The following is a 72,089-nucleotide window of genomic DNA, read 5'->3' on the forward strand; positions in this document are numbered from 1 at the left end:
ATTCTAATCTGTTTAAATTAACAAAAAAAAAACTGTCTGTGACGTACGGACGGACCTTAATTATAGAAAAGTTTCGCTTTTAAAAAGCAGTACGTATCGTGTTACAGACAATAGTCCCCTCGTGGCCAACAAAACTATCCTTGTCTATAATAAGATACGATATAATAATAACTATTAAAAATACAGCACAATATATTACAGCACAAAGAAATACAAGTGTAATGAAAAGGGACTTTTTTTTGCTATTTTTACTCTATTCCTTTAAATTGTTTTTGGGAGATGGCTTTTTTAAAAATCTTCGATGTGTATTGTAAACTTATTTTATATAAATGTTTGTATGTATGTATATTATTATTAAATATGTATATATGTATTTTTACATTTGTTGCACTCACAAGGCATAATTGTTGAAAATGATTATTTACAATAATTATACAGGATTTTTTTGGAATTGCAATTTATATTTTTACAATCTATAATACAAAGTAGCTTGATGTCTGTCTGTCCGTCCGTCCGTCCGTGTACGTCCGTCTGAAGCTTAATATCTCGGTAACCACTGAACCGATCGGATTCTACTCTTCAGGGTATATACCTATTGGTCCTGTGGTGGTTTTAAGCTAACATTTTGCTGTATACATGTTGGAAGTACTCTTTGATATCCTAGGCATTCAATATAATATATAAATCCGGGAACAATGGTCAACAACATTTAACACAGAAGGAGAATGAGAGAGAGGGAGAGAAAGAGAGATGGGTTGGGGGGTGGTAAAGAGATAGTTAGTAAGAGACAGAGAGAGAATAATAAAAAGATATCAGTTGATATTCTAAAGACCCCAATCGCAATTTTACTTTTATAAATGGTCCGAACAAAAAATTATAAACCATTTTTTATGATCATTTGGGTTAGGTTATTTAGAATATGGATTAGACAAACCTAAGAGTGTGAACTTTTTAACAAGAGGAAAGGGGTTTTCAAGTTTGGCTTCGAAACCGATTAATATCCGCTGGGGATAAAAAAATTGGTTTTAATTATTATTTTTCATTTTAATATTCGTGGAAAGCTGTCTATAACACGATGCAATAAATAACTATTCTGTGGTTCATTATTGCCTTAAAGTCTTTTCAATAATTTGGCCACTTCAGAGGCTAGTGGTTTTTGCTCAATCTTTTTAAGTGGGTGGAATTCTAACATTTCCTAGATTAATAAAATCATAGTATCTTTCCTTTTTATGCCTGAAAATAATGCATAAACCAACAGGATTGTTTATTAGAAACAGGGCTAATCTATAACTTGGGTATTTTTATATGTCCGACAATATACAGTACTTAATAGTAATTCAAAGACCTTTACATATATGCTAATATACGTGACATAGACGTCCAAGGGGGGGGGGGGGGTAATGGGATGATTACCCCCCCCCCCTCAAATTTATTTTCATTTTACCCCCCAATTTAAAATTTATCCCTACCCTGGAGTGCCGTAGGCACCCCCAACCATTTACCCCTGCCAACAGATTTCAGGGGGGTTAATTACCCCCCCCCCCAAGCAAATTTTAACCCCGGGGTAAAAAAAATTGCGGCGCGCTTTGCGCTCCATTTTACCCCCCCCCCCAAAAAAAAAAAAATTACCCCCCCTTAAAAAATTTTTACTCCCCCCCCAAAAAAAAAGCTTGGACGCCCCTGATACGTGAATACACAAGCTAACAGAACAGATGCTTTAAAATGTACAATGTTGTAATCAAAATATTGTGCAATTACTAATGGAATTTACTTATTCCGTCAATTTGTTTTTACTTTTCATTGCTATCTATTTATCTATTTCATCAAAAATATTGATTTAATGTGATTGCTGTTCTACCTATGTAAATAATTGACCTTGATATATGTTTGTATATAAGATTAATGTATTGTCTGCTTCTCTGCAATACATCTTAACATAATTTTATATACTACCATCCTTTCATACATTTATCTACTTATAATTTCTTTATAATTTGCTTCTTTTAATGTTTGTAGGTAATTTTCATTTCAAATGTAGCATTCATATTTTTGTACATTAGAAAATATGAAAACATCCATAAAATTGCATGTAAATTTGTTAATTAATTTTACTTTGTTATCATATGAATCATTAGTCCAAAAATCAGAATAAAAGGATAAAACATAAAAATGTATTGTCCAAAAAATCGACATTTGATTTGGCGGTGGGAATTTCTGATAACAATTGTAGATTTGTGACGCCTTCGAAATCAAATCTGATTATTTCAGGAATCATCATTAAAATTAAATTTAAAAAAAAATGAAAATTGACTTGAGAGTCTTTTATTAAATTCCTATTCAATGCATCTTTTTAAAACAATGGCAGCTTCGCTCCTAGCATCTAGGGGCTCTCTATTCGAAGGGGGTGGGTTAATAAATCATAAAAATACCATAAAACCACAACCACGAAACCAATATAAAGACTTAGGGTATAGAGAAAATAAGTAAAAAGAAATGTGATGATTGTTTGGATATTTGCGAACCTTTTGTTTACCTCAGTTCACAGGATCAATCCACTTTCTCTTTCTCTTCCTCTCTTTCCCTCTTTCTTTCTAACTCTCACTTCTTTTTTCTTTCTGTTGAAAAGAAGAGTTGGATTAAAAAGATGGGAAAGATATCATTTGATGGTTAAACTCAAAAACTGGACATTAAACAATAATTTTTAAAAATTTCTATCATAAATTTTAATTCGGCCTTTATTCAGATTTTTTTTGTGGTTCAATATTTATCATAAATTTGTTTCTTTATGTTAAAGTCTTAAAATCATACAAAATGGGATCATCTATTGTATGCATGGTTTATTACATATCTTCGAACTTATTCGATAAATAAATTGTAGTAAAATCCTATTTACCCCTGACCAAATGTGCCCTTTCTGTTTTATTCATTCTGCTACATGGCAAAAAAACAAGCATTATACGTTCTTTTACAAACCTAAATTTTAAAGTGTATATGGCAATAAATTTCTGAATACAATTGTTTTGTGAATTTTATATGCACCATTTCAAATCAATTGATACCTTACAAAACCAAACATATAAATAAAACTTTATCAATAAAGACTTTTAAAATTAACTATTTTATTAAGACAAAATAATGGCACAAAAAATATTCAAACAATTTATAAAATTACTAGGTATTAGACAAATTATTTAATTAGGTAGGTTTAACACTAAGTATAACTGTAATTGTATCTGTTTTCCTGAAAATATTTAGACTTAGACTTTGTTTTGAAATATATCAGTAATAGAGCAATAGAGTATTTAGCTATAGAGTAGCACTTATAGACTAGATTAATTGATTGTGTTTAATAATATATACCTAAGTTTGACAAAGAAAGAGGATAAATGTAAAAAAGTTAAGAGTAAAAATTAAAAGCTTCCAATAAAATAAATATTTACATTACTTCATCTTGGCAGAAGACCTGGATTAGGTAAATAAAATAGATATGATATATAGAAGATACTAAGACAATTTTATCCTTATTCTCTTATAAACAACAAATTATAAACACAATTTAGATATTAGATTTTATAGAAAAACACTATTCATTCACTTTTATGGATAAATGTACACATAAGCTGACTAAACTTTTAATTTCACAGTAGTGGTAACTTGGCAATAAGAGTAAAACTTGGATTTTAATTATCTAATCCTGATACACAATATAACCTTTAAATTACTACAATGATTTTAAAAACTCACCCTATAATGTGTCCTTCCAGGTGTAATGAAAGATTGGTAGTAAGTACTGGCCCAATGGTGGGGACCCTTCCAAACATTCTATCCTTATTCTGAAGTACAGATTTCCTATAATAAGATATATAATATGACCCCCTTCCCAACCTAATATATTCAAATTAATGCCTTATAAAATAAAGGGAGACTTATTATGAAAAGGTTTTAAAACAGAAAATAATTGAACAACAAAAAAGGATTCAAATTTAAACTTAAACACTATAAAAACAATAAAACATACTAAACTATTTAACTTTTAACAATTTTAACTTAATAACTGAAGATTTTAACTATTAACAAATTTAACTTATAAAATGAATTTACTACTAAATTGTAGAACAGATGCTTTCAATACGACGAGTTTTATAATACAAATGATAAAATATACTTACCATGAAATGTAGCAAATTACAGGTTCTAAAAGTAAACAAAGAAAATGCCTAAAAATTCCTTAATATGTATCTTTTAAAAGTACAAATATTAATTAAAAAGACGAAAACGTTACGTTAGAATCTACGGCGATTTTAATCTATTTGAGTACAAAATGAAAGTTTTAAGTAATTTTATGTTAAGATTGCCCTTTACAGGCGCCGATGAAACAAAAATAAAAGATAAAATAAAAGTATTTTTTTAGAAATTTTAAATAGTAAAAGTACGGCGATTTTTGTTTGTTTTGTTCAAACAAAATGTAGAAAAGATTAGAAAATTTGAAGAACAAGAAATTTCGGTAAGAATCTAAGAATTTATAGAACAACAATATATTAATGCCTTCACTCTCCGTCTAATAATTTACTCAAACAAAAGCACAATTTTAATTTTTATAGTATTATCCTAGTTAAAATGATTAATTTGGACAGAAGTACCGCAAGAAGTTTAAGCATTTTGTGAGACTGTGATCCATAATTGGATGGGTCAGAGAAGTGCATCACTATCTCACATCCATCCCAGAGGATCAACAATTCAAAACAGAAAAAAAAATATTTAGAAAACCTGTAATAAAAAATATATGTAAATAAACTAAAGTTTGTTTTGTAAGGAATTAGAACCTACGTGGTAGTAGGAAATTATATTTGTAATCTAGTTACATTTTTGTGGAGTCATGTATAATTAACAGTTTAATTACTAAAAGTTTATCTATTTAATATATTAAAATTCAATTTTTAAATGTTGCTTGGTATTTGGTAAGTTGATCAGAATCTTTAATTATTTTGCCAGCAGGAGTCAAGATTTTATAGAATCATTTTATTTGCTAAAAAGCCAATTAATTTTGTCACTTTTCCTTTTTATTTCGCTACATTTATGGAACACCTATGAAATAATTTGAAAGGGGTAAAATGTAAGAAAGTAGGTTTAGAGTTTTTTTTTAGTTATGGCATTATCTTTAAATAACAAATCAACAAGAGAATAAATCTGTAAAAATTTTATTAGTACGGCGTTGGTAGTTCACAATTAGCTTCCGATTAAAGTTTGTTGAATGTTATTAAAGAAATGTGTGTCAGGCAGGGTGGGAGGGAACCTTGAACTTTTAATTAAACTGGTACCCAAAATTGATTGGTTGTACAAACAAGTAGTTTCCAAAATTTCTCCTCAATATTCATGATGTTCAGAAAATGTAAATTTGTACATCATATTTAATTTATCACCAGTTGTCTTCTCCCTTAATATCCCTGAGAAAAGTTATTTTAAATAAAAGATATCACTTATATTCTTGAAGATGTACCTAACTCATAGCCTCTTGTACTGTTGAAAACATCTTTATACAATGTTCATTAAACTAGGAATTCATTTGTTAATTTGTATATTATGTTGGGGAAGGTATTACAACTATTTCATAAATACCTTGAATCGTCGGATGGACCAAAACATAACCCCCCCCCCCCCACAATACTTTTTTTTAAAAAGCGTTTCCAACCATTTTGGTTCTATAAACTAATCATATATAGGTAAAAAGATGCGGCTTGTGGTCCACTTAAAGTTCAAGGAAATTGTCCAGCAATTTCATTTATCTTCTATGTACAGTTCATAACATTGTACTGTACATAATTCAAATATTATATCAATTCATACAATTACTCATAATTATGAAGTTAAGTTAACTTCTTTATTAAATGATAGTCAGTAAAACCTATGCCTTAAGAATATAGGCATATGCACCATTGCACATACTATACATCTATCTAATGTTTCTAATAAGTTAGTAATTATTTAACTATCTTATTGATTCTAAATTAAAACTTGTAAAATCTAACTAAAATGTCTAAATTGCAAAAGTTCATGAATCGCTTTTGATTTGTTTAAACAAATGATGGGGTCATTTGAGTTCACATTCATGGTAAGTTAGTTATCATTAGTATTAAATGTATCAATTAATTGAATTCCATCAAAGGAATTATATCTTAAGTAGAAAATCAAGATAGCTAAGTCATTCTCTTTAGATAAAATATTTTTACAAAATCACGGATTATCATTTTTATTAGATAGCTAAAATAATCATTAATGCTTATTAAGCGTACAATTAAATAAAACTTTTTTTTTCAAGATAAGCATTGTTTGTATTGCTTAAGTATTAGCAATATATCTCTAAAGTTTGTTTTATTTTATTGTTTTTTCCTAATAAGGTAAGACATTTCTTTTTAAGATATAATAAGTTTGAAACTGCGATTTAGAATCTAGAAGAAATGGGTCGATTTAGAGTCATGAAGGAAGCTTTAAGGCAAATTTTATTTTTATTATTTTTTAAAATAAATTTTGTAGCATTGCATACAATTTAAATATCTGTTATCCTGTTATATTGCTTTGTTAATTTTGCTTATAATTTGCATCCTATTTGGCAACCTCACAACACTGTCTGGGTTATACAACACTAAATAATCAAAATAACTAGAATATTATGAAAGACATTCACACTTTGAGTAGGTATTATAAAATGAAATCAATTAAAAAAAAATATCAACTCTTTGAAAAAAGATAATTTTACGTCAGCTGAAAGTAAACCATAATTAAAAAACTAGATTAAGTAATAGTTGGGAGCAAAGACGTCCAAGTCCGAGGTGTTGTTGCAGAAAAAGCATATAGAATCTTCACATAAAAATACAAGCAGTTAATCTTAAAAATCAAAATTTCCTAAAAAAAATAAATGTTATTTACAGCAAATAATTACCTGCCAATCTTTATTAGCAGTGAAATCAGCCTTTAAACGAAGAACTAAAAAAGGGGGTTATTGAGTAGCTTTCATTAATAGTAAGCTAATCTTAATAACAAGCAGTTTGACTTCAACAAAATATTAAATAACGTAAAATATTTGAATTTGGGTGATCATAAAGTATATAATTAAAAACAGTAAATAAACCTTTACACCATAAAAATTTCATTCTCCAATTAATCTATTATGGAATATTTTTATATAATCAGTCCTGAAATAATTAAAATTTATACAAGGAAGATTTTCTTTATTGTTTATACAAGTTCTTTATGTAATTTTTACCTTTTTGGATCTTAAGATTTACACTAAGGCAACTCTGTCAAAACTTAACTATAAAATTTATATAAAAATGGTAAAAGCTTATTGATATTTTATAATCTATAATACAAAGTAGAACGATGTCTGTCCGTCTGAAGCTTAAGATCTCAGTAACCACTGAACCGATTGGGCTCTACTCTTCAGGGAATATACCTACTGGTCCTGTGATGGTTTTAAGCTATTTTCTTGGAGGGTGGGACACCCCCAACCCCCTCAAAAATGAAAATACCCCCCCCCCCAAAAAAAAAGTGATTACGACTGACACGAAATCGATAAACCACAGTTCAAAATTAGCACTTATGGTAAGGGCAACGAATAGAATAAATTCATAAGATAAACTCAAAATATAAAGTTTTTGAGTATCACCGCTTTTTAGAATGATGTGCATAAGACACTGAAATCAAAAGAAAACTGAGATGAAATTCAATTCTTTAGAATTTAGAAAAGTTGTGCGAGTGTCCTAATTTCATATTTTCCACATTTTCTTTTATTACATCATTATATGAGTATGAAATAAGATAATTATTTTCCTTTCTTCTTCATTTTAAAACAATAGTTAATAGACTTATGCGCTCTATATAAATTCACTGTTCCCCTCTACCGTTTCTAGCAGAAAACCGGACAAAACTATTTTTTAATTGCACGATAGGATAAGTTCTAAATTTTCAAAGCATTTGAGGTGGAAGTTAAATTGTTTTTAAAAATATTACAGTAACTTGTTTAGAATTTTAAAATGTATATTTGATACTCTAGATATGTGGGATAAATTAAATAATAGCCTAATAATCTCTATAATCCATGCTAAAAAATTATAAAAATCAATCAGTAATTAAGACTTTTAGTAAAATATGATTTTGAACACTCGATTTTAACTCTATCAAAAGAAATTTTAAGTATAGGATGGTTTGTGCACCGCTCAGTAGAAAATTAGGTCCTATTGTTGCTCAATTGTCTAAAACCACAAAGCAATTTCAGCCCAGAGTAGGTGAATATTGTTTTGATATACAAATCTATGAATTGACTTTAGACCACTCTTAAAGTGTAAGAGGTAGTCAAAGTTTGAGGAATCTTGGCCAATTAGTATTATAGTCTTGTCAAAAACAAGTATGAGTAAATACACAACTAGTATATATATCTAACAAATATATAAGGTGGAGACAACAAACGAAATAAATCTAAATTAATATTTGGAGGGCAGATAAAAAGGTCGACTTTACTACGATGTGTTGCTCCCCAAAATCACGGAACCTCCAAGAATATTTTTTTTCGAATTAATTTAGCTGTTGGTTACAGCTGCATCTAACATTAAATATTAAGACAATCTGTTTTTCATAGTACTTGATCTCATAGATACCTGATTCAAAGAAGGGATGAATTATTTTAGTAGTGCTACAATTAGAATCTACTAATAGAAAAGGAATCTAAAAATGGGAGGAGAAAGTTTAAAGACCAAACAGTCACTTTCAGAATAGCTTTGCAACTAAAAATAAGTTGTGCTACTGAATTGTAGAAAGGGCAATAAAAAAAGTAAAGCTATCAAAATTCCTAATGTAGAGAAGCTTCGCTCCTGTTGAAAGGTTCAATAACTTGAAATTGGCGGCTGAACCAGGGAAGGTGAGTGCACATTCCATATCTATCAGAAAATAGAAGGTGAAATTCCTAGATCAGACCAATGGACCACAGAAAGACCACCCTATATTCTTCCTTTCAACTTCATTCATAACTATCTTTAATAACTAACCTAAAATAAGAATGAAATTTCGTCTATAAATTAAAAATTGATTGTGGTCAATTTTATCTGGAAGGATATTGTGAAATAGTTTATTCACCTGATGAAAAAGTCGATATTAGGATAAAAATTTCTCAATTATTTAGATAGATAGGAACACAAACATGGAGGTATATTCAGCAATTTAAATAGATATAAGTTTGTATAGAATTAGTCTTTAGTATCAAATAGAAGCGGAACGAACCTCGTAAAAGTGTCTGACTATGACGTCAGAAAGAATTAACAATTAACCAATGAGAGACCGCTATATATTTTACCATTGGTCAATTACAGTGAATACTGGCTTCTCATTGGTTAATTGTTAATTTTTCTGTCGTCATAGTTCGACACTTTTACGAGGTTCAAGCGTAACAAAATAAAAGAGGGATTGGTAAGGAAATAAATAATTGAAAATGCAGGAATAAGGTATAGCCAACAGGCGAAATAAATCTAAGATAATATTTGGGGAGGGGGGCCGGGCAGATGAAAAGGTCAATTCTACCAAGTGTTGCCTAACAACAGAAAATAGGTTTCATGATTTTTTTCCGAAATAATATCGTTGTTGGTATGAGCTGTTAAAAATGAGGGGGGTGTAATTTACCGTATACTTCAAATTAACGTCATGATAAAAAGAACAGTATTCTAGTTTGCTTCAATACGCATTTGAGCGTAAAGCCTTCAGAGATCTTGCTGAACTTAAATAATACCATTTAGCCGTTCTATTTTTAAGAATAATTATCTAAATTCATATGTAAATTTATATCTATGAGATAAAATTCATTCACTGCCCAAAGAAACAGTAGAAAAACTAGGATGCCAACGTCCACAAGGGACGAAGCTAAAAAATTATGGATGTAAAAACGGACAAAGTCAATTATAGAGCAGATGTTTAGTAGCAAGAGATAATAAATATATAAGTAAGAAATCACAAAAAAAATTAAGGATTTATCCTACATATATTTTGTATTGGTCTTTTGCAGCATGATCGACTGATCCACGAACCAAGATAATTATATCCTGGATTCTTATCGACGAAAAGAATTTTCATAAAAAGATATATCCGTCGATCTAGAACAGGAGCCAAGAAATTCACCTTTTCTCAATTTCTTACAGACAGGCGGCCAATTCGAATTATAGAGTAGCTTTAATACGAATAAAAGTATCAAAAAATATTCCATGTATTAAATTTATTAACAGTATACATAAAAAGCAACATAGCAAAACAAATTTATACAAAAAAGGCTTTTTCATTCACAGCAGCTTTTTAAATATCATATCTAGGTAATCTCATTTCACAATTGGCAATTTTGTAGCTGATTTTAAAGGTAACAAAATCAATAAGTTGTGCTAAATCTTTGGGAAAATTTTATTAAGTAACTTTAATTAAATACAAATGTGATTTTTCTAAAAATGCTTTATAAAGAGATCTTGCTTAATCTATTATTTTTAATCTATGAAACAAAACAGCATTAAACTATATCAACTAAATGATGTAAAGGGACTACAATACATTTCAAACATTATATACAAAGTTTTCTAAAACAAGTTGGGAAGCACCATAGCGTTTAAGATGACAAAATTAAATCAATGTTTTCGGTCCGTCTATTTGATTGACAGGTTTATTTCTCCATTATTACTTCAAAATAACAAAAATTGCGCAAATAGGTAATATTTTTCAAAACTTAAATAGGCATTTAAAAAACAAAGCTTTACACTCTTTAGGTATAGTCTTACTCAGATTACAAAAAGTTGATTGTCCAATATAATTTTAAAAGTTTTTTTGGGGAAAACTGTTTTTTTAATGACTATTTTAAGAGGGCGATTATTGTCTCTTTTTATGACAAAAGCAAAATATGCTAAATAAAGGCAAATTATAAAAGGTACTTTATCAAAGAAAGTCAATCTAGTATTTCGGAGTTGGCAGCCCTGGTCTACTGAGCTTTGATTGTCGTGGCATTGATGGTATAGTTGGTTTGGCAAGACCACTTGCACCATGTTGAACAGCTGGCTTGGGTGCCGCCATGTTGGAATATTGCAAATTGTTCGCTGGGTCTTGAGAATATTGTAGAGAGTTGGAAGCTCCAGGTGCCTGATTAAAGATTAAAATTATATACTCAACTTTGTATTTATATAAATACATAAATATATTTAAAATTAAGCTACACATTGTCAAACAAATACTTCAAAGGGAAAATATTTATCTCAATACAGTACTTCAAATTTTAAAATAAAATTGTTTTCCTTGTTTTAACGTAAAATTTTAGAAATATTTTAAAGATTATTATTAAAAAGATTTGAACTAACTAGGTAGGTAGGTATGCACCTAACTAACTCAATTAAAATTTTTACCTTCAATTTAGAAGAACTGGATGAGGGCATTTTTAAATGTCTGTCATTATCTGCAGAAGACACTTTACTAGTACCAACTGTTCCAGGTATAGCTGATGTGAGCTTACTCTTGCTACTGCTGCCAGCTGTTCCTTGTGGCATCATTGACAGCTTACTGCTGCCTCCTGATCTTGTCGGCGTTGATAGCTTGCTTGAATCTGTATTAGGCGTTAAAAGTTTACTAGAACTTCCACCAGATAAAAGTTTGTTTCCTCTTACTTTACTTGGAGGTGACAGATGAACAGGAGTAGGTGGCGAGGACTTCAAGTTTTCTTTGTGCGGAACTTTCGGTGATGAGGTTCCTGTCTTCATACTCATATTGGGAACCAACTTTGAGCTAAATCGCATCGCAAATGATTTCATTATTTGAGTTGGTTGTCCACTGCTTTTATCTTCTTCTTCATTCTTCTGCTTGGTTGATGATTTATTTTTGCTTAAGTTTGGAGAAGATGTTGCTGTGTTGGCCTGGACTAACTTACTGCTAGATAGTTGGCTATTTTTACTTTTATGGCCTTCTGAACCTTGACTGTTTACATTATTTGTATTGGTAACAGATGCAACAGTTAGATTACTTTTGACTGCAGAAGATTTAGTAATAACTGGAGAATTCATAACATTCATGGCAGCACTAGACATAGATCTTATGGCATTATATGCATATTGCTTGCTAGCACTTGAATTGGTATTTTTCGAGTCACTGGCATCATTTGTTTTTGCAACAGCAGCCATTTGTCCAATCTTACTTTTGCTGTTACTATTGCTGAGTTGATAACTGGTTGTGCTTTGTGTACTATGACTTAACATTGGCTTTCCAACCAAATGTGATTGTGATTCTATGGAAGATAAATTCGAAGCAGAAGCAACTACTAAGGTTGTGGATGATAATGTTGAAGATGAAAGGCTGCTCTGATGTCTGCTTGTAAAATCTAAAGATCCTCCTATTGTTCTAACTGATGGTGATAAAGTAGATGGAACTGCTTTAGGATCCCTCAAGTCTAGACTGTATCTGTTCATTTTAGATTTAGCCAGTCTAGATCTTCCTGCACTAGTAATTGAAGATTGTAAAGTATCTGATGTTGTAGTTAGTGGTGATGTTATAGTTGATGAGGCAACATTGGATTGTGAAGCAGATCTCATTGGTAGAATAGGTGATGATGAATATGAAAGTTTGGATAATGATTTATGTTTGTCAAATGATGTAATTGTGATTTCATTAATATTAATAGCATTCTTTTGTGTTGGTTCTGAGGTTACTATGAGTTTTGGTTTGCTGGAAGATTCTTTATTGAAATTGTTAATTGACGGCCCTGGTTTGCGAAGCTCAGAGTTTGAATCTTGACTGCGCAGTAGTTCAGAACTAGATCCTTGTTTTCGCAACTCTTGAGAGGAACCCTGTTTCCGCAGCTCCTGGGAAGCACCCTTTCGCAACTCTGCTCCTAAAGCACCAGTCACTTTGCGCAGTTCTTGGCTCGAACCCTTGCGAAGATTGGAGCTGGATCCAACAGGTGAACGACCAGGAGACATCCTTAATGTTCTTAAATCTGACGTACTTGTCCGTGGAGTTGAAGGAGCTGACAAAAATCTTAAACTTGATTGTGACGTTGGAGTTGATAATTTTGTTGACTCAACTACACCTCCACCATAAGAACGACGTTGATGGTTGGCTAACAATCTACTGGAATTAGCCCCGCTACTTGTAGACAACTTTGATCTTGGTAAGGTTGAAGTAGAGGTTGATATTGAAGACTTCTTTGGTGTCCTTAATGATGAACTGGTTGGTGTTGGAGAAATTGTTCTTGCATGTGATACAGGGTCGTGATCCTAAATTTTAACAGCATGAAAAAATAAATATATGATGAAATGGAAAATATTCTCAAACTTTTATACCTTAATACCGACAAACATGCTTTTTATGTCTTTAGTTTAATTACCTACTGTTTATAACGACTGGAAACTATTTCTAATGCCCCTTCCCCTCCAAAATTTGAAGAAAAAAAAAATACGCCAATTTTCAAAAAGACACAAATACATCCTACTGCTTTTGACGATATACAGCTTGACCCCATAATTTTTTTTGTCAGTTTTTTTTAAGATTTTCAATTGTTTGGATGTTTCCAATTAACGTTAAATATTCATACCTGTAAAGAGATATAAGTTCCAGTTTTCTTGATCCCCAATCTTGAGTGAGTTTGTGGTTTCTTACCATCATCAACTTCTGTATCAGCAGACTTAATAATAATCTGGCTCGGGCCCTCAGCAACTTGGTCAATAATTTCAAGAGTTGTAGCGCTAGTTGTTGGCGTGTAATATTTTTGGTTCAGTTTAGATTCAATTGATATTTTATTAGTTGTTTCTTTTAGGGTCCTTTCTGTTGATTGTTTAGGGGATGATAATGAACTGATAACATTGTTATTTTGTTCAACAAACAGATCATTATTAATTTCATCAACCTTTTTAATGATATCTTTTAGATCTTCATCTGTGTTTAGTTTCTCATCTGAAATTTTAAGATGATGTATTTTAAGATCAGCTGGAGATTTTAGTGAGCCAGCAATACTACGTCGTGGGGAAGGTAAAGTTTTACTAACTGCTACTGAGGTATGTGGGGCAGGAACAGTCTTATAGTAGGAAGGAAGGCTTTTCTGTGGTAGCTGCATCTTTGTTAATAAATTCTTATTTTTCTGTACTGTTGCTAGACTTAGATCATCAATACTTTTAGTTGGATTAGTTATGGTCATATGATCACCTTTAGAAGAAATATCTAAAGCTGAGGCAGGACGGATTAGTTTGAGATTCTTGGTCAGATCATGCAGTGGTTCAAACGCGCACTCGTCAATATCTGGAGGTGGGGGAGGTAACAGGTCATCAATGTCTTGTAGATCACTTATACAGCTGATTGTATCAGCATTGTCAAGATCTGCTATTTTCAGATCATTATTAGAGTTGGATGATGGTATGTTCGGATATGGTGGTAGTGAGTCGTCGGAATCACTCGAGTCAAAATCAGGACTTGGCAGTTTTGTGTTAAAAAATCCAGATGGTGGGGGAGGTAAGCTTGACAATTCTGTTGGTGAAGTAATATTTTCTTCCCTTTTGGCGCCTTCTTTGTTTGAATCAGCTGATTTGTCACCAAAATGGCGGGAAAATGAGGCACTATTGTCGTCTTTGTTGCTGTACCTGCTGCGTCCAAAAGTGGTAGGAAGAGAACGTGGCTGCCCTGGTGATAATTGTGGGCTGCTGCTTCTATTGTCAAAAGCTGATTCAAAATCAAGACTTTTACGTTTAGGCGAAATCCTTGATTTAAATTGTAGTTGTTTATCATCTAAATCATTATTTAAACTAAGACGTTTTTGTCCGTTATTAAGTGGGGTGTTAGCTATGCCAACCCCTGCCCCACGAGGTATACTACGCTTCACACTTTCCAATTTCTGCTCCATGGCTGCTTTGCGGGCTCCCTGGAGGCTTTCAGGTACAAAACCAGTTTCTCGGCGCAGGCTGTCACGTTTAGCCGCCCATTTTTCCGCCATTCGCTCTATTGTCCCATCGTTCCAACGTCTTGGTGGCGGGGAAGGGTCTGTTAGTGAGCTTCTTAAGGAGAATTTTGGCGAACTTCTAGGAGAACTACTTGGTGAAGGAGTCATCATACTCCTTGATAGAATATTTTCATCAAGATTTTTAGTCAATTTTGTTTTGATCAAACCAGATCTTAATTTGCCACTAGACAAATTATCCGAAGTTAGGGAAGAAGAAAAAGGGCTGGGGCTCAAACTTGATGCTCGTTCAAATTCCTTTTCATAATGCATCATTTCTTCATTGCTGATTAAACAGTTTGTTATTTCTTCCTCTTCATCTGAAGTACTTGTTTTGGAACCTTTGCGCCGCAAAACAACAGGCGAAGCAGCTCGAGGTGAACTGTTACCAGAAGCTGTCAAAAGTGAAGCAGCTTTGGTGCTAGAATTAGCAACCACTAGATTAGGATTGTTTATGACACTTAGGTTAGGAAGGCTGGAAGCTAAGCTCTTAACAGTGTTATTGTTGGATAGTATAACTCCAGCATCAACTAAAAATTCATGTTCATTTGTGTCAATATTATTAGCAGCAGGATTTGTTGAAAATGATTTGTTTTGATTGCCACTAACAGTATTTAATGTTGTCATATTTTCTTTCTTCCATGAGGGTTTTAATTCACTTCTACTGCTAGACATTGCATTTTTAAGTAAAGTAGAACTTTCCGACGTTGAATTATCAGAGCTTTGTGGTGAAGGGGCAGACATAAGACGTTCAACAACCAAAGGTCTTCGTTTTAGTGTAGGCGGCAGACTTTCTGAACGTTTTCTTTCACCTGCTACTAGAGAGCGTAGACGAGATGGGGCGGCTGGCTGGAAAGATATTGGACTGGCTGGCGGACTGCCGTTGCCTGCAGAGGGTGGCGGTTCTGATTCCATGTTTAGGATTAGCTGCTCCTCTCTTTCTTTCCTAGAATAACAGGGAAGATAAGAATGAGAAATAGCGAAATTAAAAACAACCCTTCATAAAATTCTATTGTTCATACATTTTTCTTCTATTTTCAGAAGTCGGGCAGTGTCTGTATGTCAGATGGCTTAAAAACTTTCAGTACTTTAAAATCCAGATTGGTTATTAAAATTCTAGAGTATCCAAATATTTGTGCTCCAATTATTTTGATCACAAAAGGGGGTAATTTAGTATATTATCATTAGGGGTTTACATCAATCTATAGCCCATCATCTTATCACTTAAGATCCCTGAAAATATAGAGAGAAGGTGCGCTAGTGAAATGTTTGTAAAGCTTGTTATCAAGAACTGTAATTTGAGCATGTTTGACTTTAGACTAACATTTGATTTTACTATTATGGTTATTTTTATTGTAGAAATTGCTTTTGTCTGATTTCATTTATTGCATGGAATAATTAGAGTAGGAGAAAAATATTTCTATACACAAATTTTAAATTTAGAATTTTATTTAAAATTTTTAAGATTTTGTATGTTTAGTTATACAATAAAGTTATCTAAAAGTTTTCTCTTGAATTTTCTATTACTTTGCCAGACTAAACTGAAATCAACAAACATAGTGTAATCATACAAAGGAAGGTTTAAAGATCTAGAAACATAATTCATTAAAAAAAAATTAAAACATTTGTCCTTATGTAAAGGAATAAGATAAAATTGGGAGGCAAGAAATAGTTTTTATGTAAGTTGTCAGTTAATACTTATTTAAATAGTTTTAGAATGCAACGTCTCCTAATTCAAGGATTAAAAAAGTGATTTTTCGAGAAAACTTAAACCTTCTATCTGAAAAAATGTAAGCGAGCCATGAAGCCGGTTGATTTATTAATATTGAGAACTTTTAAAATTGTACTGTAGGTCTTTTGTTATTCTGGTATATGTATGGTAGAGTATTTATTCCCTATTTGAAGATATTTGTATACGTTACACCCACTCGACTACCAACTAAATGAAAATTGCATTGTGCGATCTGAATTTACAATTTATTTCACGATCCTTCACTCACAATCTCTTGGATTAAAGAATTTTTAAATTAGAAAAAAAATGCTTAAATAAAATGCTCTACAAATCATTCATTGTCATTGAAGAAAATAACAAAACTAAATTCAAAAAGCTTAAATGAAAAAGAAATTAAATTTTTTGTCTTTTATAAAAAGTATTAACACTTAAAATCTTTATGGGCACCATTTATGTGTCTATTTTTTTTTTAAGTTACCGATATTACTTGTGCAAACACCCTTTAAGAAAAAAAGACCTATCTGTATATCTAAATTATTCTTCATATAGTTAGCATAATTTAAGAAATAAATTAATCATTTTCTAATTTCTTTAACTTGGTAAAACACACAAACGCACACACATCAGTATTCAATATTGGAATATCCAATAATTTATATTGGGCATGGGTCAAGTCCTTATCTTTCCAATAATTTTCAGTAATCTTCAGTCAAGTTAGAGTTTAAAGTATTATTACAAAAATTTAGAAAAAGGTATTTTGTTATTTTTTCTTAATAAACTTGACGATAGAGTTAAAGTTCTTTATGGACTAAAAAAATCATAACACAAAAATATTTTTAATCGAATTTAAAATTTCACATTTAAAAAAAGTGTATGAGACATTGACAAATTCTAGTTATATAAGGTCTAGACAAAGATGTATGAGGAAAAAATCCAAATAAATAAAATCGGATTATATGCAATTTTGTATTGTATTATCTTGTATTTAAAAACAAGGGTTATTACGACCAACAATAGCGAAGCTGTTTAAGCAAAAAAAAAACAAGGCAAACATTAAGAAATAACGAAAGGAAAGGAAATGAAAGAAATATAAAGAGGAAACAAGGGTTAGCTGTCCGCTAAGCAGAGTTGTGGCTCAGTAATCAAGGTCTTTGAGTGTAAGTTTTCTTTTCTCCCTTCTTTTTACAGGTTTATATGTTTCAGTGAAGGAGGGAGTGGGGACAAAACCGCGACAGTGACAAAACCGCGACATTGCAAAAAAATCTATAATAAAAAAAACCTTAATGCTAGAAGGTCATGGCCGCAGAGCTCGGCCCCCTGGCCTGCCTAGCCGCGGGCGCTCGGCCCCCTTGCCTATAACCTAACCTAACCTAACCTATATGTTTGAATGTTTAATGTACATTAACTTAGATTTTTTCAAATTTTTAATATTTTCTTTTACAATAGTTAGGTTAGGTTAGGTTATAGGCAAGGAGGCCGAGCGCCCGCGGCTAGGCAGGCCAGGGGACCGAGCGCTGCGGCCATGTATTTCTACAAAAAAATCCTACATAGTTATATTTCTGTTATTTTTTGACTGTCGCGGTTTTGTCACTGTCGCGGTTTTGTTATGTCGCGGTTTTGTCCCTGTCGCGGTTTTGTTTGCTGCGGTTTTGTCCCCACTCCGTGAAGGAGTATTATAATGTAAAATAATGAAAAGGGGAATGAAGGAAAGGAAATTTTTCACACCATTAGTTTAGTAGCTATGCTACTTCAAAATTAATAGTTAGGTAAAACTACTCAAAGGATAAGTAGATTATAAAATCGTGTAATGATATTAAAATATAAAAAAATGTATTAAAATATTTAATAGGTGTACCTATTCTAGTGTTTCACTATAACAATAATATCAAATGTTATTCTTTAGTCAAACTGCATATAAAATAAAATAAAAACATGTAAAACATAAAGCTTATGCAATTTTAAGTAAACTTTAGCCGCCTATTTACATAAAAAAATCAGCTGATTTAAATTTTTGGTGAAGATTCCCTGGTCCAATGTGTAATTTATTTTGTCCGTATGTACATGTCTGTCGGTTATGCCTCAAAAGTTGTATATACAGTTATCGTGTTTTTGATATAATATATTTCTATTTCTTATTTTCTCTATCACTTTGTTCATTAGGGAATCAATATTTTTTTGGTAAGCTTCATTGCTTATGGATGTTGTCATACTTGTTTTAATTAAGATTCTAGTAATGCGTAAAGTGCCATTGTATTTATTTTTAAAAAAGAAAAATAAGCCATTCAGAATAAAAAGAAACGCTTAAAGACCATTTTAAGACAATTATGAAGAAAACTACAGCAAACTTTTTAGATTACAAAAATGAGGACTTTTTTAGTGTTTCACTATCGTAACCCATAAATCTAATAAGTACATTTAGAAACATAAAAGTCATATATTGTTATTAGAAAAAAATTTCGGGAAGACCATTTAATTAAAACTAATCCCAAAAACAGCCGTCTCATTTGCCTGAGCAACTTCCTATTTGGTGGTCATAAAATTTAAAATACGAAGCATGGCGGTATTTCATGGTACAAGTACAATATACTATGTTGTATTACAGTATCGATACAACCCCCCCCCCCCCACCCTAAAAAATATTATAAGTACCTTTCATCTTCTTTGCAATGAAAACTGGAAAGACTGGTTATATCCGCCTCCTCAATAGTTCCAATACTCGTCTAAATGTACAAAATATCTTCAAACATTAATCATAACTTTATATTAAATGCTTTAAAAGTACCTAAGTACTCTTCGCGAGAAAAGATATTATTCATGAAATCCAACTTAAAAATATTGTTATATGGTTAAAATGATATTTTCGGCAACGCCATTGGAATTTTTGATTGAAAATGTCTCAACATGAATTATTTTACTCAACCCTTAACAGTCGGAGGGGTGTTCTATCTCATCTTCAGTGTGTGAAAGATAGAGGGCCATAACTCGGTGACTTCATAAGTATGTGTATGACATATAACTGACATAATGATAAAGGTGCGGCAAAGGGCCCGACTGTTAAGGGAAAAGTATATAAGGAAGAATATTTTCTAATTCATTTTTTATTCTTGATTTCTTTAAAAGGTTCTTACATTAATAATACCTAACACAATATTACTATTTTTTATTTGTGTGGGTTTCTAAGTAAAATCTAAGAATCTTAAATTAAAAATTCTTTAAATTATTGGTTCTACATTTAAGTGATACCGAGGATTTTTTTTCATAAAAAAATTAGGTAACAAGAACAAAATAAGAGACCTATGACAGACATAATTTCTAGTTTACTCTTTAAATTATAAAATAAATAATATTCCTTAGATGATTTCAAACATTGGAAAAAATATATGGAGACAATATTGTCCGTGTATAATTTTGCTAGACAAATAATCATAAAGATTATTACATTAATTGATCAATAGTAGGTATATATCATATCATCAGCCAATAAAATAATAAATGTTTAGTTTATTATATTTACATAAAAAAATATTTTCTTATCATTAATGGACAAACAGAGGTTTTTGTTGTAGATTTACAGGCGTAAAGATTCTCTACAAGCTTTTTTGTTGGTCAATATGTCTCTGAACTTTCAATATTTCTCAAAAAAATATAAAAAAGGAAGGGATGATTATTGTAGAGATCTCGTATTTTAGAAATGTAGGACATTAACCTTTGAATGTTTTTATGCAAGATATAATTTGGATTTACAAAATTCTAAATCCTTTTTTTTCTATTAACAACTTGTAAAAAGAAAAAGAGAAGTAAATGTCCAAACTACCCAACCTTCTAGCCTCAAAGGATTTAATATAACTTGAAATTTGTGTTTGTTACTCGGCCCTGGGCGAAGTAGACAACTCTAATTTGATGCTCCATTTTTCAATATCTTTGTTTCATATCATCTCTTATCAAATATAAGTAGTTTATTATATTTGACAACAAGGGTTTCTTGGAACTTGAAAGATATCTTTCATTTAAGAGCATTAAACTTTTCAGCTGCTTTGCATTGTGAAATAGTTAAGAAAATTTTTTTACTTTTTTTTCTCGAACATAAGAAAGTGGGGAGGAGGATGTGCCACTTTTTGAAACCAAAAATAAAACGTGCATGATCTCAGCCAATAAAATAGTTACAGCTCTAAAATTCTGCACAGCAGTTGCTTTTGTGGTGAACAATATGGAACTGTGAAGAAACGGCGGCGGAACCACCGCTCCCGCCGAAAACCGCCGTTTCCAGCCAAATTTGTTTTTGCCTTTTTTCGCCATAATAGACAATTTTCAATCATCTGAGATAAACTTTTTTTCATAAAAATTTCGCTTATATTTTCACTCGACACTTTTGCAATTTTTTTTAATATTGATTTGTTTGAAATATTACAAGTGTCACGTGAAAAAATAAGGGAAATTTTTATGAGAAAAAAAATTTATCTCAGATGATTGAGAACTGTCTAATTTGGCGTAAAAAAAATCGGCAGGAAACGGCGGTTTTCGGCGGGAGTGGCGGTTCCGCCGCCGTTTCTTCACAGTTCCATATTGTTCTCCTTAAAAACAACTGCTGTGCCGAAATTTAGAGTTATAACTCTTTTATGGGCTGAGATCATGCACGTTTTACTTTTGGTTTCAAAAAGTGGCACATCCGCCTCCCCTTTTTTTAGTCAAATATTTTGCTTCCTGAACTCATATTTTAAAACTACTTAAAACTTATCTACCTAAGGATTTCATATTTCATGGTGAATTTCAATATATAACTAGGGATGGCAATTCGTCAAAAATTTGGACCGGATTCAGATTCTTACAAGAATCCGTCCAAAAAATGGGGGATCTATAATTCACTTCCGATAATCGAACCAGATTTTAAAAGATATTATTTATAATATGATGATAATCTTTGCATCAAAAAGGGGTAGTTAAAAGAAAAAACTCAAGACGCTAATTTTAGCCTACCAATTAAGAACTTGAATCCGCTATTAAAAAACGGATTCCGGATTCGGATTCCAAAATTGGCCAAAAATTGGGCGGATCCTGGATTCGGATTGCCAACCCTATATTATTATATATAACAGAAAAAAAGTTAAGATCATAGTTTTAAATCTAACTCTTTTAATGAAACAATCCCTTCTTTCATGGGAATTTGAAATTGTACAGAAAACTTTTTCTTTCTAACACTTTGCAATATTAACTTGAAAACTTTTAAAAGTATTTTATTTGGTATTGTTCTACTTTTACATTTAACAGTAAACTTCCTTTTATAAAATAGAGAAATGCAATATTTACCTACCTATATGGACTTAATGTTTATTGTCAAAATGATATTATTATTTTCTTTCTGTTGAGGCAATGGATGAAATTAATTTCTATCTATTGACCCATCAACGAATAAAAGTAGGGTGTATGTTTCACAAACAATATTACAACTTTAACTTTAAAAGAAATTAAAGTAGTAATAGTTACTTAACAGAAAAATGTTATTTCTTTAATTTTAGTGTCTAATTTCATGCTGTAATTGTTATTAATAAATCATTACCTGCAAAGCTGCCAGGACATCTCTGTCCGTCTCTGTAAGCAACAGCTCCTTGATGGTGCTCTCTATCATGGTGAGGAGGTGGCTGTCCTCTGGCAGCTGCAGGGTAGAGCGGACCTGCGGTAACAGGGTAACCAGTCGTAACCGCACATTTGGTACGGAGTCCTAAAAATATATGTTTGTTATTTGGTGATCTAGAAGCACACAAAAATAGGCAATAAATTGGCGTACATTCCCAATTATTATACACATTATTGTGTTGTTCAAAATGTTTGGTGAAAACTCAATCACGATTTAATAGAGTCCCCAAAGTTTAGGCCAACAAAGGGACGTGTTTATCAAACTTTTAGGACCAGTTTAATTTACAGTCCCATGTTGACTAATTGGTAGGAATTGATAAGTTAAAAAAGATGGGTATCTCATTACAAAATTCCTAAAATGACGTTTAGACTGTTGTATTGTTGAATGGTTGATTGGAATCGCATTTTTAATTGTTTTTTTTTCATGATTTATGAAATGATTGATTATTAATTGGGATAGGGTCAGCCTGTTGGACACAAATTAAATAAAAGACTAGCGATATAAATTAAAATGCCTAAATTTTATGTGAGCAACATCACTACTACCTGGAGAACAAACAAACAAACAAAGGTTGGTTGAGCTGTTGTGGAAAAATATTAAAATTATTGTTCTTTGATGTACAACATTTTATTCAGCCTACTTGACCTAATAAATTTCTAAAATTCGCCTCCGAACAGGTATACAGCTAGACAGTTTTTTTAAAAGAAAAAATACAATTAAATATACAAAGAGTTTTGTAAATTTAAGAAAAAAAGTCGTTTGATTTCGTCAATTCATTTAATGTTATAAAAAGTAATTTTTTTTTAAAATCTTTGAATTCTTTAATTTTTTCAGAAAATTTATCTATGTTTAGATATGTACTAGGCCTTACTTGTAAAAGATTATGTGTAAATCTGTCCTAAATTCAAGGCCAGAAAATTTGAATCTGTTTAAGTAATATCAATATTTTTAATTGTGATATTAATAAAGCATGACATATTAAAATGAGCTGCGAAAAAATACATTCTGGGTCAATTATAAAAACTTTAAATTGGGAACTATTTATAATAAAATAAATGTTTTTACTGATGCCATATCTCTGCATGTGGTAAATTTGAAGGTCTGTATCAAGGTGCTGGCACTCACCATAGTTATTACTGGAGCTAACAGAAAGGAAAACTTTATTATCCAATACTTGAAACCAATCTTATCTGGTAATAAGGAAACAAATTCAGAAGTATGGGTTGGCAGCCTTGCCTAATCAACTTATTAGATCGAGGTTGCCAAGATAAATCTTTAAAATTATGAATGTAAATAAAATAATCTAGCAAAATCTTGTTTAAAATAAAAAGGATAACTACTAACTTCTTAAACTCAAAAGATCTTTTATATTCGAAAGCAACCGTTATCAAAATAAGAACCCATAAAATTTATTTTATCTCTAAAAGCAAATATTTTTTACACATACTGTGCGTCTATTCATACGAAGAGTCTTATTGTTGAGTTAATTTTAAACCTTGGTTGAGTATGTATTTCAGTAACAAAAAAGAATAGTTTTGAAGGCTTATCAACAAATTAATCATTATCAAAAAGTTCATTTTAAGTATCTTGATTTGTTAGCGTTCATTTTGTTAGAATTGGCCTATTAACTTAATAAAAAATTGATGTTTAATGTTATAAATAAATATTAAAAGCACAGTCTTGCTCTTTATTGGTTAATTTTCGCTTTTTTGGATGTTGTCATCTTTTTCTCTCTCTTTCATTTACTTAACCTTGAACACATTTTGTAAACGTATTAATTCCATGGCTTAACCTTGAACACATTTTGTAAACGTATTAATTCCATGGCTTACTTAGCAAAAATGATGATACTGATAAGTTATAATATGTTATGATAATGGGTGTGTGCAATGTTGTATTGTAAATAGCTTATGCAAACTCCAGAGCTACCACCAAACCATATTATCTTAAAGAGTCCAATTAGTGTGCAAACACCAGGGATAATGGAATAGGTAAATGAAAGATAATAATTGTTAATATCTAAATTGAATAGCTAAGAATTTTAGAATGACCCCAAGGATAATAAGATACTATTTGAGCTATGCTTTAATGGATATGATCAATTATAATTTGAACTCCTATCAGCTTTATTTTAAAGTACGGCAAAATGACGCATATTACAACAAAAATTTGCCTCTTTACCAACACCTTTTAACAATTTAAAAACACACACACACGCATATAATATAAATGGCAGGTTAAGCAAATATGATCCAAGTGGTTGGTATCATTGGAAAAAGGGGGAGTCAAGTATGCAATGCCAAACGTCAATAAATGGTTCTTAAAATAGGCCCTTACATAAATAGTTTCAAACTGTATTCCCCAAGTAAGATAATTAAGGTTTTATTAAAGTTACAATGTATATTTTTGAGTTTAACACCAGCCAATAAAAGTGTGAAAAGCAATGATGAACCTTGTGCCGCAATATTTAGTCCACAAAAGTTTTGTCATTCAACATAATAATAATAACCTTATGATTTTAGTTTTCTATGATAATAAAGATACTTTTCAGTACAAAAGAAATCCTTGTTTGTTTTGGTACACTGTTCTGAAATCATTTAGTATAAAAAAATTCCGATAACTATATGATGAGTCTTAAGAAAGAAGGTTGAAATGGAACAAAAAGAAATTCCTAAATTGATTTTAATAGCAGGCCAAAAATATAACAGTTTAAGTATTTGAATATAATTATTGTGTTCAAAAATGTAAAATTTAGCCTAATGTGTTTTGTTGGTTGCAATCAGAGAGATTGCATTAGTAAAGAAAACATATTTAGATATTTTGCAATATTGTCATGGCTTCTCCATACTAGTGTGCAATCATCTACGGACTTTAGATCTTACAATTATATGACTATGTAGGTATTATACTAATGGATGTAAAATATACATGGATATTATGACAGATGAAAAATTGTCATCAATTTAGGTTGCAATATCCTCTCACATTTATTTGCCGTGTCGTTTATCCAGTAGAAAGGGAGGAGATGGGGGAGATCGTTATTTAAGCTCGCTACAGAGTTCACTTTTTTATAAAACATGAAAATGTGGTGTAAGATCCAAGTTAATAATAATAAATCCATTATTATACTGCCAAAAGAAAAATCGCTTTCTGATAAAGTCTGACAATATAAAAATATTCTTTGCAATACCAATGCGGAAGTAATCGCCCACTTGGATATTATGGTAAATATTATTGTATATTGCCACCAGATATCTTTCAAGGTAAAAGCTTTAATTAAAAAGGATATGGAATGCAGATGTAAAGCATTAAAAATTTCTACTGTGGCAAATCATAGTACTTTTCTTTCGGTAAAGTAAGGGTTTTTATTTAGGTATGTATTTTATTTCGTCATACCTTGCAAACGGATATCTCTAACATTAGACTCCTCCTTTTATTAGATAAATAGAAAGTAAAAAAAAACTTTTGTATAGGAATATTGACAGATAAATTTTGTTTTCTTCAGGAGCTATAGCCCTTATGTACATGTCAAGGTATAAAAAATAAATTCATATTGGAGCTGCAGGCATAATATTATTCCACAGTCTCATGTATTGCCATGCACAGGCATTGTACTGCACTTTTAGTTCTGAGTAAATCCAAGTTTCTGGTAAGGTACTATTTTAACTTGAAATTTTTTAACAGTCAAAACTATAAAATTTAGGTAAGACAGTTTATTCTTGTTCCCGTTTACTTGATCTTAGTGGACATATAATACATACAAACAGACAAGATATCCTGTCTCTTTTCTATACGAGATTCAATTTACTTTTGTTTTCAATATTGCAAGATTAGCTTTAAAAAGCAAACATTACCTTGTAAAGAGATATGAAGAGGTGGAAGAAATGTTTCTTGAAATATGCTTTACTAAAAAGCATCAGAGACATCTCACAAAGCTTTAAGAATAGTTGTCTAGTGTGACAACTTCGTCCCAGCTTCAAATCTGTTTCAATCCTAAAATAATGGAAGGATTATTTGATAAAAAAATAAGGATTTGTAAATCAGTATCACTCAGTTAATAACCTGGATAACCTCTAGAAGACGAAATTCATCAATAGGTTTAACTTTGATGTATGTCTTTTGGTAAGATTTCTATTCTGTATTTATTAACTTTACCGCTTTCGGCCATAATTTACAAAAAAAATTTAGGAACGCATTTTACCTCGTCAAAATTCAATTTCTCGATTTAGTGCTGATCAAGCCATATGTAATAATAATAAAATTAAAGTACGTCCAATCCTGCAACTTCCATGGAAAAATACTGTAATTGTTTGTTTAAAATATCAATCATTTTTCAAAGATGGGTAAAATGCATTTATTTAATTTGTACAAAATCAAATAGTTAAATCTGTCGACTGAAAAATGTACATTTAAATATAAATATAAAGTTAGTAGAAATGAGATAAATGAGACACTTCATTGGCCATGAATTATAAATTGACCTCCACCCCTAGATTATAAAGTTTACAAACTTGTTTTCGTATCTTGAGGACAGAGATTCTTACAACAGGATGTTTTGCTTATTTGCAGTTTACTCAGTACATCAAGTGCATTTATAATACAACAAGGAACATATTGTAAATTAGCAGCGTAACTAAAATATACATAAAACATAGCAAAAGTAAAAAAAATGGTAAGTAACCCATATATAAGTTGAAAGCAAAATTTTTGAATGAAATATCATAGTTTATATGTATACGCGTTAATTACACATGTTATATGGGCGGATCTGAATTCAACTTTAAAGAGTGGAGAGGAGAGGGGAAACGTGGGGTAGGAACTCAAATTGGATTAAAGAAGGAGGGTTTAGAGAGACTGCAAAATAACGTATTATGAACATATCCTAATTATAGAGAAGCTGTGCTACTAACAATCACCTTGGAGTTTAACAATAAAAGTAGATAGATGTTTACAAAATAATTTAAAAGGTAGGTATCTAATCTATTCAATAGCCCTTATTGAATGTTGGTTGGTCTGTAATGCATTTGAAATTCTTAACCTAAGCTTACTCAACGAATAGTGCTTGGGATATTGGCAGGGTGAAAAAAATAAAACTAATGGTGATTCTTATTGAATAGCAATTACCTATGCAGTATTTTTTCTCTATCTTCAAGCTTGATTGTAAATCTAAGGATAACCAACAATGTTCTTACAGCAGCCACCCTAGAAACAAAAAATATGATCATTTTATTAAACATAATAACAACTTTTTGTTTCATTCAAACTGATTCATGTGCACAAAATTAAAATATAAAGATAAATTTACATTCATCAAACAAAATACTGTAAAACTTTTTAGAAGATAACTTATACTTTTTCTTTTAAGGGTGTATTAAGGGGGGGGGGGGGGGTTTTAATGCAACCATCTCGTAATCAGTGATTGAATGGCACTTAGAATTCGAATTTCGATCTGAAATTTTGCATGAGTAATCCTTGGTAGGTCTATTTTCCCTAAATCGAACAAAAAGTTGGAAAAGTAACGGCTGGCGGCTGGCAGCTCAGCCGTTTAGCCGTTTTTTGACTATTTTCAGGGCAAATTCATCATTAATTACGTAGGAATCAACTTTTAAAAACATATTTTGGGTTTAATTCATGGTAAATGATAGCTATAACCATTTTTTAAATTTCTATTACCAGCTGCTAAACGGCTAAAATCGGCTGAAAACGGCTGGGAGCTGCCAAGAGTATGAAGGGTAGATATGGCTTGTGACGTATCTAGGGGTAGGTTTTTATGGCTGCAGAGCTCAAAAATACTACCAAAAATAGTGGCCGCCCATCCATATGGCAGCTGGGTAACAGCTGCAGCTCAGCTGGGAGCGGCCAAGAGTAGAATGAGTAGATAGGGCTTGTGACGTGTCTAGGGTTAGGTTTTTATGGGTGCTAAGCTCAAAAATACTACCAAAAATAGTGGCGGCCCATCCATATGGCAGCTGGGTAACAGCTGCAGCTCAGCTGGGAGCGGCCAAGTGTAGAAAGAGTAGATTGGGCTTGTGACGTGTTTAGGGGCAAGTTTTTATGGGTTCTAAGCTCAAAAATACTACCAAAAATAGTAGCGGCACATCCATTTGGCGGCTGGGTAACAGATGCAGCTCAGCTGAAAGCGGCCAAGAGTAGAATGAGTAGATAGGGCTTGTGACGTGTCTAGGGTTAGGTTTTTATGGGTGCTAAGCTCAAAAATACTACCAAAAATAGTGGCGGCCCATCCATATGGCAGCTGGGTAACAGCTGCAGCTCAGCTGGGAGCGGCCAAGTGTAGAAAGAGTAGATTGGGCTTGTGACGTGTTTAGGGGCAGGTTTTTATGGGTTCTAAGCTCAAAAATACTACCAAAAATAGTGGCGGCACATCCATTTGGCGGCTGGGTAACAGCTGCAGCTCAGCTGGAAGCAGCCAAGGGTAAAATGGGTACATAGGGCTTGTGACGTGTCAAGGGGTGCTAAGCTCTAAAAAAAACCACCAAAAATAGTGGATGCCCATCCATATGGTTGCTGGGTAACAGCTGCAGCTGTGCAGTAAGCTGTTGTTTAAGCTATAAGCACTTTTTGGGACTATTGAAGGATAACCAAAAATTGAATATTTCAGTATTGATTTAGTTGTTAAACAGCTGAAATTGGCTGAGAACAGTTACCAACAGATAAAGGTAAAAGTTTAAGACAAAGCTTGTGATGTGTGGGGTAAATTTTTATAGGTGCCAAGCTTATTAATACTCCCCAAAAATAGAAAGGCCCATCCATATGGCATCAAGGTAACGGCTGCTGCTCAGCTGTAGCTGTTACCCAGCGGCCATATGGATGGGCCCCAACTATTATTGGTAGTGTTTTTGAGCTCAACACCCCCATAAAAAGTTAAAAACCTACCCCTAGAAATGTTACATGCTATATCTACAACATATACTTTTGGCTGTTGATAACTGTTTTCAGACGTTATTGGTAGTTTTCAGTGAAATCTAGAAATTAAAAAACTGTTACTAGTAATATGTCCATGAAATGAAGTTATGTTAATTGGGAGAAGTTTAATTCTACTGAAATAATAAATTTTGTGATATTCTTCACACATCACAAGCCCTATGTACTCATTTTACTCTTGGCTGCTCCCAGCTGAGCTGCAGCTGTTACCAAGCTGCAATATGGATGGGCCGCCACTATTTTTGGTAGTATTTTTGAGCTCAGACCTACCCCTGTTACCCAGCAACCATATGGATGGACCACAACTATTTTTGGTAGTAATTTTGAGCTCAGCATTCATAAAAACCTACCCCTAGACACATCACAAGCCCTATCTTCTCATTCTACTCTTGGCCACTCCCAGCTGAGCTACAGCTGTTACCTAGCTGCCATATGGATTGGCCGCCACTATTTTTGGTAGTATTTTTGTGGTCAGCACCCATAAAAACCTACCTCTAGACACGTCACACGCCCTATGTACTCATTCTACTCTTGGTCTTACAGCTGAGCTGCAGCTGTTACCCAGCTGCCATATGGATGGGCTGCCACTATTTTAGGTAGCATTTTTGAGCTCAGCACCCATAATAACCTAACCCTAGACATGTCACAAGCCCTATGTACTCATTCTACTCTTGGCCACTCCCAGCTGAGCTGCAGCTGTTACCCAGCTGCCATATGGATGAGCCGCCACTATTTTTGGTAGTTTTTTGAGTTCAGCACCCATAAAAACCTACCCCTAGACACGTCACAAGCCCTATGTACTCATTCTACTCATTTTACTCTTGTCCGCTCCCAGCTGAGCTGCAGCTGTTACCCAGCTGCCATATGGATGGACTGCCATTATTTTTGGTAGTATTTTTGAGCTCAGCACCCATAAAAACCTACCCCTAGACACGTCACAAGCCTTATCTACTTATTCTACTCTTGGCCGCTCCCAGCTGAGCTGCAGCTGTTACCCAGCTGCCATATGGATGGGCGGCCACTATTTTTGGAAGTATTTTTGAGCTCAGCAGCCATAAAAACCTACCCCTAGACACGTCACAAGCCATATCTACCCTTCATTTCTACTCTTTGCAGCTCCCAGCCGTTTTCAGCCGGTTCTAGCCGTTTAGCAGCTGGTACTAGAAATTTAAAAAGTGGTTATTGCTATCATTTACCATGAATAAAACTAAAAATAAGTTTTTAAAAGTTGATTCCTACGTAATTAATGATGAATTTGTCCTGAAAATAGTCAAAAAACGGCTAAACGGCTGAGCTGCCAGCCGCCAGCCGCTACTTTTCCAACTTTTTGTTCGATTTAGGGAAAATAGACCTACCAAGGATTACTCATGCAAAATTTCAGATCGAAATTCGAATTTAACCATCACAGTATATTTTTTTCTCTTTACATCAATAATAAGGACAAACACAGGAGTCCCAAACGTCGGAGTGGACAAACGCAGGAGTGTTAAAATATTAATTTAAGTAAGTAGGTATTTCTATACAGGTTAGGTTAGGTTAGGTTAAGATATGAATGTACAAATGAGCCCCCCGCAGGGGTAAGGCATTTAAAAAAAACCAAAATATGGTTTAAAATAGGTTAGGTTAAGTGTCCACTCCTGCGTTTGTCCACTCTGACGTTTGGGACTCCTGCGTTTGTCCTAGGACCAATAATAACATATCGATTAAGAGATATATTTACCTTGTAGGCAAAGGTCTTGACTTTGTAGCTCTTTCCATCAGCCTTGGAACAAAATTTTCTTGAATCATTGTCTTACTGATACAATTAGCCAGACAGGAAATCTTTTCAAGACAGTCTGAATGAAGTCTCCAGTCTCTGGTTTGACTCACAACCTCCTCCATGTGAAGAATAGCAAATCCAAGCTCTTCTCCATATTGGCTTGTACAACCGTACTCCAACACTCCATACCTAAAAGGGGAATACAAATTTTTGGTTCACTTAACAGAAATTTTCAAAAGAGGTTTTTCTACGTGGTTTCATATATAGGCACCCTAGGTATTCTTTTCATAAAAGGAAGGTATAATAATCTCTCACAATGAAGTACATTGATCTATGTTACATAAGAAATAATGTAAATTTTCATTTATCTTTCCTCGACATATTCCTGTATTTGAATTAACCGACTTTCAAATAAATTGTATATTTTTTACCAAACAAAATAACCGGTGCTTGCTTACATGTGACCGGAGCACCGAAACCCCCCCCCCCCCCCCCCCGCTTAGTTTTGACAAAAATCCAAAATAAGGGGGGGGGGGTAGTTTTTTAACCCCCCGCTTAGTTTTGACAAAAATCAAAAATAAGGGGGGGGGGGGGTAGTTTTTAACCCCCCCCTTAATTTTGAAGAAAATCAAAAATAAGGGGGGGGTAGTTTTTTCACTGTACAACACGCCAGAAAGTTGAGTGAGGTAAATCAAGTAAATCCAGTATACCAGAGGGGAAACCTTATTACAGGGATATTCATGTTTTGGGGCATAATTTCCTTATTTATTGACTGATTTTAGTAATTGATGTATCCCTGAACAGAAAATGAAAATAAGGAGGAGGAAGCCAGTAAAAGGTTTTAATTTTGCGCAAAATTATACTGGTATACTGGATTTACTTGATTTACCTCACTCAACTTTCTGGCGTGTTGTACAGTGAAAAAACTACCCCCCCCTTATTTTTGATTTTCTTCAAAATTAAGGGGGGGGTTAAGTCTTTGCCTTGCTGAGCTTTTTTCCTCCTTGCCGTTTTCCAGACATTAAAAAACTACCCCCCCCCCCCTTATTTTTGATTTTTGTCAAAACTAAGCGGGGGGGGGGGGTTTCGGTGCTCCAGTCTACCACATGTAAGCAAGTACCAAATAACCTATTGTATAATACCTATACATTTTCAATACAAATTTTTCTGCAAAGAAATCAGACAGATTATATATTTCTGTTTCATAAATAGATATCTCTGCAATCAAGAAATCAATAGATTGAGAAGGTATATTATTATTAGCAAAGAATTCTATGCAGTATTATTAATAAAATATAGGTATCTGTATACTGTGTATAGTATTGAGAAAACAGGGTGGTTTGAAAAAAGTTAATATTTCAAATTTAACTACAACCACCCCCCGCTTACCCCACCCCGGCCCTCCCTCCTCCGAAAGTATGAAAAAAAACTTTAAATTTTGTTATCCATTTATATTCCGAAATGGTTTAAACTCAAATTATTCAATTTTGATTTCCCTCCTCTTTTCGCAATAACAAATTATATTATAGCAAATATACCAAAATAAATCAAGAAACATTTTTTTGAGTCACCCTGTGTGGGTATAAATCAGTGCTCTGCTTACTACCCTCATAATATCTTCCTACTCAATCTACAAAAAAATATCTCATTTTTTATACCAAACATAAAACCTACCTTCTTTTTTATGATAAGATATATGAATTGAAAAAGAAAATTATCATCAATTTAAAAAAAATTGTTGAGTTTTTCTTGATTTTAGGTCGGAGTCGGAGCCAAATTCGGAGCCGGAGCTGGAGTCGGAGCCGCACCAAAATCAAACGGCTCTGCCACGCTGAGAATCAGTATTACTTTAGTTTATTAATCTGATTTATGTATTAATACTTAGTAATTTGATTTTATTATTTTCATTTGACTTTCATTTACTCTTGATTGAGTTATATTAATAGATATATCAATCAACAATTTCTAAACATTTCAAAATATAGGTATATTTAATATTTTATTAAAGATTTGTTACAAAAGTGTGGATGAAAAATAAGTTTTCTTTAGTTTCTTATTTTTGAAAGGAAATTTTCTCTCTAAAATGCGTAAACTTTTACAAAATAGATATAATAGGGTCTACGTAATCACCAAACAAAAGTTTTTTTAATGTATAATATAGGTTATGGACATTTCAATAGGCACATTTTATTCAAGTATCTTCTTTGTTTTGTTAAAACAATAACACAATAGTTTATTCAATTCTTTTCATTTCAAACTTATTTAAGAGTATGGTCAATTTCACTTTAGAAATTAAGACATGTTTTGTAAAAGTTTCAAAGAATTTAAAAAAAAAACTTCTTTGCGTTTTAGGAGTTAAAAGAATTTTTTTGTGGTAAAAGTACATTTTACTGATATTTTACGAAAATCATATGGACTAACTTAGTAACTTTAGTCCTTCGGTGTATTACTTACAAGCTGCCTTGACCGTTAGAAAAAATAATTAAAGACAATAAAAAATTTAGCTGCTACTGATATTATTTTAGAATAAAGAGTAAACGATAAATATTTGTTTTCATGTTTGTCTGTCAATCTTTCAGACTTTATATAGTAAAGTTAAAATTAATACATAGACTAGACAGTATAGTATGAGAGGTAAAGTAGCTGATTAAGACAGCGTTTCGGAGCCGGAGCCAGGAGTAGCAACATTTTTGGTGGAGCCGGAGCCGTATTTTTCGTTAAAAACGGCTCCGGCTCCAGATTAGCTAAAAATGATTATTTAAAGTAATATTATAATTTGGCAACGGTCTATTTCCATATAATAAACTGAAAAACTATTGTTACTTAACAAATAGACACACATCCTTCTACTTTTTTATAGCTTTAATCAAATAAAAGCAAAATATTTTATATTATTTATTTTATTTTATCAAATTCAATAATGAACAAAAATTAAACGGCTCCGAAACGCTGGATTAAGATAAAGAAATATTTTGCTTACCTTGCCAAGGCATCTATAATGAAGACCATAGCATTGACCATACAAGTTAGAACAGTCACTTCAGAGTCATTAAATAATACCACCATCTCTTCTTGTAGGCTTGTTAACCTAACAATATATAAATAATAAATCTTTATATGTGCAGATAACTTTTATTTAGTTTTAAATAAATAAATATTTCAATATCATTTCCTTTGTAACTATAGAAGCAGGTCAGCAAAAGAATCACCATTTTAAAACTCTAAAGTGATGTATGTGACTTTGTAAGATTTGCATCATTTGTTGTGATAAACTAACCTCAATCTCTGCTTATGAAAAAAAAATATGACATATAGGTATATAATATCCAAATAGTCCCAAAATTTAATTTTACCTAGCACCAAGTATCCAGACCAGCTGACTAAGACTAGAGGCCAGTGTGGACCTGACACACGCGCCAGGATCACGTACAAGTTTACACAGAATTGACACAACTATGGAAGCACATTCTTCGTTGTCAGCAGTGTTGTTGGCTGCTGCGCTATCCTCGCTAGACTCATCTGATACTGTCATTGATGCTGTTTCCCCTCCACTAGTAAATAGCAACACGCCAGGTAGAGTTAGGGCACACGCCTGCAAAACAAACAAAATTTATATAAGATGTTTTTGGTACATGTTTTTTTTCAGCCTAACTTTCTCTTGTAGGTACCTATTATCTTTTATTTACCTATCTGTGCTAACTTTCTTCATACTGAAAATAGAATCATAAATAAAATTTGAAAGCTACCTGTCTACATTCCAGGTATAGTTGAGCTGTAGCCTCATTCATTGCCACTGGATCTGGATTAGTTCGCGGCACCAAATCAGGCATTGGGTTTCCCTTGCTTTCTCCATCATTTGATGCGCCTAAATAAAAAATTTAATGCTAAGTAAGATACTTAATTATGTTCCTAATTGTATAAATGATAAAAGTTTTGAAATAAAAATTCATCCCTTTATATTTGAAAATGCAAGATGAGTATTATAAAGCTTAGTTTCTCTCATTCTTTAACTCTAATATTTTCTTCATCTTGCAGAAACCATTAAACCATTATATTATCATTCACATAATAGTATAACTTGGTCCTTTGACCAAAAGGTTCTAAACTCTTTAGCTTTACATCAGTTTTTCTTATTTTACTATATACTAAAATGGTAAAGTTATCCTAAAATGTACCATGGAATAAATTTAAAAAAAAACAATAGTATACTATTAACTATTACAGAAAATGGCAACCTTTGCATGAAAAAGGAGGACCTAGTTTAAAAATATGCATGTATGTATAGTGTATCCAACTATTTCTTCAATCTTTCCCAACAAAGCTTTAACAGGAAGTTGCATTTTCAATGCCAGGGTAAAAAGGGTTTTATCCTTAAACTTTTTCTCAATCTAATCCAAACTCTAATCTTATTTTCAGTGGTGCAGTGACTCTTTAATTTATTACCTACCCTTTATAAAATGTCGAAAATTTTATCTTTAATAAATTAATTGAAGTTTCATGACGATTTTTAATTATATACCATTACCTATTCAATTATAAAAACCACGATTTTCTCTTATTTATTTATCAAAGAATAATCAATAATCAAATCATGTTTCTTCAAATATTGTTTAAATAAACATAATTATCATTCTTTACAAATTGTTCAATTAAAAATGAGAGAAGTTTTTCGATATATGTACCTATACATTTTTAAATCCAATTTCCTAATCTTATCTTTTATGTTTTTCATGGATGTTTTCATCCTTGATTTTTTTCAGTAAAAGTATATAGTATAATCATTTACATAGATTAGCCATATAATATTTTTTATCCAGTAATAACCTTAAATATAGGCTATCTCACTATCTCAACTAATTTCAAAGGTAATGAACCAGGAAGTGCATTTTAATTTAATTTTATGATTATAGGAATTAAGGAAGCTTAAAAATATAAATAGCAACCTATTTATTTTATGCAATAATTGCTTGAATTTGCTAGATGTTTCAAGTACAAATGCCTCATTTGTCTATCCTTAAAATTATAGAGGAAAAACTTAATAAATTTTCAATTTGAGAACTATATTTATTATATTTTTCTTAATGTATAAAACTGACAAATAAAAAGGCTGACAATAAATCTTTTTTGGAAAGTTCCACGAAAAATATTTAATCTTAAATTAAATGATCCAAATATTTTGTGTTCTATGATAACGACATTAATAGATAATAAGTATAGGTAAGTGAAAAAATCCTAATTTTCTACAAGTACAATGTTGTTTTCAAAGAAAAAAAACTTGGAATTAATTTTGCATTCATTATTAGGTAGTGGATTATTTTTTCCTATTGCCGTATGAAATACGAAAGTTATGATATTCTTGTAATTTATGTTAACAAATAGGTATTTCTTAACAAATGGTAACTTTGACTATCTAAGATTACAACTTTTATGTCATGCAAATGCTACAATGTTAGTTTCTTGATTATCTTTATTACCTTTAAGTGCCATTCCAATGTTCTTATGTTATAATATAAAATTGAGGCTTCTTTAAATTGAATTGAATTGCCCAAAATAGAGATTGCCAAATCTCAGTATGGCTAATCTCAAGCTATTTTTCTATGCAATTTAAACAAGGACAAAGTATTCTCTACAACAAAATAGAGAAATACAATTTGAAATACATACATTTGGGTTAGTTTAATCTTTAACTTTTGGTAAAACTTTTATATAGAATATTATATATTTAGAGTAGTCAAGTAAAAAATAGTTCTAATTCAAGTTGAATTAGACAATACCTAGGTAGCTAATATGCAATTTTGTTCATGTTCATTTAATTGTAATGATTATTTCTTAATATATTCAAATTACATGGATTGAATTAATTGAACTTTTATTACAAGAATAAATATGTGCATTTCTTTACTACTACCTAGAATATTTCTTTAGCTTAAATTTTATTTCAACCTTGTACTTTCAATCAAAACCCGCGACCGTGGCTAAACACGTAGCGCATCCGCTCGTCGTAGGGAAGATGATAGATTCGAATCACGGTCCGACACCGCGTCATAACTAAATTCGTTAAAAATGGTTCTTACTGCTGCTATGTCAGGTGCGCGACATAAATAGGGAATAAATAAGTAGGGGAATGCCTTGGCCAAAACAGGCGCAGCTTACTACCACGCACAGTTAGGACTTCTCAGACAAAGGTCGTGCAATCAAAGGATTGGTTGTCTAATTGGCAAATGGACGCTTTACACCGCTATTATAGGGCTTAGGGCTGACAACCCTATCCCATATAAAAAAAAACATTGTTACAGAAACACTGACAAATTGTCAGCGGCCTATGCTTCCCCTGTGGAGTGAAAAGGGCTTGTTACTGTTGGTTTTTTTTTACTTTCAATCAAAGCATATTTAATTCTAAATCAGTGAAAATTATGTGACAACGATATTTTTTCTAAAAATAATTACCTAGACATGAAAAATTTAACTCTAAACAATTTAAAGCCAAATAATAATTAGGTATTTAAACTAAACATTTGCCTAAATTTGATAGAATTATATTATTATAAACCTGCTAAATAAATACCAATCTCGATTGCATACCTATATACCTACACAAATTCTTATATAAAATTAACAGGGTGTCTATCTGTCTGTACCAAAGGATCTCACTAACCGCTGAACTAATATGGCAATACAACTTACCTAAAGTTGCAAGAAATTGGAAGAACTGGACAAACCAAAGTCTCTGTGCCCTAGACAAATGTTTGCCAAGACCATGACATAGTGAACCAAACTGTCTTGCCAAGACAACAAGCGTAGCATCTTCAGAACTCCTTTATAACATAGTTACTTTCATTACTTTGATTGAGTGGAAGTTAAATTCCTATAAAGAAATTTATTTAGTTTGATACAAAAGCAAGAAAAAAGTAAAGATATGAAAATCAGTAGTTAGGTAGGTAAATATTCTGCAAAATTAGGTACTTTTTTTATGAATTTGCAATTTAAGCAAGCATTTGTCTAAAGCCAAGGTATTAAAAAGATGAAAGTATATATTCCTGGCATTTTCACAACACTTGATGACCAGAGGCACGATGGTATTTGTAAAAAGGGTATCATCCAACAGATTTAACAACTGAAATGATAACAAAAATAAATTTCTTTCAAAAATCTCTTATCTTTACCCTCCAAAATAACCTTAATATTATTAATAACTATCAGAATAATGTTCGTGATTCGTAAACGTCTTTGACAGACGTCTGTAATGTCCTTGAACGGTTGTGAGCTTAATAGGATAGACGGATGTTGGGACGAAAGGACCAAGCCTAGCTATAAGTTAGCTTGCAGTACAAATAAAAATACGTCAATAATCACGGATCCAAGAAGACATCCATATAACACCCCAATGTTTACCAGATAAACTTTTAGGAGATGACTATTTTTGTCCAAAGGGAGCATACTAAAGCATTATTATAAAAAAACAAACAATTAAATTGGAGGAAGAAGTGTAAATTAGGCATAATAATCCATTTCTTGATGACCGAATCGAAATGAGATCAATAAAAAAAAATCTGCAGACAGCTATGGTAAACTAAAACAAATGTACCTGTACAACAGTTTCAACTGCGCATACTCTTACAGCTACACACTTGTCATTGCTCAGCTCCACAAGAACAGGTATAACAGCTGATTTAGTAAGGTCGAGTCCCACTCCTCGGGCTACGTAGGCTAACTGTGTGCACATACACTTCCGCACCTCCCATTGGATATCCTGTACAATTAAGTATCTGAGCCTATATTTCTTGACTAGAGAAAGATATTTTTAAAAATGTTAATCAGTAGGATGTCATAAAATATGTGAATGAAGTTTTTTTTGCGCTGTTTTACATGCCATTTTTGTTTTTATCAACATTTTACTTACAAGTGCAACTAAAAGAGACATTTTGTTCCAATCCTAAGAAAATAAATTATCATAACTCATAATATCAAGAGCCTTAAAAAATATACCTGGGACAAAGAAAGTGTGACAGGTAAAATCTCTTGTCTAACAGTGAGAACATCTAGTTTAGTTGCCAGCTTGCCAAGTATCTGACAGGAAGCAAGGCGAGAACACACAGGTTGAGATAGTTCACCCTTGGCTACGGCTATACTGATTATTTCTTGTCGAATTACCTAAATTTATACTTTATTATTAGGTTTTTTTATTAAGACAATACTAACTAATTTTATGATTTCACCTAAGCGCAAAATATTTAAAAGGTTATTAAAACTCACTGTAGCATGAAAATAATAGTGTAACAGGTAAAAAAAGTGTAAGATAGGCTTATTTAAACATTGAAAAGTTATTTCACCTCTACAGGAAGAAGATCAATAGCATCAAGAAGAGTTTCCAGCCAGGCATTAGCTACAACAGGATCCTTACTCTCCAGAGAACTCAGGATACCTCGCAGGAAGGTCTGAGTAAAGCTGCTTCGACTTGGTTCCTCCTAGAAAAATTTGATAGGTCTTACTATAGGAAGGTATGGATAACAGTGTTAAATACTTTAATATTGTCATATATAATATTTTATAAGGGGTTTTAAAAGTTTGCTTTTACTTATTAAAACAATTTGCATATTTTATTTCTTAGGTATAAAATCTAAGAATTACATACCTCATGAGTATTATTATTAAGTATTGCATCATGTTGTTGAGGTAGATGATTAGAATATCTCGAAGAGGACGTTCCATTGCTTGGATCTGCCAGGTAACGCGTATTTTCAACATGAAAAATACCCGCATTTTCCTCCTCTACGCTTAATAGATTTTTATCTTCTGGATCAAAGTGGTGACGTTTTAATCCGCGATGGTGGTTTTGATAAGGGTGTTGGTGGTCAAATTTGTTTTTAATACTTGTATCAGAAACACGTAGGCCAGATGTGGGGACCTCACTAACACCACCACCTTCGTCTTGTAGCCCTTCGGGGTTGGGTAGGGTGTGTTTGAGAAACTTGTCAGGAGGTGGGGGAGGAGGCGGGGGGTCGGTGAGTGGGTAATCTGACGGGACTAGATTCATATCCTGAAATAAAGGATCAAAAATAAAAACAGGAATTATTCTTTTCAGTAATGGAAAACTTGGAAGAATTATAGTAAAAATCTTCCATAGAGAAAGTTACACTGGCATACCTAATCTCTGAATCTCAAAAATACTTCATTATGAACAATTATTTGGTTTAAAATTAAAGTAAGTGCCTATAAATGGGTAACTAATTCAATATTTGATCATTACCTGTGAGGATAAGGAAATGGCATCTGAATCAAATTCACTGGAAGACATTTTTGGCAATGTTTATTTATAAGATTTCATTTGTTCTTATTTTTCGTTTCATAAAGGTCTTTTTTAGAGACCTCTAGGTTTATAGTTAAAGTTTTATGGATTTATAAAATACATAAATATGACGCCAAGAAGACTAGATACAAAAATTCACATTATTAAATTTAATACTGATTTTACATAACTTCCATAGGTACTTTACTCATAGTTTTTAGCATATAAATCACTTTAGATGATAGCATCTCACTCTTAACATTGGAATTTTATAAAATTTGAGCTTTTCTCTTTTCGAATCACTTAATTTCAAACGTTGAATTAAAGTTTGAAGGGAAAAAAATTCCCTTTGAGCTTTCTACAAATTTTGTGAAGGTTGGAAGGCACCGCTTTGTAATTTCTTCGTTGTAATTGTGTTTTCCTGAAATTAGAAAAGTAGTTGGGTGATAAAAGTCAAGTATATTTTTACTATGGTATTTAGTGTATAATAATTAAACATGATTTTATAATATAGCAATTAAATAATTAAGCTTAATTAAGTTTAATGTCTGAAACAAAAGTTCTCCTGAACTCAAAAATCGATTGGAAAGTACGATTCGAATTTACATATGAGCCTAAATGTTATCCTTGGAGTGGTTTTATTTTAAAAGAGTTGTGGAGATCAGAAAATATACCCCCCCCCCCCCCACCCTCAACCCTTAAATAGGAACCTTTCAGATTTTTTTCAGAATGTTATGGTTTTCTAATAATATTTACTTCGAAAATATTTAATTCTAATTAAGTACCTGTTACTTATCCTTTCTTCTAGCTATCCACCAACAAGGTTGTTTTTAAGTAAAATGTTTATTTTCCGTCACTGTAGGAGTACATTCTAACCCATATTGACGGATAAAAAGCGTCAGGACATGTTATATAACCATTTTTTCAACCTCCAATATACGGCCCATGATTCATTGATTCACTTGTAACTTGTTGTAGTTTCTCTGTCATACGCTTGCAATGTTTATTTTCACTCTGAGGGTTGGGACCTCCAATTTTGGTTTCTTTTTATTGTCATCATTCATACATTATATTATAATATCTTATAAAACTAGATAACGTTTTAGCTTTTAATCATCTAATAAAAAAATAATAAAACTATAAATTTTTTAAATATGAAATTTCGTGTTAACTTTGTTGTTCATTATTTAAGGACCCGACTTTGGAGAAGGGCAAGTGCTTAGAAAACGCATGCGCACTAGTCTGTCTGCTATAATTTTACGCATGCGCGAAAGCTTTTGTCTGCTTCAAGAACTAGGTGGTCAACATACTAAGCCCAATTTTCCCTATAAGATAAAAATAAAATAAGAGGTAAAATCTTTAAAATTTAGACTGAAAATTCATTTTTCATTCATAAAATGTGGTTATGGAATTTATGTTCAAAATGAGTAATGGGGAATTCAGGGGTGTGTTTTTAATTGCGCATGCGTTTGTTTTGACATAACAAGTGTTTAGCTCCATAACAGATAAGACAACTTTCAAAATTCTTTTTCCCTTACATTTAATAATTTCGAAACAAGAAAATACTAAATTGATAATGTGGACTAAAAGAGGCAAATAAAGAATTATCGAAATATGAACTAACAAACATACAAAAATAAATGCACGCAAAGTAAAAATGAGGGAATATACGAGAATTTTGAAAAAAAATAATAATAGGTATAAAGCATGAGCAAAAATCAATACCATTTTTCATAAGCAATTATTATAATAAGATAGAAAATAATTATACACTTGAGAAAAACCAAACTAATAATAATTGGAAATGGAATTTATTTAAACAGAAAAAAAACATAATATATACCTTCGAATTATAATATATTAAATGTAAAAAATAGAGGGGGCATTAGCTTATACATTTATTGTTATAATAATTAAATTGTGGTAAGAATATGAATAAAGCTATTAAGAACATGATAAATCATCATGATTAATTAGCATAACTTTACAACTTCACACAACTTATGTACAGAAGCATAGCTGCTCTATAATTTCTGATAAAATCTGTTAGTTTATTAATTACACTAGCGGCTTCGCCTCTAGCCTCTAAGGGCTTTGCCCCACGAGATAATCTAAAAAAAAATTTAAATAAAAAATTTCTGGTGCTGCCAATTTATGTATGTGAAGTAGTTTCCCCAGAAAATATTTTTTTTTTTTGGGGGGGGGGGATTTGATTTTTTAATTTTTGGGGGGGGGTTGGAGGTGTCCCACCCCCCTAAGAAAATAGCTTAAAACCACCACAGGACCAATAGGTATTTACTCTGAAGAGTAGAATCCGATCGGTTCAGTGGTTACCGAGATCTTAAGGGACGGACGGACAGACAGACAGGCGGACAGACATCAAGCTACTTTGTATTATAAATTTATAGTATAGATTTATAATTTATTTTTGGTTAAGCTTTATAGAGCCTTGTATGTGGGTAAGTTCCTTAAATGGCCACTGAAATTTTTTGTCCCCTTAAGCTACACAAAAAGAGATATTATACTTTTCATTCTTAGAAAATAAATTTAGTTGGTTTTTAGTACCAATGATAAGCGCTTTATAGTGCCTATTAAGAAAAGAGATAAATTTAAAAAAAAACTTTCGGCCAAAGTATCCCGAATGACGTCATATTAGAGGAATGGATTATTCAATTATAACTTTGGCCAGAAGTTTTTAAAATCGAAAATTCCTAAAATATGGTAAACTGAATGTGTCAAATAAAAAAAAGAAATATTTTGTTGATTTATCTATATTTGGATCTTATCATGCTTGTGTGTTATATTCTGTTTAATTAGATTTGTTAACACTCTGGAGGGAAATATAATTGGTAAAGAATCATCAGCAGTGACTACGTCATTATATTGAACTTTCAAATTTAAATTAAAGTTGGATATATCAACTTAAGATGGAATGCATGATTTTTCTTTATGCTATGCTAAATCTTGGTTCTGTTAGTTGGTCTGTTTTTCCATTCATATAAAATCAACACTCTCAATTTTTGCACTGTCCGGCTATTAAGTTTCTATATTAAGTATTAAGTTGTGTGTGTGTTGCATATCAATTTTTGTAAACTGCCATAGATCATTTCAATATTTTTAGTGATGACACCAATCCAAAACATTTAATGCCATTTTTAAAAAATTGCAAATAATTTTTACTTCTTCCACCAATTTGAATTTATTTTTGCATTGCTTTTTCGTCATTTGTTTGATCTTTGGGCCTTCAGTACTGTTTCAACCTAGGTGTTTTTGCACTCACATGTCTCCCTGAGTCCCTAATACGTTTTCTAAATAATTAGAATTTTATTATTTCTGTGAAACAAAAACACACTTGAGCATATATTGTTATCTAAGATTGCAAAGTATTGAATATTTATTGTTATAGCTTTAAGATGCATATATAAAATATATCCTTATCTATTCAATAAAGAAATGGGCCAAATTTTACTCCATGCCTGGAGTTGGGTATTTTCTGACAATGTATCCAATAAACTCAAAAAAGAATTACAATTGAACAGTAAATTTTCAATAAAAAAATTCCTTCTTTACAAGAAGATCTTGATATCATTGTTAAAAAAGAAGCAAGATGTTTATCTGTCCGTTTGTGTATACCAAAGAACCTTGCTAACTGTTGAACCGATGTGGTTCTTTTTTCAGTGAGCTTCTTAAAGGTCCAGGAAAGTTTTAAAACTAACAAAGCTGGGTACTGTCATCCTCCAAAGTTAAACCGTCCCTTAAAAAATGATTTAAGGCAAACTTTTGCTTTATATAAATCAGCTTGACATTAGAAAAGCCTTTGATGTACATTTTAAATCATAAACTACTTATAATCAGCTGTCTTTGGAATTCAGCTGTTTTTAGAATAAATAGTAATGCAGACCCTAGAAACAGCTAAAATAACGCAATATTTATTTTGCCTGATGGTTTTACATAATCCTGACTTTTAATTATCCCTCCAGTCTTATAATCAATATGACAATCAAATTATGAAATTGTTAGAACATATTGAAGCTAACCTAATAATTGTATAGGAAAGGGATACTGTAATTGTACAATGTACATAAATACAGCTACAATTCAAAGCACATTTAAAAATTCCACAGTCCCCAAATAAATTCTTGGTAAGGGTACAAAAAGGGTATTTAAAAAGAACATTATTAAATCTAAAAGTGCGACAATGACGAAGCTACTTGACTACGGAGTGTAAAGCAGGTACTATACTAAACTTCAATCACTAACAATCTATTGGTTTACTCTTATTATTTTTCCATGAAAGGATTGTCTCATGGAAACGTGCGTATGTATACACACACTTTTTAGGCGTCATAGATTGTCGAAACTCAACCCTTTCGTACGTCCCTGTATACATATATTAGAATTACAGTACAAGGCAATATATTCACATAGAGAAACAATTTATCTACTATTCTACCATGGTGACCCAATTCATTTATGTCATCATTTTAATGTTTATTGAATGCAAAACAAACAATGAATGTTTTTTTTATAGTCAAGGACAATTGGTTAAATTTGTTCAAATTTCTTTTTATGTGTTTTGAAAAAAAGGCAAAAATTATTTTGTTATTTGGTTGTCTCACAAAACTGGGAAACACAGTTTTTTTGGGGCCTCATATATCTTCAGTTCAAAACGGTAACTTTTTTAAACCTATCAAAATATTAGAATATTAAAAATTCATCACATCAGATATTTGACAGAAGAAAGACTTTTGAAAATTAGGACTTGCCTCCATACTAAAACTTCAACTTGCATACATGCATATGGGGGGGGGGGGGTGTCAACACACTAATAAAACTTCCTTCCAGTTTTTCACCCCCTCAAGAAAAAAAACCTTCTAACAAATCTCTGATCTCGCCACTTCATCCAGGTGAAATCAAAGGAACCCTGCAAGAAATATACCGCTTTAACTACTGACTGCCACGAGTAGACCTAATACCCCAAATTTGAAGCCTCCAGCTTCAATAGCAAAAAGGTTATAGACATTTCAAAATGATATTTTTAGTACAATGAAATTTTTTAAAGTTTTTTATTGCTGACAATAGAATTTTCATTATTTAAATACGTCGCCTAGAAAGAAAATTATAAGCTTTTTTCGCAGAAACTTAGGATCCCAGTAACTGATAACATTGTGAGAATGCCAGCCTTTAGGATTTCCAGCCAATCAGAAGTCTGAGTCCGCGCTTAGTCCGCTGAACTTATTTTTTTCCCGCTATGATTTTACGCTTACAAATGCAATTTAAACAGAATTTTTAAAAGAGATTTTGACTCTGAAAAGGGGTGTTTTTATTGTGAAAATATTATCAGTTACTTGCAGTCTAAGTTTCTGACAAAAATAAGCTTTTGATTTTGCTTTAAGACGACGTAATTTAATATTGAAATTTTATTTTCATCATGAGCAATGAAAATCTTTCATTTTGAAATGTCTGTAACTTTTTTGTTATTGAAGCTGGAGGCTTCAAATTTTGGGTATTTGGTCTACTCATGGCAGGCTTTCAGCAGTTAAAGCGGCGTATTTCTTGCAGGGTTCCTTTAATTGTCTAGTAGACTTGCTGTTAGAAAAAGCAAAATTCATTCTGATTGGTATGCAATAATGTTGTACAGTTCTAAAATTTCTAACTACACTCTATTGAACCATTAACTTCAAAGTCTCAACAAAAAAGGTGAAAGCTTTTAAGAATAAAAGTGTTTAAAAAGTTTTTAATTCAAAATCTCATACAACTTTTTTTTACGTTTATACATAAATCTTTATTCATGAATAAACAAGGACAATTATGGGATCTACTGCAGTTCACGGTAAAATATTGCTGGTAACGAATATTGCAAAAAAAATTTGAATTTTAAAGGCTGCTAGCTGCCAAACGGCTGAACGTACAGATCATGCCCGCACATAGTTTTAAGCGGCATAAAAAGGCCTACAAATAATCTGGAATAGCCATAAATCAATAATGCATAATTATCTTGCAGTGCAGAGAAATGCGCGAAAAAGACCTATTTTATGCGGTTTTTCTTCAGTGAAGCCTTCCCTGTGCATCATTGGATCTTGGCTATTCCAGATTATTTGTAGGCCTCCTTATGCCGCTTAAAATAGTGTGCGGGTATGATCTGTACGTTCAGCCGTTTGGCAGCTAGCAGCCTTTAAAATTCATAAATTTTTAGCAATATTCGTTACCAGCAATATTTTACCATGAACTGCAGTAGATCCCAATTATGTCTATATGAGGTACAACATTTATACTAACATAATTTTAGATCCTTTTATAAGAAGAAATGGGAGTAAGAAAAAGAAAAGGAGTAATAGGGAGAGAGAGAGAGAGAGAGAGAGAGAGAGAGAGAGAGAGAGAGAGAGAGAGAGAGATAGAGAGAGTGAGAGAGTGAGCAAGTATTCTGTAATGCTATTAAGTCTTATGCTGTGTAGAGTCATTGGTCTTTTAGCGTACCCTACATCTCACCCATATAATGCAATTCTTTGACGTATTGGAAGTCTGACGTGCGGACATATCCAAATTATACCGAGTAGCTTCCCTACTAAAAGTTTGTATTTATTCTAATACATCAATGTGAGCCCAAGTTTAAATTGAGTTCACTTCCTTTTCATTCTACAAGTATATTATAAGCAAAGAAACAGATAATTAAGATGAAAATTGATTTTCAAATAAACAAGGATGACAACATCTACATATAAGTCCGAAGCTAATGAATATGAAACAAATAAACAGACAAAGTGATTGTACATTGGTTACAGAAATCTTTAAAAAGAATAAAGAAGAAGAAAAAAAACAGATTTATCATTTAAGATATAATGTCCTCAAAGGCATTACTGACAGACCGATGAATTAAGTAAGTAATATTTATATGCAATTTGGCCATAGGCATCTTAATTTTATTTACCTTTCTATCACTGTTACAACATTCAAACTTAAATTATTTTCCGATGGTTTCGATATGATTGAAATAATTTTAATGAAATGCTTTCCAAATTTTTTTTTGACAATTATTATTTTACTTTCAATACACCTCTCTCTCTGTGTGTGTGTGTGTCTGGCAGACTTAGTTCTAGTTTTATTATGAATTAAAACATATCTATATTTTCTTAGCCTTTATAAGTCTTAAAGTTTTCCTATTTTTCAGTGTGAAAAAGTACATATTGTTAGTAGCGAAGCTACTCTTTTTTAAAAATTATATTTCAATATGTAATGGACAAGGTTATCTTTTGTTGGAATTAAAGATACTAGCGGTAATGCTCATAGAGGGCACTTCAAGGGGACGGGTAAGTCGAAATCTCCATTTTCAATTTGAATTTTGAAAAAAAAATGTAAATAAATATTTTTTTGCTCGGGTTAATTTAAATTGGGTGGGTGGAGAGATTCGAGATCCTTTGCTCAAGACATAAAAGCTTTCTACTGTATAATAAGATTAAACTAATAACATTACAGAATTAGAAAGATTTTATTTAATATTTAATACTTTAAATTTAGTTATAAGTTTACTTTGCAAATAATTTCAAAAGTTTGTAAATGTTAGTAAATATAAATATTGCCATTCTTATTTTGTATTGGATTTATTGAATATTTATTTTATTTTCAGACTGTACAGGATTTACTTGGAGAATGCACCCTCAAAATCTACCAATAAAACTTTTGTATAAAAGTATATAAAGAATATTAAAGAAATGGGTTAAAAGACACTTTTATAAGCTATTATATTTTTTACAGCGGCTAAGCTGAAGTACAATTCTTTCGTTTTGCTAGCTTTTTTTATCAGAAGGGAATATAAACGGGTAAAGAAAAGTGGTTTTTTTTTCAACTTATAAAATAACATATCATTTTTATAAAAGCAATGATATAGTACGTTCGACCAGTTTTATATTTCTTAATAAAAACTTTATGAAATTGAGAATTGATATTGGAAAATGAAAATTTGTTCTGTGTATAAGACCATCGCACCTGGCTGCCAACTTCCAATAAACAGATACACATACGCCCACACACACATACACACACACGCCAATACTCACATAAACACACATTCACACTCACTACTTCACACCTACAAATAACTCAAATATGATTAGGGTGTCCCAAAATTGAAGATTTTTAATTGTAAAGTTACTGACCATGGGTAACAATTATGTATCATAAATACATATTGAAATCTTTGTTTATTTCAAACAGTTTATTGCTATTAACATAGCACAGACTGGCGAGAAGATTTTATTGTAAATTTATGTTTATTTTAGCCAGTCTAATAAGCACCACAGAGCACAGACTGCCAAGAGGTTTTTACTATAAATTCATGTTTATTTGAGCCATTCTAATGGGCACCACAGAGCACAGACTGTCAACAGGCTTATATTGTAAAGTCATGTTTATTTGAGCCAGTCTAATGGGCACCACAGAGCACAGACTGTCAAGAGATTTATATTGTAAATTCATGTTTATTTGAGCCAGTCTAATGGGCACCACAGAGCACAGATTATCAAGAGGTTAATGCTGTATATTTATGTTTATTTGAGCCAGTCTAATGGGCACCACAGAGCACAGACTGTCAAGAGATTTATATTGTAAATTCATGTTTATTTGAGTCAGCATAATGGGCAATACAAAGCACAGACTATCAAGAGGTTTACAGGGTGCGCCACATAAATCCGGACTTTTTCTTATTTTTAAAAAAATGAACATAAAATCGTCAATTTCAAAGATTTTATTGAGTTTTAAAAACTGGGAAGCAAACTAGCTATATGACTATTAGATTATTCAATAAAATCGCCGCCAGCCTCAATCACCGCCTCTACCCGACCCCTGAACCGCCCCCAGACCCTGGTCACCATGTCCCTGTCCAAGCTGGCGAAGTTCTCCTTCATAGTGGCAATGAGGGAGGTCTTTGTGGTATGGGCGCGTCTATTGGTTCATGCTTTAATGGCGCTCCAGGCCCAAAAGTCATTTGGATGAAGATCGGGGCTGCTGGGAGGCCATATCTCCTTAGGGACGTGAGTATCTGCAGAATCCAAATTAACCCATCTTTCAAGCTACCCTTCGACACGGCGGCTCTCATTTGGGCCTCAATTAAGCTAGAACAACGTGCAATACCTTTTTGGAAATGGCATGAAGATTAAGCTAGGGTTATCATCGCAACACATAGTCTAAAACGAGTTTTAAGGTTACAAATGGGCCCATGTAGTCGAGAACCGAGAAATTTTCACGATTTTTGACGTTTTTGACCTCTCAAAATCTGCCACGTTTCACTTTGATGGAGTACTACGGCCAAGCCATTTCAGATAGAGAGCTCTAGTCTTTTTTAGTGTCTTACTTATGTATCTAACAGTATCCCCAGCAAGTTGTATAACTCTACCTCACCTACAGATGGGCTGAGGTCAGATTTAGTGGGCCCTAGTCAAGAATCCAGGGTAAACTATCAGCGCGTTTCAATTCTGCCATGTTGAACATAAGCGCTGCCAGCTTGGAGAACACGTACTCCATCGTCTAAAAATTTTTATGGGCAAAAAGATAACTACCCAAGCTTTTTATAGTGTGGTCAAACGTCATGATTGGTCAAGTAGTTTTGGTGCTATGGCCGTTTGAAAAAAGTCCGGATTTATGTGGCGCACCCTGTATATTGTAAAGTGATGTTTATTTGAGCCAATCTAATAGGCACCACAGAGCACAGACTGTCAAGAGGTTTATATTGTAATTTCATGTTTATTTGAGCCAGTCTAATGGGCAATACAGATCACAGACTCTCAAGAGGTATATATTATAAATTCATGTTTATTTGAGCCAGTCTAATGGGCACCACAGAGCACAGACTGTCAAGAGGTTTATATTGTAAATTCATGTTGTTTATTTGAGCCAGTCTAATAGGCCCCACAGAGCACAGACTGTCAAGAGGTTTATATTGTAAATTGGAAAAAAAAGTTTTTGAAGAAAAATATTATATTTTAGAATGAAATCAGCATATAAGGCTTCTGAAAAAATAAAATATAATATTTTAGAAGGATTTGTATGAAGAATATTGCCTCTTAAGAATAGCTATTATCCCTCATTTTTGCACCTGACAATTTTTATTTTTGTCATTTTACCAATGGTATTAAATTATAGTGTAACTAGCGGCTTCGCCCCTAGCCTCTAGGGGCTTTGCCCCAAGAGGTGATAAAAAAAAATTGAGGTGAAATTCGTAAAAGGACCAAGGAAATCTTCTGCAAAAAAAATAAAGGACCTAGGAAATCTTCTGCAAAAAAAAATAAAGGACCTAGGAAATCTTCTGCAAAAAAAAATAAAGGACCTAGGAAATCTTCTGCAAAAAAAAAAAAAAAAAAAAAAAAAAAAAATTGGGGGGGGATTTTTTTATTTTTGGGGGGGTTGGGGGTGTCCCACCCCCCAAGAAAATAGCCTAAAACCACCACAGGACCAGTAGGTATAAACCCTGAAGAGTAGAATCCAATCGGTTCAGTGGTTACTTAGATCTTAAGGGACAGACAGACAGACAGACGGACAGACGGACAGACGGACAGACGGACAGACGGACAGACATCGTTCTACTTTGTATTATAGATAATGAAACATTTTATTTTGACTCTAGAAAATGTTGATGACAACATGATTTTTCTTTAGATGCGTTATACTTTTAATTCTCAATATGGAGTAAAATAGAAATTGCAGGGTAGAAGCTGTAAAGAGGAAATAAGAGTTAAAGGGACAAAAGAGATTTAAAAAACAAAGTAAAAAAATTACATGGGGAAGTATTTGAAGGCATTTTTCTAGTGGTGATTTCAAAGTTTAGCGAAATCCTTCGGTACAGACAGACAGATACATACATATAGACATCCAGTCACTTTTTTTTATAAGAATAAGTTCAACTCAATGAGTGTATTTTATAAGACTCAATTAAACTTTGTTTTCAATGGTGAGAGATGAATAGAATTTTTGTCTGTGTACACAAAACACACACACACACATTTTTCTACACATGTTGGTACATATGATGTGGATTAATCTTAAATTCATTTAACTTGAACAAAATGTTTTTTTTAAAGATTTAAAAGTAGTATCTAATGCAAAATTTTGAATAAAGTGTTAAATAACTGAATACAAAATATTAACATAGATTCAACAACGGCTCACAGTTATGGAATCTCAACGACAAAGATTTTTTTATCCAATCTTGACAAGTGAGGTATTTTTGGAAAGAGGAATATATATAGAAAACGCCTATGAAAATTAGAAAATCCGCAGAAATCATATTTGCAAGTTATTTGCAAAAATCTGCAATGCTAATTTGCAAAATTAATTTCATGCCTTAAATGACTTATTTAGAAAATTTTTTTTTTATGAAATGTGTATATTTATAAGTTTAGAACATACTTAGGGCAAAAAAAAATTTTTTAGTGTTACTTTTTTCACCTTATATATGAAAAAAGCAGTTTCTTACATTTTATGATAAAAAAAGGTATAGGAACAAAAAATATTATTTTTCTTGATGTAAACACAATAATTGGCATAAAATCTATCATCCTAAATGTAAAAATAAGATATAGAATTCTTTTTAGAGCTAATATAGTGCAAAAAGTAACCAAGACATTTTTGTAAAGTATGAAAATCTGAAGAAAATAGTTCTTTTTGATTTTGATATACATATCAGATAAATGTATATAAAATTAGTGATTAAAAACAATAAAACATGTTATAAGTTTTTTCAACATTGTCATTGATTAAATTGCACTTTTAGGTTTAAGAATTACCGAAGTAGTGCATAAAAACTCTTTTTATGATGTAATTAAACAAAATAAATGCCAAAAAAACAACTACAAAATGGTCTACTGCATTATAAAAAACGCCTAATTGTTGATTTGAATTTATTTTGTTTAATACCTTAATAGAAAGAGTTTTTATGTGCTACTTTGGTAATAAGTAAACCTAAAAGTGCATTTTAATCCATGATAGGGTTGAAAAAGTTATAACTTGTTTTATAGTTTTTGATCACTAATTTTATATACATTTATCTGATATGTATATCAAAATCAAAAAGAACTATTTTCTTCAGATTTTAATACTTTGCAAAAATGTCTTGGTTACTTTTTGCACTATTTTTGCTCTAAAAAGGATTCTATATCTGATTTTTACATTTAGGATGATAGATTTTATGCCAATCATTGAGTTTACATCAAGAAAAAACATATTTTTTGTTCCTATACCTTTTTTTATCATAAAATGTGAGAAACTGCTTTTTTCATATATAAGGTGAAAAAAGTAACACTAAAGAAATTTGTTTTGCCTTAAGTATGTTCTAAACTTATAGATAAACACATTTCATAAAAAGATTTCTTTTTAAATAAGTCATTTAAGGCATGAAATTAATTTTGCAAATTAACATTGCAGATTTTTGCAAATAACTTGCAAATATGATTTCTGCGGATTTTCTAATTTTCATAGGCGTTTTCTATATATATTCCTCTTTCCAAAAATACCTCACTTGTCAAGATTGGATAAAAAAATCTTTGTTGTTGAGATTCCATAACTGTGGGCTAGTTGGTCGTTTTGAGCCGCCATTCGACCACTCGACCACATCATGCCATTCAGGAGCCGCCAAAATCTACAGTCATGAAATTAGGAGGCCAAATTTTTTTATTTCCCTAGTTTTTGTCCGGTGAATGAAATTCCTAGTTATGAGTAAAACAACACTCTGCTATAGCAGTTTACCTCATTTATTAAAACAATCTTCAACTGATTTTGTCCGCAATTTTTTTTTGACAAACTACAATCAGTCACCACCAAAAATAAATGGCTAAAAAAGAAAGAAAAAAATAGAATTGAAAATGTCCAAAATTTATTTCTTATTTGCAAATATGCTTTCTTCGTTGCTCCAACGAACTTGTATTACCTTCATTTTATATTCAGTAATAGTATTTTTTTTTGAAAAAAAATGCTAACAATGAAGAAGCTTATTACCCTTGCCAATTTTTTGCCATTTTCTTAAAATACTCGCAAACTTTTCTACTATATATACAAAATACATGGTATATATTTTGTAAACAAATTTGATTTTTGCACGAAGAGAATTGCAACGTATTTGCATTTTAAGTTTGGCGCACACACACACTCGCACAATCTATACAAGAGGCGTGCAAAGGAATTTTAAAGTGGTTTTACAAAAACAACTGAATTAATGCAAAGAAATATATAGATTATAGGGGCAGCCTTAGTGCTATATTGTAGTGCGGGAGACGTGAGATTGTGTACAAAGTACATAATTTGCAGAAAAGCTCTGCTTCAAAGTAGCAGGTTATAAGCTGTCACGCTATAGTATGAAACACGGTGGATTGATTGTTTCTATTGATCAAAAGTGAACACAATACTGATATATATATATATATATATACATACAATTACAAATTTTAGGTTAGGCTAAGCTGGCGGTAAGTTTGGCCAGCGTAGCGTAGTCACTCAGTTTTAGGGCTGTCCTACTACAATACTGTGAATACCCAACAAAAACCACCTATTCCTTGGGTTATTAGGAAATTTAATGACTTGCTCTGTGACACACACCAACGTCTATTGAATTTGAAACTTAAAAAAGTAAAATCCACATACATGGAAAATTACAGTTTAGATTTTTTTTGTAATTGATTTTGTCATTAGAAAGACCTTTCAGGATTGACAGAAATTTTATTTACTGTGCATACACCCCCCCCCCCCCTCTCCCTAAACACGCTCTGATCTCTACATATTCAGAAAAGTTTTAAATTAACTAAGGATTGACACAAAATAGTTGGGAAAATTAACAAATGAAAAAAAAGTTGAATTGATTATATTTATTTAACATAAAAATATTATGTGATGGGAATGTGGTGAGGTAAGGTATAGCTTCCTTTTATTTTCAATCAAATTTTTGGGAGGGATGGAGGGGGGCTTTTTAACTTTGTGTCTATGAGAGGTTTTTGTACATCCCCCTCCACACCATCTATACAGACCATTATAAAACTTCCCTGAAAATTGTGGTCTAGTGGTCAATTAGATTATTGAGCACTTGCATTAGAACAGATAGATATCCTATTACTTTATTATATACATGACATTAACTTGTCTTTTCTTGACATTACAATAAAAAGTCTAAAACTACGGCGATTACGCCCCTAGAGGCCTCTAGAGGCACTTGAGAGGGGAGGGGAAGTCTACTACCCACAAAAAAGATGAACATATCAAGGTGTAGATAAGTATATCAAACTTGTGCTCTGATAAACCTGATGTTTTGCGTTAACATACAATTTATATTGACTATGTGATTTTTAATAAAACTAGTGGCTTCGCCCCTAGCCTTTAGGGGCTTTGCCCCAAGAGGTATAATTACATCTTCTATTACTTACCCAGCAGAACGGATCACAAATTTTCGCACCTACCCAGCAGGAAAACATTTTGCGATTAAATTCGCAAAATTCGTAAAATTCGTAAATTTCGTAAAATTCGTAAAATTCGTAAAATTCATAAAATTCATAAAATTCATAAAATTCGTAAAATTTGTAAAAAAAAAAAAAAAAAAAAAAAAAAAAAATGGGGGGGGATTTTTTTGTTTTTGGGGGGGTTGGGGGTGTCCCACCCCCCAAGAAAATAGCTTAAAACCACCGCAGGACCAATAGGTATATACCCTGAAGAGTAGAATCCAATCGGTTCAGTGGTTACCGAGATCTTAAGCTTCAGACGGACAGACAGACATCGTTCTACTTTGTATTATAGATAACAATGGCAACGATTGATATATTATCGACTTAACCCATATACTCATGAAATTAAGATCTTATTCACAGTTATCCTTATAAAAAAGTAGCAGGATGTCTATTAGTCTGTTTGAGTATTTGTAGCAAAGAACTTCGCTAAACGCTGATCCGATATGCTCCTCCTTTTCTGGGGATCTTTTTATAAGTCTAGTGGAGGTTATAACTATTTTGAGGAAGAATAGTTCTTCAGAGAACCCGCCCACAGAAAAAAATACCAAAGCCCATAATTTTATGCTTTTTTATTTTTAAAAATAAAAATTAAAAGTTGAGGGAGGGTTTCACCTTCCTTTTAATAGGTGGCCGTTAGCATTTAATAAAAAGCTTGACTGCAAATATGCTTCCATCTTTGATAAACATCAAATTATAAGTTAAGGATAGCTGAGCAACTTAGGATGTACAAAATTGTATGGAGGGAAAAAAGGCCTAATAATAATTTTAGTGGACAGGATGAAACTTTTAAAAGTTGAACTTGAGGAAACTTTTTAATGATGCTAAAGTTTCCTTCTATCAACTCATTTATCCATAATCTATAAAGAACATTATTAATAGTGACTCTACTCTACAGGTCTTTGTGTTGGTTTGCCAATTGGTTTTTGTAATTCAAAGGTTTATTTCTATCAATTAAGTTTACAATTCAAAAATAACATAATTAGAAACGAGGCTACTCTTGTAAAAAACTCATATAATACTTTTATACACAATAAAGAAAAAAAAATAAGACACATTCTTGTTTGAATGGAATTCTTGTTTTTATCCAGGCAGCAAAAACTTTCATATTTTTGGTTTAATCACATAGGGGGAGAAAGTCACTTAAAAATCAGACACGTGACGTCATAAAAATTGGATGAGGGGAAAAGTGGAAAAGAAAACCCTAAAAAAGAGATGGATAATCCCTCATTTTATGACGTCAAGTGGCTGATTTTTATTTTTAATGCTATTAGATTACAAATTAGTAATCAAGATATATTATAAATTTATTCTAAGTTTACAACCATTAGTTACTTATAGGCTTTTTGTTAAAATTCCTCTTTTCTTAGAAACTTGAAAAATCGTTGAATAATCTATTTTAACTCTATTTAAAACTACATAGAATACATAAAGGCACAGATACAGCATGAAATCAAATAAATGTATGTTAGTAATATTTTCAATTTAATCATGAGAATCCATCTTCCACAATATTGCTAGAAGCAGAAAACTAAATATAAAATTGTACTACTTCTAACATAATTACCCACGAACATGAGTTTAAAGTCCAAACAATACTGTAAACATTGGGAAAAAAATGTCTAAGTTAATGGGCATCCTTTAAGATCTCGCTAACTACCAAAACATTTGGTTCTACAGTACAGGGGAGCTTTGAATAGGTTCTGGGGTTCTGGATTTAGGCATTTTTTCTGCCCTCTCCGTCAACGAACCCAGATTCCAGGGCCTCTAGATGCTAGGGCGAAGTCAGTAGTACAATAAAATGCTTTTGAATAAGTTTTCAATAAAAAGTCAATTAATATTTAAATGTTTTTTTGGACTAATATTGATTGATTATTAGAAATATATTTTACTTTTTGCCTACTTATTGACCCACAGTAAAAAAATATTCATAGTAGAAAATAAACAAAATAAAGTAAAACCAGCAAAGCAAACCTACGAAATAACAATTTATAACAGACAGATATTATACGTAGTATAGTTGTAAGCTAAAGATAAGCATGCGAATAACCTCACAAAATTTCAGCAGTCTATCTTTGACAACGGCTGAGAAAACACTTTTTCCTATAAATATTTTTCAATAAATACTAAGCTAGCCCATTCATGATAAAAAGTTTGTCAAGTGTCTTAGCTATTGTTATCTTACTAAATTCATTCCAAATATTTCTCAAGAGTTGAACAATTCAATTTCTCAACAATTTCAAAGTTTGTCGCTGCCAGGAGTAAGAAGCAAAATATGCAGTGGATATATTAAAAAGGATAAATCCTTTTTGTTAATTGAACTTGGACGTGTGATAAGTTCTGGAGGGATTTGGTACACCCCTGACAAAAGTCAAGTGAGTGAAAACACCCTGGCACTCACCTCAATCATTGTCTATATTTACTCCACTGCACTGTCAAAGCCTTTGAAATCTCCGTGCATTGTACAAAGAAAACTTCAAAATCAAACTGAATTGTACAAATAACAAACCCCAAACTGTCCCAGTTTTGAGCAAGACGGTTTCTGTGACGTTATATAAAAAGGGAAGGGGGGAAGAAAATCTCTTCCCTTTTCTCCCATCTCTTTTGAAGAGATTTTCTTCCCCCCTTCCCTTTTTCTTTCCCGAAACGTATATGACGTAACTGGAATCGTCTTGCTCAAAACTGGGACAGTTTGGGGTTTGTCGTACAAATTTCTGGAGATTGACCGTTTATACAAAAAAAGCTCCTGTCCCCAACTCCCTATTCAATGATATATTTTTTGATAAAAGGTGCAATCCTTCCCTTCGACCACTCCCCCACCCTCTAGCAAAACCTTTGTACGCAACTTCTTAGAAGTTCGATAATATTTTATACATTTTGTAATATTTCCAACAACTAGGGATATGGATAATAATGATAAACATGCCTTTTAGTACATATTGACATCAGTAATCCTTTATAAACATAAACAAACTACCATCTCTTAGGCCTAAACCGTCTGAGGAATGTCTAATATTTATTGAATCTACCTCCTAAATTATTTCTTAATCAATTCAAATTTTTCTTTGTCTTTAACTTTATTATTGTGTGTAATACATATTGAGCAGCTTCGCCTCATAAAAGTTTAATTTAATTTTCATCCACTTTTCTAAAATCCAATAATGAAAGAGTTTTGAAGATAAGTAGGTTCAAATATTTTCATTACAAAGTTTCATCTTTCAAGTCACACAAAATTTAAGTAACAGCTTATTATATGAATTGTCACAGTTTTATATATTTTTCTTTATAACCATTATTTCTATTGATTTTACATTGAAAGGAATGTTTTAATAAAGAAATATCTCAATTTAGTGGTCTGTAAGGACCATTTGAAGACTGGAGGTGATTAAGTCTTTGTCCGGTAAAGATTTCAGTAAGGGGAGTTCATTTAAAATCTTCAAAAATAGATGAAAACCGTCCCAGAACTTATAAAAGTGGAACATATAGTCCATTTGTTTATAAGATCTACAGAAACTTACACACAAACACACACACAAACATATACACATAAATTTACTCAACCTGATAACCTGAAACCAAAATTTAACTAACCCTAATTTACCTTACTTAACCAACCTGCCTTTTACTAAATTCCTTTGTTCACTACAAATGTTTATAAAAAGATAATCTACCCTAAAGAACAAGAACGTCCAAGCTTTAGATTTTTTTAGGGTAATCTAATGTTTTTTCTACATCCCGTTACCCCTTCCCCCTGTAGGCGTCCTTGCTAAAGAGTAAACTTGGTGACAAAGCAAACAATTGTTGAAAGATTATAATAATGCATATTTATATTTCAAATAGAAATCCTATTGAAAGGTTATAAATCCATCTTTATTTATCAATTGAGCTAATTTAGAGTTTTCTTTTGACAAGTTTTATTTATGAAAAGATGCTACTATTCCAGTTAGAAAATAATATAACAAGAATTACAACATATATAAGAGCGAATCTCGAAATCTAAACTCTAAACGGTAGAAAAACTAAAATTAACACTTTGTCAGATTATCAGAACTTATTTAGCAGAATAAAGATTGATAAGTATAAACAAAACTGAACCCGGTATTAGTGTCGGACTGATTATGACGTAACAAAAAAAATTAGCCAATGAGAGGCTACTATGAATTTTACATTGGTCAATAATGTCCTCTCATTGGCTAATTTTTTTTGTTACGTCATAATCAGTCCGACACTAATACCGGGTTCACAAAACTGTATGAAAGTGACTTTCTGGGTGAGAAACTTTTATACATTGTAGTGGTTTCATAGATTCTTTCTGATTACGTTTCGTTCACAAAGCAGTACAACTTTAGCCTTTGCCAATTTTGGAAAAGTCTAAACGTATAAATTCATTTGTTGAGAATACCCCTTATTTGTAATTCCTCTGATATTGACTGAATATCTCCTTATGTGTGGTTATTGAATAAGTTTTAAAACTTTGATGTTTCTAATAATATGTATGTATGCATTGTCAAAATTTCAAGTAGGCAAAGCATTTCTGTGAAGGCAAAAGCACTCTGCTTGTTTAGTTTAGATTTACACGTAAATGTCCTTTCAATTTTTCTCTAGGTTCTGTAATATATTTTAGAAGTACAAAATATACATAAATTTATCAAACGCTTTAAAAAATATAAATATAAAAATATATTTACTCGGCTATTATATTAGATAGACAGCTGGTTTTTTGAACATGATTCGACTGATCAATCGGCATCTACTTTTTAACCGACATGGTTCGTCTGTCTGTTTATATTCTCTTGTTGGGGGGGGGGGGGGGGTATATTTTAGGGGAATGTAAAATTCTTAAGTCTTCAGCTAAAATTTGGTGTGAAGATTCTGAAGACGGCTGATATGTAAAGCTTCTTATTTGTCCAGGGAAGGTTAAACTGTTTTGGAGGAGAAAGAGTGGCTGAAAAAAATTCCCCCCCTCCGCCCACAAGAAAAAAAGAAGTTTTTTTAAAACTTAAATGTATACTGAAGGGTTGAGCAACACCGCTCCCCTTCCCGCATCCCTCAAGTGCCCCAAAAGGCTCATAGGGGCGTAGCCTCTAGTATCTAGATATATTAATATATTTTAGTACATACACAAAACCACCATACATAACTAATTGTAGGGATATCAGAAAACAAATTAATGATATATGTCTCTTTTATATGAGAATACAGAGTTTTCAATAAAGTGGTCAAACTCAGGTTTACACTACCATAAAAAAATATTGATAATTGTAAATGATTTGATATTATCAATGGTTTTCATAATAGCTATAAATTAACATTTTCACACAGACTAAAATGTTTTACCGATTTCCATAAAGATTTGGTTTTAAATGTTTTTTTTAATCTTCGTTCTAATGATAAAGACAAAATCATCAAATTTATTTAATGTTTTACTACGTCTAAATTGAAAAAAAATACTTTGTGTAAAAATCAAGTATGCAATTGGTTGCACGCTCAAAAAAATGAGTTTAGAGAGTGTATGAATTGATCTAAGCGTGTTTAGTTATAGCGTTACTGTATAAAGAAGAAAAAACTGTGTAGAGACTGTAGCTTACATACATACCTATTTCTAGAATATCTGTGCTAATGAAAAATATATCTGTTATCCACCTACAAATCTAATATATAAAGCATGGTATAGGGATTACGTAAGAAGACAAATCTTTGTGTAATAAATGACTTCCGCAAGTTGGTGATCCAAAGTAATACAAAATCCTCCAAGAAAACTACAGATTGACTTTGGAAAAACATTTAATGGCATTATAACCCTGGCTTTAAATATTAGACAATTGTTGAAATTGATGTAACAGTTGTGTATTATACAGGAAAGAGAAAGTGCAATTTAAGCTGTGGGCTTTGGTTTCTGCTATTTTGGCTACAAAAATTGACAATATATAGAATTTTACCTAATAGACATTTTTTCAAAATTTCTAAGCTTATTGATAAGATTGCTAATAAATTGCTTATTGATTAAATTGCTGCGCATTTGATTGTTAAGATTATTTGGGTTTAGTCCTTTTCTTGGCAACGCCCCTTAAGGAGCGATTAGTCGTATTTTCAAAATTGCTTTTGATAATTGGTTATTTTAGGCTAGGTTAGGTTATATTGGGTTAGGTGATTGCCCCGCAGGGTTAGATTACCCCGCAGGGGATAGAAATAGGAGAAAACGAAAATACGAAGAAACGCTCCTTAAGGGGCGTTGCTACGAAAGGGGCTATACCCGATTATTCAACTTTATTCTTTACTTTAAAAAAAAAAACAGTTTTGTTTTTGTTTTTGTAAACCAAATATAGGATTCAACAATTGCCCTATATGTTATATTTCTTACAATAAATATGGTTTATATCTCTAATACGTGCTTTTATTTTTACCAAGTACTATCCTTTTTCTCTTCTCTAAATTGAATATATTATAAATAGACGAGTGCGTCCATTAATAGCAAATAATGCAATTTTAAAACAAGATATATTAAAACATATGAATAAATTAAGTTTTAGATTTGCTTTTAAACCATAAATTGAATTTTATTGTTATCTTTTATAATATAAAACTATGTCAAGGTTGCGTGAATAAAATAATGAAAACAAAAAAAAAAGAAAAATGTAAAAAATAGAATCTGTTGATATCTTGTTTACTTGAGTCTGTTGTTTCAAACTTTTCACAAAGTCAAAACTTTTCTCTTTTATATTTCTTATTTAAAATAGAATGAAAATGGTCACTCTGGTTTTGTCTTTAGGTTATAAGTTAATTCTTGAAATATTTAAAATCAATTTAATTGTTATTTAATACCTATATTTGCGACAACTTTTATTCTATAAATTCTTCCAATTTTTAACATCAACAAAAACCCCGCCCCTCTCGGAGAGAATCGAACCCGGTACTCACGGATAAGGAAACCAACATTCTATAATTAAGCTATGAAAGAATCCAATTATCAGTGGTGAAAAAAGACATAGTAAACAAAAACTTATTTCTTATAGTATACTTTAAAATTTCATGGATTTTCATGTCTGTCATTTTGGCTCAGGGGTAGAGGTGAGGTTCCAGTTGGAAGGTTGTGTGTTCGAATCTACCCAACCTCAAAATATAATTTTCAATGTCTGAGATAACAAGTAATATTTGGTAAAAGTAATAATATTTTTAAAAACTACATTATAACAACATTCACTTAAAATATAAAAAAGCTTTTTTATAATTTGTTTAAGGAGTAGATATCATGACAATTGATAAAATAGTAAAACTATAACATTGGAGGAGTTGAACCTGCAATCTGCCTATCCTAACCCTAGCGCGATAACCCCTACACTAAAGAAGAAAAGATATTATGCAAGAAAATTTAGGTATAGAACACAATACTCTCTCTCCCGTACTCTGCACATAATTTTTCAGTATGGCTGAGAACCGGTTATAATCCAACAAACATAAATCGGTTTCGAAGCACTACTGTTATATGTTATTTTTAAAGGAAGAACAACTTGATGTCTATTATCCCATAATAAAATAATAATTTTTTCTGCACGGTCTAGATCCTGCAACCATTGTAATACAACACTTTGACGCTAACCACAAGACTAAAAAAGAAAAGAATTTTTCCAAAAAACGTTGACTATCCAGTTATGCATTGTATTATAAACAGCTTTTCACGGAGATAAATATGTACAATTACAAGATCAAAGCCAGTTAAATTAGTCACGAAATGCCAAAGGCAAAGCTCAAAAATTGGTTTTAATTTATTCTTAGGAGGGTGGTGGAACCCTCACTCAAAATAGTTACAAACCTTCCCAGGAACTATGATAAGCTAACCTGTAAAGGAGAACTATATTGTTTCAGTAGTTAGTGAGATTCTTTGGTACAAATAAACAAACAGAGAGCCAAACAAACATCCTGCTACTTTATTATATGGATACAATAGCTACAATCTTTTAAGTTACTTGCCGGGATTTGAACTGGAATTCTTAGATAAGTTACGTAAAAATTTGCCCCAAGACTGCAGCGGCACAATTAATTTAATGTGATTTTTATATAAGTATAGCGAAAAAAGACAACATAATCATTTTCATAACGTTTCTCTCTCTAATCAAAAAAAAAAGAAAGAGAGAGAGAAAGAAGAGAGAGAGAAAATTTCAGAAAATAAAAAAATGAATATTTTTGTTCTTTGACCGCGGAGATTTGAACACGCGACCTACAGATAAAGTAAAATCTAAAAGAAAAATTTTACTGTTACTCTACCACAGAGCTACGTCGGTGCTTAAATAGAAGGAGAAAATAGACATACAAAATTCGCGAGTCGGCTCCTATTTTTTTCTGGCTCCCAATATCGAATCTCATATGTATTATAGTAAAGATTATAAGCAAATTTACATATATAATCCCAGAATTTTGGGAGTCAATTTATGTCTTCAAAGGCGATTTTTTTTTAAAGATTTTTGGTGTTTAGGAGCCACTTTACAAATTTGATATGTAACGGTAATAAAGATGTTAAAGATAAGAAAGTATTGTTTATAAATAATTAATTACTCTTCAAATACTTGAAAAATATACTGCTAAAAAATCGCGCAACCTATTATATTTGTTAATTAAAATCTTGTAAACGGCTTGAATGATTGTTACAAAATTTTATTTATTGGGATTTATGTATTTTATTTAAGATCTATAAAACGGCGAAATCACACATCTTATTGACTATTCTATAAATCAATTTATCTGTCTGTATGTATGTGTTAACAAAGATCTCATAAACAGTTAAATCACACAATTTTTAACCGCTGGACCAATCAATACAAAATTTTCAGGGAAGTTTAATGTAGGTCTCGGGTTAGTTTTAAGTTGTTTTGAGGGGGGAGGGGGGTGGAGATTGTCAACTAAGATCTCGTAAAATTCCGCGGTACCCAAAGTATCATAACAGCATCTTATTAGACATTGGGGACTGTAAATTTCCGCGGTACCCAAAGTATTATAACAGCATCTTATTAGACGTTGGGGACTGTAAATTTCTGCAGTACCCAAAGTATTATAATAGCATCTTATTAGACATTGGGGACAGTAAATTTCCGCGGTACCCAAAGTATTATAACAGCATCTAATTAGACATTTGGGACTGTAAAATTCCGCGGTACCCAAAGTACTATAACAGCATCTTATTAGGCATTAGGGACTGTAAATTTCAGCGGTACCCAAAGTATTATAACAGCATCTTATTAGGCATTGGAGACTGTAAAATTCCGCGGTACCCAAAGTATCATAACAGCATCTTATTAGACATTGGGGACTGTAAATTTCCGCGGTACCCAAAGTATTATAACAGCATCTTATTAGACATTGGGGACTGTAAATTTCCGCGGTACCCAAAGTATTATAACAGCATCTTATTATGCATTAGGGACTGTAAAATTCCGCGGTACCCAAAGTATTATAACAGCATTTTATTAGACATTGGGGACTGTAAATTTCCGCGTTAAAGATAAAACAATAGCCATTAATCCTAGTAGGCTAAATTTTTAATATGTTGTACTCAAAGCAATTCCTAACAACTTTGCTTTTATAAAAAAGTTGAAAAAAATCACTTTAAATATCATTTTTTCCCTTCGTAAGTTCGTATGTAATAATTATCAATGGAAAGAAGGAAAAAAAGATAGATAGATAGATATTAGATATGTTTAGGCTAAGCAATATGTATGGGTTGCGTATGTATATGTGTGTGTATTATGTGTTGTGTTATAATTACATACGGAAGCCCTTACCACAGCGCATCCAACTTACAACTAGTTTTATCAGTCTGTCGGTCTACAAGCCATAAAAGACATATTAAATACTACACTCCATAGATGCCTCTAGGGGCACTTAAGGTAGGGGGGGGGGGGAGGTATCTCTTATTAAGAGGGTGAAGATACCCACCCCAAAATTAAAAAAAACTTCTGACCTTAAGAACCATATCGGTTAAACAGTTAGCAAGATCCTTTGTAACAGACAAAAAAGCATACTACTTTATTTCAATGGCATCTATAAACCCCGACTAAACTGTACATATATTAATTAGGAAATTATCTAGTTTTACTTTCTCAAGATTTTCTACAGATATGATTGTCCTTGTTTAAAAGTTTAACCTTAAACTGCATGGGAGGCAATTAATTTCCAACGAACTATCATAACAGCTAAAATATTTGAAGAATAAACAAACAGATAAATAGATAGATAGATCACACACCCACTTACAAATACATATACACATTTTAGCATTTTTTTGTTGTAAAATTTTAAATTATATTTTGTAACATAATTTTCTAAAACATTTATTAAAAATCCTCTTTTTGTTTTATGAACACTTTGTGTTTTATTAAAGATTTTTAAAGCATGCAATTTCAAGTGTAAAATAGTTGAAGTAAATTAAAGTAAAACAAGGATGACAACATCTATAAATTCAAAGCAGTAGGACAAACGAACAGTAACACTTGTAGAGTGTCAGAACTGAATAATCAGAATATAAATGTACGAGTCTAAACAAAATTGTAAGTAATTCTTTTGAAAATCTTTTTGATACAGGATAATGTTTATGGATGTACTTACATTTTTAGGGCTTAATTTTACAGATGCTTAGCTTATAACATTATACCTTGATGTAAGAAGAATAATTATTCTCGTATTCATTCGAATCCGGTGGATAGGAACTGGTTCTCATCCATACGAAAAACTATGTCTAGCATCGTATTATATACAGCTTTCTACGAATATAAAAATGTACAATCATAAGATTAAAACCAGTTTTTTAGCCGGTGCCTTCGGCACCTCGGGGCTAAAAAAACTAGTTTTAATCTTATAATTGTACATTCTATATCCGCGGAAAGCCGTTTATAATACGATGCAAGAAATAACTATTACAAAACTCGGATGAATAGAATAATTATAGCACATTTTGTTGTTGAAAAGGTTAAAAACCTACATGTTTTTAATGGACTTAACAGACTTTTTGGAAATGCTTATAGAGTTGCTACGCTTTCTAAATTATACCTAACTTATATAGGAATCATCATACAAAGTTTTTAAATTGACAGTACAATTCTAACATGTCTAAATTAACTAAAAAAGCTATTCATTCGAGACAAACAGACTGACCATTATTATAGAAAAGCTTGACTTTTAAAAACGTTTTTTTACTGTATAGAAAATGTGTAAATTTCAAATTTAACCAAAAAATTCATTTACTAAGTATATTTGCGATAACTTTTATTTAATGAAATCTTCCAATTTTTAACATGTATAAAACGGCCTGCTTAATTGCTTCAAGATCCATGTCAGATCTGTATAGGAAATAAATGTCTATAAACGAGCTCAAGTTTTCCAAGGAATATTTGTTGAAAACTCATAGTGATCCAATAATCCATAATAAACTCTCATTGCCCAGAACGATAAGACCCATTATTTTACTTTATTCAAAATAAATTCCTTTTTTTAATTTCATGTTGCTATTTACCTTATATCAATGTATTTAATTTCTAATCATAAAAAAGAAAATTTAGATTTATAATATAATAAATTTAAGAAAACTCTGTTTTAAAAGAATTCGATTGTGGCGACACTTTGTGTGTTCAAATATTAAACTAAAATTGTAATCATCATCATTAACCCTTTGGTGATGGTAATGTAAAGAAAAAATATAATTTAAAAAATCTTTTTAAAATCATTTAGATAATTAAATATTTACTTTTTTTAGATAGTAATGCCGGGTGAGGAAAATAGATTTATTGAGAAATAGATATGCATATAGAAAACTAGCCAATAGGTAGATAATTATATCGAGCCAACTCTAGTATGTATAGATTAGCAATAAAGATAGTCTTAATTGCTCAACTGAATTTTTCTGAACGGAAAATATTTCTTTTTTTATTTAAAACTTGGAAACTATTTGACTTTTACTGTATAATCTACTAACTGCTTTGCCCCTAATCTTTAGGGCGAGTTGGGAATGTAAGAAACATAGCATAAAATCACCCCAAGATTATTCATAAAGCTTTCCTGAAAAGTATAACCAATTAAGACCCACAATTTCTGTAATTTTTAGCTTCAGACAAAAAAAACCTTACTACTTTATAGTATGGAACACTGTACTAGAAGCGGCTACGCCCCTAGAGGCATATAAGCGCTCTTGGTTTGGGGGGAAACATATATTGTTATCCCATAAGTGATTATATATTATGTAAATTCTAAATTTATCATATTATATTCATAAGTTTTAAAGTTATTGTATCAAAGCCAATTTAAGGATTCTTTCAATTTAGCAAAATGTGTAGCTTTTAATGTTAAACTTATAACTTGCTATTATTTCAACAATATACTAGAAATTTAATTTCATTGGCTGAAAATTTTTCTGTTATAAATACTTTAATGAAATGAGTTATTTAATAAACCCAAATTTAGCAATAATAAATATTTAATATTATATTTGAAATTCAAACATAAGTCAAAATCTAACAATCTATAATACAAAGTAGAATAATGTTTCTCCGTCCGTCTGTCTGTTTGTCTGTCTGTCCGTTTGTCTGTCGGTCTGTATTATATTTTACTATTCTTTTATATATTAAACATTGGAGTGTTATTCATACTCTAAAAATGCACGAAACTTGCAAAATGCCATCCTTGTTAAAACCACAGACAAAACTATATATCAGTGTAATTAAAGGCATACTAAAATTGTTATCTTAACTTGAGACAAAAATAGGTGTAGCCCTGGGATTTTCAGGGCTTAAACATTGGACAAAAGTTTGATATAAACACATAATTAAACTTATTATGATAGAACAGTTGCTTTAATTTTTAATTTAACAAAAAAGTCAATGGATGAGATGATATGATTGTAAAACTTTGGGGACAAATAGAATTTACAATCCAGTGTTCCCATCCCTTCCTCCCTGATCTAATCTGCTTCAGTAATAAGAGGTATTTTTTTAAATCTTAAATTATATAGGTATAAATTATAGAATGATAAAGGAGAACTCAATCGGTTAAGTGGTTATCGAAATCTGAAGCTACACACAAATTAACTTACTACTTTATACGATAGGATATATTTGAAATAACTTATACATTTTTGAAATAACTTATATTTTTTTCTATCGATTTATCCTTTAGAATTCGTGAACTATTACTTGAAAAGGTAAAGATTATATTTCTGTAATAAAATTCCCAGTTGTCGTTGATGATTCGCCAAACCCAAATTTTTAAAAGTCTTTAAAAAAATAACAATAAACTTATTTTGGTGCTATTATAATTAAATTTGGTATTTACTTGTCTGTCGCGTGGAAAACTTTTCCTTATAAAGTATTACAGTTCTTTGTTCGTTAAGATCTTAGTAACCACTGCACTGATTAGGAAAGCTAAATATAGGTCGCTGGATAATTCAATGCTATATTACTGACCCTCGTCTCTAGGGGCGCAGTCGCTAGTAATATCTCTAAAAGGATGACAACATCCAGAAGAAGTAAAGCTCATAGTGTACTAAAAATACGGAGATACGGAAAGTGTCATGTGTGACGTAATAAAAATACGTGGGAAAGGGCGATGGATTTAGACCTATTTTTATGATGTCACACATGACACTTTCTGCCTGACAGACAAAAGGGAAGTTATAGAGCAAATTCTCAATTGTCATGGAAATATTCATAAATCCCCAAATTTTACATCGACTTAATAACCAACATAATCAAATTCTTGTTGATATAACACAATTCCAAAGCTTAATAAAGGCTTCAAAACCTAAATGTTTTGACAGTTATATGAATTATGATATTTAAGGGTGGCAATTGCTAACAGAATTTTTTCCCATCTTTTTATCATATGATCACGATTTCTTTAGTAATATGTACATTTTATTGCACGACGATTTAAATCATTAATTCGGTTCAAAAGTAATTTATAAGAAATAATTTGTATACAGATATAAATTTTCCTCAATTTTTAGGGTACTGTGCCCAGTGAAATAGCCTAAATCCATTGGGAAAAAATTTAAACTGATTGCTATATTATTTTTAAGATCATAAACACAGACGGGCATCAAACCTTAAATTTAATGTCATATATTCATATTATAGCTGGTTATATGTAGTTGTATATGTTGGGTTTGGTTTTAGGCTATTTTGAGGTAGGTATGTCCATGTGACCAAATATTTGTTTTAGTTCATTATCTATTTAATTATTAAAAAATTAACTAGAAAAAAGAAGTATGGAAATTAAAAAAGAAACAAAGAAATTAAAATCATTTGACCAAGCAATTAATGTTCCAATGTTAATTTATAAACATTTAATCAGTAAACCATGTCAATAACTTTTCTAAATGATTTTTCCGCTAAGAGAAAGCAACAGGGTTCGGCAGCCGCGACTAAGCCTCAAATTAAAACCTGTTTATGCTCTTGAAATTTTTTTGAAAAGAGTTATTGCCCTATTTGGGTCAGTTTTAGACTTTCAGCTGATTTTTAAAATGTAAAATATTGATTTTCATGTGGCTTACAGGCGGCTGACGAGCTGCTGCCGAGCCCTGAAAAGCATTGACTTTTGGATTAAGCTATAAAAATTGGAAAGATTTTTTTATGAATATAATAGATTTGAAATCTGCATAAAATTTTAAGGAATTTTTTATAAAATTCGTTTTTTGTATAATTCTTTATCTATAAGCGCAAATACAAATTAAGTTAAATAATTTTGACATCTGTGATTGGTGGATTGAAAACTATCTGCGCCCTGATTGGAGAAGCTTAAGTGACGTACTTCATTCAACCAATTAGAGCGCAGGTAGTTTCCAATCCACCTATCCTTTTGGTCAAAATTTATTAACTTAAATTGTATTTTGCGCTTTTAAATAATGAATTATATAAAAAACGAATTTTATAAAAAAAATCCTTAAAATTTTATGCAGATTTCAAACCTATTATATTTATTAAAATTCTTTCCAATTTTTATAGCTTATTTTGGATGCTTAAAGTTAGGTATTTCCAATGAAGTTAAACTGATTATTCCTCCTGTAGAATATTGGTTATTGGTGAAAAGTTTGGACTAGTTATAAACTAAAGTACAATAGTATTTCAACCAATGAATAAAATAATGTGGTTATAAAACTTTGAATACCAATGTAATTAATTCCAATGCAACCTCATTCCTATGGTTTTTCTTAAATATTATCCTTTGTAATGTCCCTATATCCCTGTACAGCTAAAGTGGGTGGAAAGAAATGAATAGGTTTATAAAAGATCACACTAGTAATTTCAAATATACTAAACCTAATACACATGAATTAAAGGTACAGAGGGTTTGAATAAAATAATATTTGTACAGTTTTTTCAATATCCTTTACTTTATATTCTTTTATATTGTCCCATGTAGCCTTATTTTAATTAAGATGCAATGTTGTTTAAGCTATGGACATAATTGTCTTTGTTTGTTTAGCTTTGACTCGTGAATTAACTTTACTTGTAGCAATAAAGATAACTTTTCTTATGATTGCAAGACATTTGTCTGAAAGTGCTAAAAGCGCATGGTTATCAGTTTCATTAAAATTAAATCTAAAACTTTTACTAAATATAGACAGATATATAGACCAGCTATAAAGAAATATATTTAGAATGATAAAAAAGCTAAATAGTAGCTCTGCAATGAAATATTTATGCTTAATAACCGCTTTTCTCAGCTTTTTATCTTAATACTAGCAGCTTCGCCCCTAGAGGCTTTCTTAGGGCATTTGAGGTGGGGGTGGGATTTAAATTCTAAAAGACAGAGTAAAATGATGGGTTTTTTTTTTTGGGGGGGGGGGGGGAGTTGATTACCCCCATTTTCATTTCAATTTTTAAACGAAAAATTGTGAGGGTGAGGGGTAATTTTTAAAAGCGAAGCTTTTCTATAATTAGGGTCGGTCCGTCCGTCCGTCTGTCCAAGTCCATCCGTCCGTCCGTAACGGATAGCTTTTTTCGTTAATTTGGGCATGTTAGAATTGTCCTATCGATTTCAAACTTTGCATGGTCATTCCTGTAGTAGTTAGGTACGATTTAGAAAGCGTAGCAACTCTATAATCATTACCAAAATGTCCGTTTAAAACATGTTGATTTTTTTACTTTTTTAATAACAAATTTTGATGTAATCTAATCATCCGATTGATCTCATTTTTTGGATACTGATTCCTGGGACATCAAAATACAATATTATAAGCGAAGCAACTCTATAATTAAGTCCTAAAAATGTCAGTATGTCCATAAACATAATTCTGTGTCAAGCATTTTTTCAACAAATTTACTTACAATTTTGCATCGACTATTATACATTTATATTCTGATTATTCAGTTCTGACACTATACAAGTGTTAATGTCCGTTTGTCCTACCGTTTCAGCGCTTCGCTTTTATGGATGTTGTCATCCTTGTTTTGGTAGAGACAGACACAGATTATCACTTCCTTTAGATAGATAGTCAGATAGACAGACAAAAAGATTAATAGATAGATAGATAGAGATAGATAAAGAGACAGATAGATAGATAGATAGATGGATGGATAGATGGATAGATTGATAGATGGATATATGGATAGATAGATACAGTTAAAACATATTCAATAATTTGAAGTATTTTAAGAGTTTTTTTTGTCTAGAGTTAAAAATCATGAAAATTGGTAAACTCAATTAGTTGTTCTTTTAAGGGCAGCTTTATACATATCTTACTGGGTGGATTTAAGCTATTTTCATTACCTCCCTCGCACAAATATATTATAATCTTATATAGGAAATAACTGCAGAGAGAGAGGGGACAATAGTCCCCAAAGTTTTCTTATTCGTTGATTTAATAATTTTATGGCCTATAGGGAATTTTGATTGCTTGGTTTATTGAGTTGTGTGTTCAAACGTCTCACTCACTAATCTTCAGATAAGGTAATTTGTGTATAATTTGGGATGTTTATCAATTTATCGGCCTTTGTCTAATCCCTTTAGATATCTGGTTATATTATAACAATTTGTTATTAAAAAATCTTTAAATGTCTTTTTATGTTATATTCTTTTTAGTAGCAAAGCTACTATATAAATAACTTTGTGTGTCTATTTGTCCGTCCATCTGTACGGCTAGGGGGAAATATCAATTTCGTAGAAAGCTGAAATTTTTAGTGTTAACCTAAGAGAGAGAGGGGACAATGGATTGTTTATCACACTAGTCCCCAAATTTTAAAATAAAGTTTACTAATTGTTGGCTTAACAACTTTGGGGATTTTTCTTGACTTTTGATTAGTTG

General features: G+C 31.7%; 1 protein-coding gene across 2 annotated transcripts; it reads right to left on the minus strand.

Moving 5' to 3' along the window:
- Positions 1-10,237: 10,237 nt before the first annotated feature.
- Positions 10,238-41,350, minus strand: LOC145313659 (uncharacterized). 2 transcript variants are annotated; one of them, XR_013877444.1, is made up of 20 exons: positions 41,120-41,350; positions 40,296-40,755; positions 39,681-40,085; positions 39,379-39,513; positions 39,035-39,199; positions 38,634-38,798; positions 38,084-38,162; positions 37,733-37,861; positions 34,795-34,913; positions 34,402-34,640; positions 34,029-34,136; positions 31,010-31,237; positions 27,472-27,549; positions 26,202-26,340; positions 22,270-22,431; positions 19,365-19,435; positions 13,592-15,929; positions 11,415-13,274; positions 10,872-11,154; positions 10,238-10,746 (listed from the first exon to the last, which is right to left on the minus strand). XR_013877444.1 is itself a non-coding variant. In XM_080153165.1 (19 exons), the coding sequence occupies exons 2-19, from the start codon at positions 40,341-40,343 to the stop codon at positions 10,969-10,971; spliced, it is 6,654 nt and encodes a 2,217-aa protein (XP_080009291.1). In that variant the 5' UTR covers positions 40,344-40,755; positions 41,120-41,350; the 3' UTR covers positions 10,238-10,968. The 2 variants fall into 2 exon arrangements, 1 of the variants encoding a protein (XP_080009291.1); XM_080153165.1 differs by having other exon boundaries at positions 10,238-11,154.
- Between the last annotated feature and the right edge of the window lie 30,739 nt (positions 41,351-72,089).

This window comes from Acartia tonsa, chromosome 3 (genome assembly GCF_053477335.1).
Source record: "Acartia tonsa isolate MP-2025a chromosome 3, ASM5347733v1, whole genome shotgun sequence".
NCBI classification, from domain to species: Eukaryota; Metazoa; Arthropoda; class Copepoda; order Calanoida; family Acartiidae; genus Acartia; species Acartia tonsa.

Excerpts from the sequence above, each read along its gene's own strand:
- LOC145313659 (XM_080153165.1), bottom strand. The coding sequence starts at position 40,343 with ATGTCTTCCAGTGAATTTGATTCAGATGCCATTTCCTTATCCTCACAG. Across the intron at positions 37,862-38,083 it reads GTGTTGTGAAAATGCCAGGA|GTTCTGAAGATGCTACGCTT; the intron begins ATATATACTTTC and ends TGTTATAAAGGA. Across the intron at positions 13,275-13,591 it reads GAACTTATATCTCTTTACAG|GATCACGACCCTGTATCACA; the intron begins GTATGAATATTT and ends GTTAAAATTTAG.